This window comes from Leptonychotes weddellii, chromosome 8 (assembly GCF_054177405.1).
Source record: "Leptonychotes weddellii isolate Sample4059 chromosome 8, ASM5417740v2, whole genome shotgun sequence".
Taxonomy (NCBI): domain Eukaryota; kingdom Metazoa; phylum Chordata; class Mammalia; order Carnivora; family Phocidae; genus Leptonychotes; species Leptonychotes weddellii.
In genome coordinates, this window is record NC_138376.1 from 1,909,143 (window position 1) to 1,980,589 (window position 71,447).

At 46.6% G+C, this 71,447-nt stretch overlaps 2 protein-coding genes across 2 annotated transcripts in view; both read right to left on the bottom strand.

The window, feature by feature from the left end:
• Window positions 1-1,623: 1,623 nt before the first annotated feature.
• SCGN (secretagogin, EF-hand calcium binding protein) lies at window positions 1,624-39,469 on the bottom strand. Its single transcript, XM_081827466.1, has 11 exons — window positions 39,299-39,469; window positions 38,382-38,452; window positions 33,879-33,971; window positions 30,641-30,730; window positions 26,436-26,492; window positions 25,947-26,024; window positions 16,597-16,652; window positions 11,274-11,319; window positions 10,950-11,009; window positions 9,382-9,450; window positions 1,624-3,474 (listed from the first exon to the last, which is right to left on the bottom strand). The coding sequence occupies exons 1-11, from the start codon at window positions 39,378-39,380 to the stop codon at window positions 3,346-3,348; spliced, it is 831 nt and encodes a 276-aa protein (XP_081683592.1). The 5' UTR covers window positions 39,381-39,469; the 3' UTR covers window positions 1,624-3,345.
• A 14,409-nt stretch (window positions 39,470-53,878) lies between these two features.
• CARMIL1 (capping protein regulator and myosin 1 linker 1) overlaps window positions 53,879-71,447 on the bottom strand; it is a 293,460-nt gene continuing 275,891 nt past the window's right edge. The window contains exons 33-36 of the mRNA XM_081827521.1: window positions 68,778-68,859; window positions 67,467-67,679; window positions 64,217-64,357; window positions 53,879-54,930 (exon numbers count right to left, since the gene is read on the bottom strand). Coding sequence (XP_081683647.1) covers window positions 54,794-54,930; window positions 64,217-64,357; window positions 67,467-67,679; window positions 68,778-68,859 — 573 coding nt within the window. The 3' untranslated portion in view covers window positions 53,879-54,793. The remainder of the gene's footprint in view (window positions 54,931-64,216; window positions 64,358-67,466; window positions 67,680-68,777; window positions 68,860-71,447) is intronic.

Below are 71,447 nucleotides of genomic sequence, written 5' to 3' on the forward strand. Positions count from 1 at the left end.
TTTGGGAAAAGATAAACATAGGGTGGAGCCCTCATGAATGGGATTAGTGCCCTATGAAAGAGACCCCAGAGAACTTCTTCACCCTTTCCAGCATGTGAGGACACAGTGAAAAACAGCCATCTATGGACCAGGAAGTGGACCAGACACCAAATCTGGAGACTGCTTCTCCCTCTGCCTGCCATTCTCCCTGCTTGTCCTCTCTCTCTCTCTCTCTGACAAATAAATAAATAAAATCTTAAAAAAAAAAAAAAGGGAGAGAATCTCAAGCAGACTCCTGGCTGAGTACAGAGCCGGATGTGGGGCTCAATCTCATGACTCATGAGATCATGGTCTGAGCCGAACAAAGAATCAGATACTTAACTGAGTGAGCCACCCGGGTGCCCCAGCCTGGGAGATTCTGATAGAGTCTTAGCTATATCTTATAACTAAAAGCTTCCTGGTGTTCAGGGCAAGTAGCTGCCCTCAGTGGATCTGAAAACATTACTCTTAAAAGAATAAAACTTCTCTTCCCTACCCATCGCCACCTCAGTCATCTTCAGATAGACACCGAGGAGGATAAGGACCCTTGGCTAAGAATTTATATGGCTCTTGCTAGAGCAGCAAGCTCAAACTTTCTCTTCATGTAGCTAAAAGAGGATTCATGAATTAAGTGGATATAGGACAAGTTTGGATCTAGTTTCTACTTTGGTCAATTCTAGAAAGGGCTCTATTTAGAAGCAGAAGATTAAAATTGGAACCCTTATGTATGGCTGGTGGGAATGTAAAATGGCGCCGTCACGTGGAGGCTGGTTTGGCAGTTCCTCAAACAGATAAACATAGACTTACCATGAGACCCAGCAGTTCCAACCCTGGGTATAGACACAAAAGAATTGAAAACAGGGACTGAGATACTTGCGTGGCAGTGTTTACTGCACTATTATTCACAGTAAGCAAAAGGTGGAAACAAAGCAAGTATCCATCAACAGATGAGTGGATAAACTACATGTGGAATATCCATATGGAGGAATATTATTCATCCATAAGGAGAGAACAAGTCCTAATACCTGCTACGACACAGATGAATCTTGAAAACATGCTGGGTGAAATAAACCAGACACAGAGGGACAAACATTTTATGATTCAAGTTTTGTGAAATATCTAGAAGATGCAAATTCATAGAGACAAAAAGTAGACGAAAGGTTACCAGAGGCTAGGGATAGAGGGGATGGAGAGTTATGTTCTTAATGGGTTCAGAGGTTTTGTTTGCAGCAATGAGTAGGTTTTGTACATAGATAGTGTTGATAGTTGCATAAGATTGTGGATGTAATTAATACCATGGAATGACACACCTAAAATGGTTAAAATGGCAAATTTTATCTCATATATATATATAACCAAAATTTATATGTATATTTTATATCTACACATAACCAAAAAATATATATGTAAAATTTTTTTAAAGAGCTTTAAAAAAAATGGTAGCAGAAGAGAATGCATTTTTGACCCTAAAAGCTGGATGTCTCAAACCAAACAGAAGCTGCATTGCAATAAGTAAATGTAAAGTAGGTCCAACTGCATTAAAATAAAAGACTTCTGCTATGGTTTAAATTTAAAAACTCAGGGGATTCAGAGGAGGAGCCGAGATTCTGCAGAATAATGTGAAATTCTGGAGATACATATTCTTCCACCCTTCCTGTCGGTTTGGGCTGTCTCAACTCTGAAAACCAAAGTTTGTTCTTTGAAGGGTGCACGTGTATGTGGCGCCCTCAACATCTGCATGGTGAGAAGGGGTTCGCATGCTTGTCTGGCCCCATGCTGCCCCCTGGGCTCTCTTTGGGCTCCCATCAAGTGTTGCCCCAGACTGAGTGACCCAGACTTGGAGAAATGTCCTGCTGGGGACGGCGGTGGATCCCACAGTGAGACCCAACCTGTGGGAGGGGCCACGTTTTCCTGAAAGGTGCATGAAATGGGCCATAATGAAGTCCACGACTCCCCACTTCTGAGATGTCCAAGCCCATACAGCTTACCATCTGCCTCCGTGTCTTCATCTCTAAGATTGGTCATGAGAGTACCTACCACATGGGGTTTCAGTGAGGATTACATGGTTTGAAGTGTGGGAAGCACCTAGAAGTACCTAGCACATAGAAAGCACTTGATGGTAGTTATTGATATTAATTATTTGTATATTTGATGTAAGGGACACCTGAGGGGATAGGAACCCGGTTAGGGCCAGGGTCTGCCATTGAGGGGAACCCTGTGAATGATGGAATTTCTTGGGTTATGAATGGCTCTGAATATACCATTCTATACTACAATTTTTCTGAATTACCTAAAGCATCATATCAAACCTGAAATTCCTGCATTGTTGGGTATAAGGTAGGGATGTTTTAAGAAACAAAGTGTCAGGATGGTAAGAGAGAGTGAGGCTTGCCCCAGGAGAAACAGCACCCCCCCCCCCGACGTGGGGACTGTGTCAGAGCCCAGGAGTGAAGGAAGCAGGGGTCTGAGGGGGAGCCTGCAACCTGCAGAGGGGCCCAGACACTCGGGGGCATCCAGTGAGACTTGGATGTCAAAGATTCGCTAGAGGACACTGGTGGACAGGGAAGGAACAGAGTGGGGAACAGACACATGGATAACCTGGGAAGCATTTTCTCCGAATTTTCTCCTGTATTCCTACCTTCCTGACCATGTGAGATTACAGAGCACTTAAGAGCAAAACCCAGCCCACGTCGAGTGTTCTGGTCTCCGTGCAATGAATACAAAGGGATTATTGGCAAAGTCACCGACCAGGGCTTCTGCGAACTATGGAAGGAAGCAGCAGGTGTGAAATCCATTCGGATCTTGCCCGTCTCCGTCCTCCTCATCACACCCACCCCAAGTCAGAGAACCACCCTGCAGAACATTGCAAAGATCACAACACAAAAACAAGGACCAGCGTGTCTTTGTTTCCAGCTACAGGTTTATTTCCATGACAAAATCGATTTGTAGAGGTCACAGGACGCCAGACTCGCCCACAAGGGAGCACAGACAGATGGACTCCGCTCCCTGCCTCCCTGGTGACTGCGGGAGGGCAAGCAGAGCAGATCCAGCGGGCTCGCTGGTTCTGTGGGGGGGGATGGGAAAGCCCAGGGTGGGGGGAGGATGGATAACACAGGTACTGCATGGGGGGGGGGATGCTTTCAGCGAGGCGGGAGAACACCATGCCCTTAGCAAGAAAGCCCTCGCCCCCCACCCCCGCCCCCAGCCCAAGGATACCGCCCGGGTGGTTAAGAAGTCTGCCCATGTGTCCCAACAGCAAAGCACAGGGAGCTTAAGCAGCCGGAGCACAGAAACATCCAAAGAGCAAAAGGCAAAGTGTTCTGGGGATTAGGGATTGATTTTCAGCCCAAGACACAAAGCCAGCTCGGACTTCTGAATTTTTCCATCCTTGTTCACATCACAGTGGCGCAAAAGAATCTCCCGGAACTTATCAAGGTCCACTCCGCTGATGTTGGGCTGAGGACAGTGAAGATCGCATGTCAGTGGGCCAGCCAGTGGCAGCCCCAGCCTTTCATGCCAGCCCCGCCCCACCCCACGCTCACTACCTGCAGGGACCCCCTGCCTGCTGAGCGGGGCTCTGTGGGGACAGGCCGTGCCCCGTGATTCCAGCTCCTCGTCGTGATAAAGATATTTGCCTCAGAGCAGGGGATTGTTGCTGCAGATCCTGCCTTGCCACACAGACCCACAGAGAACACCCATTTTACTCTCTCCTGGTGGGAGGTTTTTGTGCCTCTAATTTTATTTTATTTTATTTTATTATTTTAATATTTTATTAATTTATTTGAGAGAGAGGATGAGCAGAGGGAGAGGGAGAAGCAGACTCCCCACCAAGCAGGGAGCCCGATGCGGGGCTCGATTCCGGGACCCTGGGATCATGACCTGAGCCAAAGGTAGACGCTTAACCTGAGCCACCCAGGCGCCCCATGTGCCTCTAATTTTAAAAAGGGTTATAATGAATGAAAATCAAACTAGAACAGTATGTCCCTGAGCTGCAGATGTTGGATTTATTCCAAGGGATATTTTAGGGGCTAAGAAGTAACTGTGATACGCACCAGTTGGGAAAAGAACATCAAACTCAAAAGGCCTGCAAAAGCGAGCAATTGCGTGAACTGAGTGATTCTCCACAGGCTATTTAATGCTCATGATAACCTTGGGTAACCCAGGCTCACAGATTAGGACACGGACGCTCAGAGCTGAACCATCCTATAGGGAATTGCAACAGCATTTCTGATCCTGAGTCTTCTGCCTCCAATGAAGTAAGTGCTCTCATCCCCTCAATTCACACCACTGTGCTGGAGAGGCGGCGGTCTGACCGGCCGTGTGAAGGCTCGGGGTCTAGATGAAAAAGTCCAGGTCCACAGAGAAAGGAAACCCAGCTCATCAGATTCCAAACCCCTTGATTACTGAGCTAGTCTCACCCGCAAGCAGAGGAGGAGGCCATGTGCAGTGTTTGCTTTAGGAGCCGGGGAAGCTCTCCCCGTCGCCCAGCCCAAGCCGGGGCTACCTTGCTGCCGAAGAAATCTCCAAAACCCTTGAGTAGGAAACAAAGCCTTTCATTCTTCAACTAGACAGCTGAATTAAGACGAGCTAACCTGCACTGTCCCACAGGATAGATGAGTGACACCAAGTCTATCCCTTATCCCAGGTTTTCACGGAGGGAAGGATGGAGGGCAGAGAGCAACAGGACCTGGGAGCTAGATAGCACAGCAACAGTAACCTCCAACGTGGGGCAAGACTGCAGGGGACATCAGGACATGAATCTGCGGCCAACGGCACTCTCTGATGGAGGGTCCGTCAGTGATTAGACTAAGAGGACACACTGTCAGTATGTCCTCCTTGTCGGGGCTTACCCAGGATACTTCCTTGGGTGTCAGACAGGCAGGTATAGGTGTGGTCCAGGAAATGGCTTAGAAGTCCTGAGAACAGCAAGCTACACTCCATGGCTCCATATCGGGAGTCCATTTCTTGTACAGTTGCAAAGTGGGGACCTTTGGTTACCAGCATCCTCAACACTCCTGCCGCATCCTTTGTCCAGTTAGCAGCATTCTGCCCCAGGATGTTCTTAGCAAATTCCCATGCTTAGAAAAGACTCAGGTGGTAATCATTTACACATTAGCATGAATTAATTTGCCAGTGAATTTACCTCATTTAAGCTATTCTAAGCTTTTTTTTTTTTTTGAATTTGTTTCCTGCAAAAGGAATTATTTCCTTATTTTGTGAGTGTGTGAGTGTGTATTGGGAGGAGGGTATGAATGTGAGTGTATGTAAGGGAAGTTTCTTTGGACTTTCAGAGTTATGCTTTTAATGTTTGACAACTCACTGGGAGTCAGGAGACCTAAATGCCACTGTTCAATGATGTTCGGATCATGGAAGACAAATCACCTGAGATCACTGGGGGCCTCAGTTTTAATAACAAGTCACCATTATAAGTGCACACAGGTCCCAGATCTAAGGGTTCTACACAACTTAATTCTAATCTTCAGAACAACCTGATGAGGTTGTATCTACTATCAACTTTTAATTGACAGATGAGAAAACTAAAGCACAGAGAGGTTAATTAACCTTACCACTGTTCTAACCTTACCATGTACCACAGCTGGTACATGTCAGAACCAGATACAAACTTGGGCAGGCAGGCCCCAAAGCACATCTCTTTAACAGTACACTGTATCATAGCCGTCCATGCAAAAATGCATTTTGTATTTCTTATCCATCTCATAGGAAAGTGTGAGAGTGGATCTGGGGTAGCTGGCTGAAAATGGTTATCAGCCCCCACTTGAATCCTGGAACTAGGGGAACATTTGGGGCTGGATATATCTCCTTGTGCTTGCCCATGCTAAGTGCTCAATTACATCCATGGAATTAGTGAATGTCTCCAAATGCAGTGTTCATGTTTTCGTCATGTGCCCTCCCTTTTCTGTACGTTCCATCTCTCCTAAAACAGAGAAAGCGAATATCCAAAGCTTCTCCCCAGATAAGTCATTACCAGCATTCCCCAGATCTCCATGCTAGAGTCAGCAACAAGACCCCAAGGCCCTGCCTTTACTTGGAGTCACAAAACTAGCAAAAGAGGAGCCCCACGTTGGGTGTAGAGATTACTTAAAAAATAAATAAATAAAATCTTTAAAAAAAAATAAATTACTAGTAAAAGAGGAATGCGTAGGTAAGGGATATCTAACCACAGGTAAAATCTTATACAGACACTAACACAATGACCGGGACTGGGAAATGCTTATCAGTGGAGGTCACCGATGCAGAATCTACCCAGAAACAAAGTTTGCTAATAGAAGGTCTACTCGAGGTTAGAGATGACTCTTCTGTCTTTTCTTTCCTTTACTCTCAAATTTCTCTCTGATGTATGTATCATTTTTATGATTTAAAAAATGAAAAGAAACAGTAACATGCATGCTAAGGGCTAGCAGCTCCTTGGAGGATCACATATTAGATTCGATCCTTTAGGTTAAGTATTGTCCCTTCTTGCTAATCATCTCCTTGTCAACAACAGAGAAAAGCAGAAGCGGTGTCTAGCAGGAAAAAGAATGAATTCTGGGGAGACTGGGAGCAGGAACTCTCTTCGCTTCCAGGCAGACATCCTGGGCATCTCTGGTATCCCATCTGTTTGGCTTCCCACATTACCATCCACAATCCACAGTTCTACTCCTTGGTGTGGGGTGCTGGGCATCTTAAATGTTTTGCCTTACTACTTTCTACTTTAAGCTGTGGATTCTCGTGTTGATTTTCATGCTGTGCCAAGGGGCCTACAGACTCTTTATAAAAATTGTGCAGAAATTATTTTGTCTGATCTGAACATACTGACAGAGGACAGCCTTGGGCGCCATTTTCCAGAGATCAGGGAAAGGGATGTTCTGGTAACCAAATAATCTGTTAATACAGATTCAATATATGTATCATCCATAAAAGGCTATAAAGTAAGTTTATTTCAGGGTCATTATTGCAAACGTCAGGAATCCTGACCAGGACTCTCCACTGAGAAACTGAGCCAGCTCCCAGCTGACCTCATGACATGCTCTGATAATTGCTTTTAAAATAAATTCCAGGGGCGCCTGGGTGGCTCAGTCGGTTAAGGATCTGCCTTTGCCTTGGGTCATGATCTCAGGGTCCTGGGACCAAGCCCCGCATCGGGCTCCCTGCTCAGCAGGGAGTCTGCTTCTCCCTCTGCCTGCCACTCCCTCTGCTTGTGCTTTCTCCCTCTCTCTCAAGTAAGTAAATAAAATCTTTAAAAAAAAATCCAGATATTGGTTTGTTGACTTGTCCCATCGTCCTTTCTAATAAAATGAAAATTTAAAAATCGCAAGAGAGGACCGTAGTTTATGAACCTGAGAATTATCAGAATTTACTCAAAGATTTTCCCTTGACAACATCCTTCAAACTGTATGGTGAATAGTTTTTTTAAGCAACCCCGAAGACTGGGAAAGATCCAATACAGGCTTGCACCTCAATGATCTGGCTTCAGAGGAGAACATTAATAATTAACTACTTTTTAAATACTTTTTAGCTCAATAAACCAGCCCTGGTCAACTGCTTTTCTACTACTGAGCCCGGCCTCACTCAGTCCTTGGAAACCGGCTCTCTTCACTTGGCTCGTACTTATATTGAGAGGTACCTTTTTGTTGAGCCAGAAGCCCCACTGAAATAGATGGGCAAGGACAAGAGTGATGGGGGGTCCTCCGATTTCCCATGGAGGTGATACAAATCTATCAAAGAGTGAGGCAAACGCATGTTTTTGGATGGCCTAGAATCTCCCCCCTTCTCTTTAATTTCCTCTGGGAAAATGTTTTCTCTACTCTGTGGCTGGTTTAGGTTTTCCTTCCCTATCTCCCAGTAACTTGTGGAAGCCGTTGCCAAGCTCAATGACACCTGAAAGGGTCTGGAGGTATGTGCAGCACCCTGGGCCGTGGACTTGGGCAGTCGGCAGCCCGAGCTCCGTGGCTCAGAGGAGGCCGCACACTGCTCTGAGAAGCAGCGCCCCCCATCCCATGCTTTCTATCAAAGGCAAATTAAAACTGCGGTTTGGCCAAGCCTACCAACATGTCCTCTAGATAACTGCTCAGTTTCTATTACGGAAATCATTCTGGCATGAAATAGTAAATACAGTGGGACTTTCCTTTAGCAATCAATGCGGAAGGCACCACCACACCTGGACCCATCCGCTGCACAGATGCTGGTGGAGACTCCAACAGGGGCACCCGTGAAGGAACCAAAGAAGAGGCAGGGGACCAGCTGGGATGGGAACAACACAAGTGAGGAGGCAAAGAACACACCAAAGTCATCCTGACCAGCGTCCATGCCCGCTCAGTCACAGAATGTGAACTTCCTGGAGATTTGTGCAAAAGTTGGTAAATTGGGGGAAGTTTTCTGCTGCAAAACTCCATAGTTTTGTTGTTGTTGTTGTTGTTAGAGAAAGAGAGAGAGAGCGCTCGAGCAGGGACGGGGAGAAGGGGCAGAGGCAGAGGGAGAGAGAGAATCACAAGCAGGCTCCATGCTCAGTGCAGAGCCCAACACGGGGCTCGCTCTCACGACCCCAAGATCATGACCTGAGTTGAAATCAGGAGTTGACGCTTAACCCCCCGTGTGCCCCCCAAACTCCATAGTTTTAATCAGGTTTTCAAGCAGGTCTGGGATTCTAAAACCAGTTAACAATTGCTACTCTAATTTGTTGCCATTTGGGCCTATCAGGACAGATTCATCATGTCCTGTATAAACCTCAAAAAATCTCTAAGGATATGAATGTGCTAAATTCAGCGGCTAGACAGTCCCAGAGAAAAGGAAGAGTTGCCAAGCGTCTGCTTAACCAGATCAGGCAGCCAGTTACTACAGTGCACCAGGATCTCAAAGGAGATCGCTTGTGATGTAGATTATAATTGAAATCCTATCACTTCGAATCGCAGCAATGTCTTGATAGATAAGTAACCAGGATTTTAGGTCAGGTGTTAAAGCAGCCCCTCAAGGGGGGAAAAAAAATCTCAAATATGGGATTTATTTCATGAAATTAAATTAAAAGTTTTAGGTATTCTAATAACCAAGTCCAGGTGTAGAAAGGCCTTTCTGTAACCAAAAAATAAGCAGAACTGTGCTCTTCTGGTAAAAGAGAGGGTTTTATAGGATGGAAACAAGAAGCTGCTATGGGGTCACTTAATTAAAGCTCCAAATGATCTTAAGAGAGAAAGGGAGACATGTCAGTTCTCACAGAGGCTCAGTAGTTGTTAAATCGACTGTGTCCCTAGATTTAGTCTCTGGCATTAATCGTCAGCCCCACGGATTCTCAGAAGTAAACAGTGGAATCAGTCACAATGGCATCCCGGACCCACGAGGAGCGAAATCTCTACGGCCCCGTGAAATCACCTGGACAAGCTCCATCATGTCCTTGACAAACCCGTCCACTTCCGGGCCTTCCAGAGCTCCTGTTCTACTCTGAAATAGACAAGAGCCTGTCAGTCAAACATCATTTTCTTAAGTCAGAAAGCTAAAGAATAAATTAGGTGAATTGTGCAAATCAGTATTCTTCTGTGGTTGCAAAGATGTTAGGAAATGGCACGTTGCGGTGAGGTCCTCTGTGCAGAAAGTGAATGTTCCACAGACATGACAATAATTAATTGTACGTAACGACCCCCACGTAAACAAATGGGAGTCCCTTGGCTCTTGCAAATCTCATTAACATGATATATACCGACCTCATTTGCTTCCCAAATACCTGGCTTCTGTTCAGATAAGTGTTATTTGCACATCATATTGGTCCTTGGAAGAATATAGGCTGACATTGTTTTTTATTGTGCTTTATGATTTAGCGAGGACTTGATGATTATTAAAGTTTTAAATCAGGAGTGACTAAATTGAGTGAGTATATTAGAATTATTATTTGGTCTGCACACAAACCCTTATTTTTTCCCTACTCATTCTATAAGAATGTCTATAAAATGCGATACATATTAAAATATTTCAGTTTCTTCTCTAAAGTCCCAGTCATGACAACTCATCCATCCATCTTTTCAAGTTTTCTTCACCCTGAAGCTTTAACGTATCATTTTAAAAAAATCTATTTTTTTAAAAAAATTAGTGTATTTACTGAACACTACCTGCCAGGCACCCTTCTAAGAGCTTTACACACATGAAATCACTGAATTCTCACACCAATTCCATGGGGTAGTTATTATTATTATTATCCTCGTCACCCTAACTTTACAGGTAAGGGAAACGAGGCACAGGGAGGTTAAGGAAACTGCCCAAGGTCACGTGGCTAACGAAGCATGATTCAAACACAGGCGATGGGTCACACAGCAACACTTTGCTGAGCTGCCTCTCCCAGGTGATGCTCCTTTCTGCTCAGAATGTGACACACTCAGATGTCCAGTCTGGTGAGTTTCAGGACGGCATCTCTTTTGACTTTTCCTAACTTTCTCATTTTTCTTCCTTCTTGCATTACCTTACCTTGTCTTCAAGAAATGCAATCTCCTTGCCATACTTTGTGCTTTAGAATTATTATTTTCTCCTCTCTGAAGCAGGACCACATAATCAATCAATCCTACAAGAAAAGTAGTTTTTATGTTGACCAGGGCTCGTTTTGCCTCTATTTCTTTGGGTTGGATGTGGTTTTTAACTTGATTGTTTGCTTTTGTTTTCAAGCATACTTTTCTAGACGGAGATCAAGAAGGAGAAACTTTCTCCCAGTTTAGAGCCAGAGGGAAAAGAAACATGATTTTATTCTCTTCTCAACCATAAATTCTCCTTTGTCCATTTTAACGTAGTTTTCAGAAGTTCACATGGAGAAGCTGAGGGTATGACATACCAGCATACATGTGGGACTGCTATTCATCATTATCAGTTTAGGGTCTGTGGGTAGGATGACCCCACATAGGGGCTAAACAAGCTTGCTCCCTAAAAGTAGCCAGCACAATCCAAAGAGACACACTTACAACATCATAGTGGGCAAAGATTTTCTCAAAGTCCCTCTTTCTTTCTTCAGTGGAACAAGCCTGTGTGTGGAGAAAACAGTGTGTCAGTCCAGCATTGGGACGCTTCTGATGTACAATTCTTCCAGGGTTATAGACAACTTTTATAAACTTTTATGATTTTTTTTTAAGTCAATGACCCTAATCCCTTGATTCCAACAGTGAGCCTTGCTGGTCTCTAGATAAATTACAGTGAGACAAACAGATGCCTTCCTTTCTTCCCTCCCTCTCGAATTTATGGAGAGACATGAATGACACAAGCCCACCTAGAGAAATGTCACTACTTACATCCATTTTAAATTGGAGAAGGAAGTTTTCCTGAAGAGCCAAAATCCTAAATGGAAAAGAAGAAAAGAAAGTAATTTACGTGATGATCTGTCAGCTCTCAAAGGCAAGCAGATCCATAACTCTGGCATGAGGAAAGGGCAGGCAATTTCCAGATCATTTTGCAGAAGAGGGTGAGTGCTTGAAAAATGGGAATTTCTATATTGTAAGAACAAATTAAAAAATTAATTGGGAGAGACTTTCATAGGGATTAGTAGTCACCATAGAGAGACTTTTAAAAAGTCGTCTTGGTGGAAAATGGCAGAAGGGCTTATGAAAACTCTCTCCTCCATAACAGCAATGAGAAAACTGGCGCAAAAAAAAAAAAAAATCAAAATAACTTTTTCAGAATTCCAGAAATTCAAGTCTTACAGAAATCTGGGGAGTGTTTATCTTGGAAAAATGACTAAATCTGGGTAAGAACAGTGGATTTTGTGGCTTTTTAACTTGCTTCATCCCTCCAACCCCCTCAACTCCATGGTATCTTCGAAAATGAAGAGCCCATAGTCCCAGGAAAATGAACATTCTAGCAGCTGTAGTGAGCAGAACAGAGTTGGAGCCCTTTCAAGATCTAATTCCCAGAGAACTGCCATTATTTGACTTCTTTGATGTTCTCTGAACGACCCCACTTGCAAGGTGCACTTATTCGACCTGATTTTGAACTCACCTAGTGGAAAGGCCTTTTACCTGGGAGCATTTGTCAAAAACAATGAAAAGCAATTATTTAAGATGACAGCCGACCACGGTGGCGGGTAAGAGTTTGGTTAAACAGGGCGCCTGGGTGGCTCCGTCAGTTAAGTGTCTGACCTTGGCTCAGGTCATGATCTCAGGGTCCTGGGATCGAGTCCTGCATGGAGCCAGGCTTCGTGCCCAGCAGGGAGTCTGCAGGGAATCTGCTTCTCCCTCTCCCTCCCCCTCTGCCCCTCACCCCTGCTCATGTTCTCTCTGTCTCTCTCTCTCATAAATAAATAAAATCTTTAAAGAAAAGAGTTTGGGTAAACAACAGGCTAACTAAAAAAGCTTAAAAGGAAATTTTGGGAGAATGAGATGTCCACTGGGCTTAAGTTCTAACATATTTCTGGGAATCTAGAAAGCTATAGACATGCATTCGACTACATCCATGCCCAGGACTGTGTGCATGCCCTGAAAAGACCTCAGGAGGCCCAAAGGTCTCACCAGTGGCTTATCCTCAGGCTCTGTACAAGCAGAAAGTTAAGCCTAAGCAGAATTGTAAACTTCCTGGTTGCATGTAGAAGATGTGCCCTAACCCATACACAGGGCCCCTCAACAAACATTGGGAGACATACAAGGAATCTCTGCCCAATCTTTAACTAACCATTCAGCAACCAAGCAGAGACTTCAGTGTCCACATATGACAAAGAAAAAGATTTTACAGGATTAGTTAGAAAAAATCATTAAGCAAAAAGACAACAATTATCAACAATAATAAATGTGACCCATAAGAAATACTAAAGGGATTCTTCGAGCTGAAATGAAAAGAACACGAGACAATTGTTTCAGTCCACATGAAGAAATAAAGAACCTCAGCCAGACATGAAAGGCCACGTATTGTATGACTCCATTTATACGAAATACCCAGAATAAGCAGATCCATAGAAACAGAAAGTAGATTAGTGGTTATCAGGGGTTGGTAGGTGAGGGAAGGAGAGAGTGATTCCTGATGGGTATGGGGCATTTTTCTGGCACAATAGAAATGTTCTAGAATTGGGCAGTGGTGATGGTTGAACAGCCTTATGAATAGACTAAAGTATACCAAATTGTACACTTTATAAAAGTAAATGTTATAATACATAAATGATAAGCAATAAAAAAAATACAGGTTTTTTTTCTTTTGGAAAACAAATGTATTTCCGTACTTCCTGCTTAATTACAATTGTAGTTAATAGAATACAGTCTGTTTCAAAAGACTAAAGCATTGGATTTATGTTGCACTCATAATCATGCATTCACAATGTAGAGAAAGGCAGAAAAAGTATCACACAACAATTTGGAAAATTTTGCTCTTCCGGATGCCCAGGGTAAAGAATTAATCTGAGCCAAGTAAAGGGTAGAATATCCTGGAACTCTACGAGGAATCCTGTCCTTATCTCTTGGTTGGCACCAAGCAGCCTAAATCATAGTACCAGCAAGAGGACATGTACTTGAGAGGCGCTTGTATGTGGAGCAAGACGGCTGCCTTCTAGAGCTGGGAATAGAGAGAGGCGTCCCGTGCATAAATGTTTTAAGACCTTTAAGTCATTCGGTTATTTCCCTATTGCTGCTGTGACAAATGAGCTCAGATGTGGTGGCTTCACCAGCACAAATTAGTATCTTACAACACTGGAAATCAGGGTCTGAAGCAGATTTCACCAGGCTAAAGCCAAGGTGTCCATGGGGCTGCTTCTTTCTGGAGGCTCCAGAGGAGAATCAGTTTCCTTGCCTTTTCCAGCTTCTAGAAGCTGCCTGCATCCTTTGGCTCATGGCCCCTTTCTCCACCTCAAAGCCTTCAAAACCCGACCCTCTGCTTCCTTCTTCCACGTTTAAAGGACCCTTGTTATTACTCTTGAGCCGACCTGGATAATCCAGACTAATCTCTGTGAGGTCTGTCAATGAGCAACTTACAATGAATGCTCTCTGCAGCCTTCATGCATCTTGCCACGTAACATAAAATGTTCAGTGGTTCTAGGAATTCAGACATGGACATCTTTAATCTGCCTACCCTCGTTGTCACTGTCAAATTCCGTATCAAATTGGTTTTGAAAGAAGGTAATAACTGTTTTGTCGCTTTGCATCTCTGTTCAGTACGAAGTCAATTCTTCCTTCAGTCCACAACTACTCATTGAATCCTCCTCTATACATAACACTCCACTAGGAGAGAAGCTATTTAAGAGATTAAGGCATACTTCCTACCTTCTGGGTAGGCCCCCAGTGGGGGATGTTTGGCTAGCTGCAGGGAGGCCTTTTGGTAATCACAGTGACAGAGGGCACATGACTGACAGAAGGGACATGACCTCCATAGATGGGGGCTGGGGATGCTAGATGTCCTGCATTGCATGGAAATTTCCACAGAATGGGGAATCATCCTGTGGAATGTCCAGGGGAGCACTCATGTGTGCACAAATCCTGCTTATAATTATATTTGAACCGAGAACTGAATTCCTATTTACATAAAAATCCAGGGTATTTTTCTCAAGGTATACATAATTTGCTAATTGTGTCAATTATCCATATAGTATAGTGAGTCGTGTAAATTGAGGGATGACTGCACTTTGTTTCATTTGGAATGCTATCAAGACTTATTTGTGGGCACCTGGGTGGCTCAGTCGTTAAGCGTCTGCCTTCGGCTCAGGTCACGATCCCAGGGTCCTGGGATCGAGCCCCGAATCCGGCTCCATGCTTGGCAGGAAGCCTGCTTCTCCCTCTCCTCCTCCCCCTGCTTGTGTTCCCTCTCTCGCTGTGTCTCTCTCTGTCAAATAAATAAATAAAATCTTTAAAAAAAAAAAAAAGACTTGTTATTTATAAAATTGTATCAACAGCAACTGAGCTCCTGACACATGAGTTGCCAAAAGGTCACATTTGTATCAGTCAACATCTGAACTGACATATTCACAGTAATTCTACACCACGATGTAAGCAAGAACCCCTCCCTTATGTCTTCCTGTGGTTCTATCTATCCACCTAAGCACTGAAATACACCTTATTCTATTATTAACTGTTTTCCTTTATTTCCCCTTTATGTGTTATAGTTTGTGCATTATACTAACTGTTTTAGCATTATGCAGACAGGTAGATTATATTATCTGTGGATTTTATTTGAGGAGTAAAAGTATCGTTGACGATAGGGTAGAGAGCAGTTTACAGCAGTGGCACACTCTAGCCTCCAGAGGGCGCTCGAGGCTCCTGGACTCACTACCTCTGAGAAGTGCCTTGAGTCAGGGGGGGGTGGGTGTTTTTGGTGAGGGGAGCAACGAAATTAAATGCTCTTGTTTTCATCCAGATGCCATGTTTTGAGTGAATCTTTTAGGTATTTGGGTAATCCCGTTAGGACTGGCTCTCACACAACTCTCAGAGTAGCTAGACTGACCTCTACTTGAGAGGAAACCTTGCCTCAGTTGGCCAAAAGAACTGTGAGAAGTGAGTGGGACCCAGGGGACAGATCTACGAGGCCACAGGGTGGAGATCCCTCAGTCCTCAACCTTTGGGAGAAACACTCTTGTCCTCCTCTGGTCTGGCTGGTCTCTCCGTGCCTCTTCCCCAGCAAAGTGGCCAAATTTGGGACGAAGTTCCTGGGGAAAGTAACCAAGGAGGATGAGGCTCAAAATAGAAGACCCTATAGAGTGTTGGGGTCAATGTCCTGGTAATCACTAAGGAGAGGTTCCTCCTGGTGTGTCCCCATTCGCAGATGCTGCCAAGAGAGGAGGTAGCTCGTACAGGGCTTTGTGATTCTGAACTCAAGTTAGTATCTGCTTATGACATTGCCAAGTTAACTCTCCGTCACTGAAAATCACCCTCAGTCCGTGGACTCCCTGTCTTCCAGCCACACCTGCTTGTGCCCTGCAGCCTGTAACTGCCACCCCCGTCACTGTCCACGCTACGGCTCCATCCACCCCATCCGCAGGCCCCTGGGATCGTAACTGCTCCCCCTTCTGGGTTATACCCATGTATTCTGGATCCACTGATTTTTTTTTCCTCTCTGTGACAATCACAGGTCATCTTGGGGTCAGCCAGCCTTGAGATGATGTGCTGACATGACCATCATGTCACAACACCAGCCTTGCAGACGCACTTTCCCAGGTACTAGGCCACTTCTGCTGTCACCCCTCCCCTCCCCTACTCTGGCCTTCGGGTGCTGGGTGCCCATGGAGGCTACTTCAACACCGAAAAACCAGACAGCCCGGCTGGAGCCTGGTTCAGTCGTCCCCTGTCCTGAACTAACTGCTCAGCTTTCCCAGAGCCAGTGAATGAGATTCCAGACATATTTTCATGGGGTCCTTATGTGAGACCAGGAACATCTGGCCTTTGAAGGCAGGGCTGGCCCACGACCCACCTATAAAATTTTATGAAAACTTTGTGTATTGCACATTTGGGGGGTGTAGTTTTTATTATCTTTACAAAGGGATCTGTCACCCCCAGAAGATTCTAAACAACTGCTGTTTATTTGGCCAGATGAGCCTGTTCTTCAGGGTTCCAGGCAAGACTTGACCTCTGCCTTTCAAAGGGAAGTGTGTGCATCGTGGAACCCCCACGATGGTATGTCTGAGTCTGACACCATTCTCAGGCTACTCACCTTGCCAAGTCATTAAGATCCAAACGGCCATCCTTATTTTTGTCAAAGATCTTCATCTGGAATGCAGAAGGGGACACAACTGTAAGAAGTACTTGTAATGGGAATTCACTTTGAAAGTTACCAAAGCACTTTGTCCTTTTGCCATTCCGATCCCAAAGTTGTCTAAACCGCCTGAGGCTGTCATGTCACAGGGCACTCCCTACTGAGCACAGAAGAAATACCACTTTTCCACTGAAGGCCGAAGGCGTTGAGGAGGACAGGATAGAGGGGAAAGTCCACCTCTCTAGGCTTCAAGGATTGTAGGAAGGAAGAGCGGGACAGGCAGAGATGGGGGCATACAGTGGACAGGTGTGTGACCTAACTCTGCTGGAAAGGGGTTCCGGAGGGAGGAGGGCACTAATGAGGAGGGAGTTGCTGTGGTTCAGCCTCCCCAATTTGGACACTGGGTTGAGAGCCAGTGGACTTGCCATGGGGCTGGCTGTGACGGGATGAGGTGACGCTGGAACCAAGGGCGGGAGTGGACCCCAGAGCCTCAGGCTGGAAAGAGGATGTGTCATAGGGAGACACTTAGCATGTCTGACTCCATGTTGCCTCTGTTTCCCTTGCTGCTTCGACGTATGGCTGACAGACCTCCATGGACCCCTGCACATAGGCATGCTACAGCTGAGACGTGCAAAATCCACTCTTTCCCCTAAACCCACTTCACCCGAGGAGAGAAGGAAGTACATATAGAAATAACAATGCTGAGATTTACAGAGACACCATGACCAGATTCCTGTACGCAAAGATCAAGTAACCAAGGACAGAAAGGTTTCATAACCTTCCTTGGACCCCTGTGGGCTCCTGAACATCTACAGATATCAGTCACCTCTTGACTCCAACCTCCTCCTAAAATAAAAGAAGCTCACATTTCATGCTAAGGAAAGATGTTCTTGGGGACCACAATCTGCCACCTCCTTGGTTTGCTGGCTTTCTGAATAAAGTTGCTTTCCTTCCCCCAGCATCTTGCCTCTTGATTTACTAGTCTGCCGTGTGGCAAGAACATGTGGACTCTGCTACAGATGTGGCAGAGAATTCGTGGTCTGCATCCAGCAAGAGGTAAAGGATGGCTGGTGGATTGGCCTATAGGTCCCAATGGGCTAGCCAGAGCTAGGAGCATGGGTTATGAGCTCATCACAGACTTCAGCTGTGAATACCAGCAAGGCAGCAACTGAGTGACCAAGAAGCATCGTCCTGGAGACCAGAGGAGTCAGAGCTTTGTGCCCAGGGACATCGGCTCCCCACCTCCACCATTAGGGCCCAAAGCCACTTTTCTCTCCTTGATGCCATTTTTTTTTTTAAGATTTTATTTATTTATTTGAGAAAGAGAGAGCACATGAGGGGTGGGAGGAGCAGTGGAGAGGCAGAGGGAGAGGAAGAAGCAGACTCCACACTGAGCAGGGAGCCCTACTCGGGGCTCGATCCCAGGACCCGGAGATCATGACCTGAGCTGAAGGCAGACACTTAACCAACTGAGCCACCCAGGCGCCCCTCCTTGATGCCATTTTTGCAGAAGACTCTGGGTTGGACGAAGATGACTGAGAAATCGAAGAGGCCAAGCTCCTCCTTTTGTGGAAAGACTTAGCATTATATCCAAAGAGACTATTTAAATTATTAGATCAGAGGAGGCTTTATACAAGATAGGATTCAAAGTTAAAATCAGGAAGACCAGATTAGGCAAGATGGAGGAGAGACATTTCATGGCACATTTGAGTCATAGTTAGTGAGTGACTTTGTGACTTCACAACATTTTAGTGCAGCAGAATATCTCTAAACATATTTGTAGGAAGAGGCTGTACAGGGGAAAAGAGGGAATGAGAAAATCTGAGAGTATGTCTAACAGATTTTTGCATTAAAAAACATATCCATCCTTCCTCACTCCCTAAATCCAGTTTCTTTTTAATATTTGAAATGAATTTGAAAGTCCATTTCCCTAAAACTTTAGCATCAAAAATGTATATTACAGAATCTATTAAAAAACAGGTTATATATTTATACACTCGGATATATAACACATCCAATCACGCCCCTTAAACATAAATTTTATATCCAGTAAAAATCCAAGAGCAGCACATTTTGCTGGAGACTGAGCCATGAGTTATTTCCCATGGCACCATCATTATAAAAGGTTCTATTTTAATAGAGAGCTAGACGATCTTGAGCTTTAAGCAAGTAGTAACTCATCTCGAAAGATGTGGACCCATCTCCACTGTTGTGCAAATTATTCAAAGGGGAAAATGCCCTTTGCTCAAAATTGGCTTGAGGAAGAACTGAACACCAATGTGGTAAATCACATTTCTATCCATCAGAAAATGGGCTACCTGGTTCACTTAAGAAGTTCAGCGAAGTGGTCTGAGTCAGAGTTGTGAACTGAGGGTCATCACCATTAGCTGGTATTTCAAGTCATGAGGCTGGTTGAGGTCACCAGCACAGGAGGGAAGAGCTCTTGAGATGGAGCCCAAGCATGTTTCCCATCAGCCCGGATCAGAGAGTTGAATGTCTCCATCTATGGAAGGAAGCAGCTCGGAAGCCAGCGACTTCCATCCAGGCCCAAAGGACAAGGGCTGGGACCAGGGTAGAGGATGGGACAAGCTTAACCTCACATGTCTCTCTGTCTGCCATGGTCTCAGATTTTAATTTGCACATTTACAAGAGTTCAAGTTCCACACTCTAATTAGGTACGTGAACTTAACATCTCCCACATGCATTAGCTTACGTTTTTAAAAGTTCAACATTACCTGATAATATGCTATTCGGACAGCTAATCTTTCCCCCTGCCAGGTACTGGCAGCCCCTCTCAATTAGATGTCCTACTTGGATTTTGTTAATAGGCTGTTTCCTTCCTTGTCCAGAACATTAATTAGGAGTTAGAAGAAGGTTAGGTCTGCAGACCTTGACTTTTCGCTTATGACTCAGTGCTCTGCTATGACTCACTCATTGTTCAGGCTGTGGACAGCTTTCAAAAGTGCCAATCCTTATTTGAGTCTATTTGAATTCATTTAGCAGGTTACATTTCCTAAGTAAAGCATTTGATGCGAAACCCGGGAACCAGATCTGTAAGGCAGAGCTACTCCCACTGTACCCATTGCTCAGAGAAAGCCATTAAAGCAGCCATGAGGTGGCTTCACACTTGGTGTATCACTTAGTTAGACGAAGGTTCACACTTGGTGTATCACTTAGACTAAGGTTCACACTTGGTGTATCACTTAGTTAGACGAAGGTTCATACTTGGTGTATCGCTTAGTTAGACGAAGGTTCTAAAATCTCTTTGGAGATTATTGAGTTTCTGAAAGTTCATTCACCCACAGGTCACTAGGGAAATGTAAAAAGTCTTTAAAAAAAAACAAAAAACTATCATCCAGGTCCCAAATATGTTCATTGGAAAAGTATATATAAGCCACCTCTGAATTTAAGGAAGGCCACTGAAATAGATTGGCCATAATCTCATTAAAGTCATCCAGTCTTCTGGTTAGACTAGGTCTCAGGGTGGAAACTCTTTTACCGGATTCCTCAACACTTGCCTATCACCTCAAGGCATAAAGAACCTGTGAGGGGCCACTTGGATTTGATTGATCATGAGCCTCTCCCCACAGGACAGTTTGGAACAAAATGAGTGCTTCTGGGCAGCACACAGAAGCAGAGGAACCACAGGCTTGGACAACGAAACAGACACTGAATAACAGGATGGTCTTCGTCCATGGACGGTTCTCACCCCAGATACTCAGAAGTTGGGTGAGACCACTCGGATCCCCCTCAGCTAATTCACGGGATTCTCGGCTTCCGGATGCGAGCCGAGAGGCATCAAAAATTGCACATTGCCGGATCTTCTTCAGCCCCGGGCATCCCAAGGGAGGAGTGGCCCCCCTGAGGTTAAAGATTGAAACCTAAAGGCAGTGCAGAGAAGCGCTCTGGGCGACCAGGGTTGCCGGGCTGATGCGTGATGTTCAGAATCTTTCCAGTCAAGTGTTGGCTTGGCAAGCAGCCCATGAGTCTCCCTCATGGCCCTTCTGTCCCTTATGATGGGTCTGTTTGAATGAGATGACCCCTGGGGACTCTCTGAAGGCACAGTTATCTCTTCTTCCCCGCCCCCCTGCACCAGCTTATCAGCGCTTACTCTTCCCCAGAGCGATTTTGTAGAACCTTTTCTCCTTCCCCATTGTCTTCCATTCGTTTCCTATTTTATGTTGAATAAGATGTCAGTTCTTGGGATGATTCGCAAGGCGAAAAATCCATCTTCCTAGGCAATAAATTCTGGTGTGGCTTGAGAGCTTGAGCTCCTGTATTATCTCATCTTTAAAAACATTAAGAGAATTCTAATACCTCGGGGGTGCCTGCGTGGCTCAGTTGGTTAAGCGACTGCCTTCGGCTCAGGTCATGATCCTGGAGTCCCGGGATCGAGTCCCGCATCGAGTCCCGCATCGAGTCCCGCATCGAGTCCCGCATCGGGCTCCCTGCTCGGCAGGGAGTCTGCTTCTCCCTCTGACCTTCCTCCCTCTCATGCTCTCTGTCTCTCATTCTCTCTCTCTCAAATAAATAAATAAAAATCTTAAAAAAAAAAAAAAGAGAATTCTAATACCTCAACAGGGCTTTGTCCTCACCTTGCTCTTCACTTTCTTCAGAGGAATTGTTATCTCTTCTTGATCTCTCAACAAAGCTTTACTTTTCCTCTTTTGAAAGTTTTCTTTTTAATGACTTAGCATTTAAACTTTCAGACATGGGTATTGTGGTGGAAAATGCAGGCTTTGGAGATAGATTTGGGTATGCAGTTCCACTCCATCCTTCCTGTATTTGACCTGTTAAAGTCTGTAATTCTCAGTTTTTTAAATTTATAAAACGAGGGCTAAGAAATAACTTATTTTTATGAGGTTGTTGAGAGAATCAAATGCAATGTTTGAAAAATGCTTTGCACAATTATTACGAGTCAAGTACTCAGGAATGGAATAAAGTCTGGTTATGTTGCAGTGAAAACATCACATGTCCTCAGGGGAGAAGACATCTTAAAACAACTCAATGTGAACTCTGTCCATCTACCTACCTTCTCTTGTCCTGCCTTTGAGGAAGCTCTAGAATTGTGGCTTCCTTATGATCTGCCTGATTTTTGAAAAGTCAGGAAAACGGGATCTCAAGATAAGATCGCTGTATTTAGGGACCAAAGGCAAAATTGAACTCAACTTGTCGGTGGAAGGTCTATGACAATGACCAGCACAGTGGGGATGAACAGGAGCGATGAGAGTGAATTTTTGCTCTTTCCCTCCTTTACCAAATTTTCCCTAATAGGAAGATCCCATATGATCAGGGACCATATCTGCCTTGGTAAGTTCTCCCTAAATATTTATTGAATGAATGAACTCACATCTTTGAGTGACCTAGTTTACTAGATGGTATTCTGACCTGGAAGAAAAAAGCATGAAAGGAGTGAGGGTTTTGGTGAGGGAAGATATGCTGGTCTCTTTGAGAATCTACTCCTCAGCCCAGAAAAACATGTGTGTCTCAACTTAAGGAACCTGGTGATGTGGATTCTGAATCCACAGGGACGTGTCGCAGGCCTGTCCTGCTGGGATTGTCTGTTCAGATTTGCTCTGCTCTGCTTCCTGCACATCCTCCAGCTCTAGCCCCCACTCCTGGTGCCTGGTTTCCTGCCCTTTGTCTCTGGTCCTCAGCATGGGGGCAGGACCCCAGTGAGAGCCATAAAGGATCAAGCTCAGCACTTCCAAGCTCTCCTGGCTTGACCCCGGAGGGTTTGGTTTAAAAAGAGGGGGAAAAGGGAGAATCTCAGAACATGAAGCACAGCTTGAGGAAGGTTGGACCTGTGCAATCTATGATCTATGAGGCACCTGCCCAAGGGGGATCAAGAGCCATCATGGGGGTGGAGGGGCTCAAGGAACACCAGCCAGGGAGGCAGGACGGTCCCAAGGGCAAACTTTGTTTTTGTCCTCACGGTTTCTTATTTTAGCTGGCTATTAGGTAGGCTGGAATTCAATTCTGACAATTTGCATTAAGTAGCCTACTGTGTGCCCGGCCCCGCGGGAGGGCAGGGAACGCAGAGATACGCCGCCGCCCTTGCGGTGGAAGAGTCACTGGCTGGGAAGGAACTAGATCCATAAACAAGTGGAGTCAGCATTGTTCTTGACTGCAGCTGACTCGTCAGGAATCCTGCTAAATCCTAAGAAGCCCTGCATGGTCCGGCCTCTGGTGAGTGGCGCCTTCGCTTACCCCGCCCTGGCCCCAGGGCTGTCTTCCTGTCCTTGAAGATGCCGGGCACACCGCTGCCCCAGGGGCTCCGTGCCTGCTGCTGGTCCTTCCCCGAGCACCCACCCCCCGCCTCCCCAGGCCCTCACCCTCGCCACCTCGCAGGCGTGGCCAGCCTTCGTCCTACTCTACCTTTTCATTACCCTCTGTCATGCAATCTAATTTATTATTTATTATGTTTCTGGTTATTGTCAGTCTCCCCTTTGTCTGTTGCGCTCACTGCTGGGTACCCGGCGACCAGAGGGGTGCCCGGGGCAGAGCAGAGAGTGGGTAGCTGTGGGATGGGTCAAACCGATGACCGTGATGGGCATGTCAGCGATATGCACAAGGTAGTCTGGGCGCACAGAGGAGAGGCACCTGCATCCGCTACAGAAAAAAGTTTCTGGACGGTTTTCTAGGGCAAGATGACGTCTAACCGAATCTTGAAGGACAAGCAGGAACCAGGAGAAGAAAAGGAGGGAAAAGAGAGTTGAGCCATGTTAAGAAGTGAGGAAGACGGGCGCCTGGGTGGCTCAGTCGGTGAAGCATCTGCCCTGGGCTCAGGTCGTGATCCCAGGGTCCCAGGATCACCCTCATCAGGCTCCTTGCTCAGTGGGGATCCTGCTTCTCCCTCTGCCTCTGCCCCCCTCCCTCTGCTTGTGCTCTCTCTCTGTGTCCAATAAATAAATAAATAAATCTTTAAACAAACAAACAGAAAAAGAAGTGAGAAAGAGGTGGTTTAGCATTATAGTTAGAGCCCGAAGGAAACCCCTCAGAATCAAAGGTAACCAAAGAAATACTAGAACCATGCTGGTGGGGCACCTGGGTGGTTCAGTCGTTAAACATCTGCCTTCGGCTCAGGTCATGATCCCAGGGTCCTGGGATCGAGCCCCACATCGGGCTCCCTGCTCGGCGGGAAGCCTGCTTCTCCCTCTCCCACTCGCCCTGCTTGTGTTCCCTCTCTCGCTGTGTCTCTCTCTGTCAAATAAATAAAATAAAATCTTAAAAAAAAAAAAAAAAGAAGCATGCTGGAGATTCAAAGTGAGAGTATTTCATTGTGTAGTGCATGTTTTTTAAGTGAATAAAATCGAGGTAACAGCAGTGCTGACACGGTGTGAACTCCAGGTTGGAAAAGTGCTCAGCTGGAAACATGATCTGCTTGTCTTTCTCTGTCCCAGGCAGTTACAGTGACATTGCCCCTTTCATAGTCTTTATTCGGCTGGCGGGTTTCACTGGAAATCCGGTGGGAAAAACCCAGAGATCTCCCCGTACTGGGGAACTGCTTCCTGCTTCGGGGGCCTCCCACTTCACCCTTCAGAGCCGAGTACGTGTTTACTCAGGATCTCAAACACCACAGAGCAAGAAGCCGAATTATTTCCTTCATTGAGATCCTGGCCTGGGGTTTGATTCTGTCCTTGGCATGGGCTTCGCTTGTCTGGGCCATTTACAAGTCCTCATGGTCAAGAACACCTTCCTCCTTCCCAGGGCAGGCGCTGGTGACTGGGGGCAGCATTTGGGTAGTCAGAGTGCAGAGTGAGCGGTGGGAGGGGCCAGGGCTGAAAACCAAGAGGGCTCAGCTTCCAGTTTAACTGGGGCCTTTGGCCTGGTAACTTAACTTCTCCCAGTTACCCAATCTTTGCAGTGCATTTAAGAATTCAACTTGGCGGGGCGCCTGGGTGGCTCAGTCGGTTAAGCGTCAACCTTCAGCTCAGGTCATGATCCCAGGGTCCTGGGATTGAGCCGCGCATCGGGCTCCCTGCTCAGTGGGGAGCCTGCTTCTCCCTCTCCCTCTGCCCCTACCCCTGCTCGGGCTCTCTCTCTCAAATAAATAAATTAAAATCTTAAAAAAAAAAAAAGAATTCAACTTTTGACTCTGTCACTTACCCTTTCTAGGCCTCCACCATCAGATATATAGCATGAAACAGCATGAACAATGCCAACCCTGCCGAGAAGTCATCAGAAATAACACCATATTTGGAAACATCATGTAAAGGCCTCATAGATCAACCTAGTGGCACACATTTTATGGGAATTCACCACCTCTTCCCAGTGGTAATTGCTTCTGACTGTGCACCAGGAAGTTGAGCAACGTCAGTCTGGTCAAGAGCGCCTCATATAATAGATGTAACAATCCTACAAGTAATTAAGGCTTCCCCAGCCATTTCCTTGCTTATGAACTGAGAAACCACTTACAGAGTTGGATTGGAATGGAGCGCACGTCTGGGGACGGGGAGGGGCTTGTAGGAGATGAAAGGCAGGGCACCCGGGCTGTTGATGGGAACCGGGAGAGATGTTCCATGTTCCTAGCTGAAACTGAAGGTGAGGACGCGGTCGCCAGAGGCAGCTTCTCCCACACCACCATTTTTCAGGGAACTTTGACACTGAAATAATCTCAGGGTCATTCAGCACGTGGATGCCACCAGGGGCAAGCAAAATAATGACAACAAGGACCATAGCAAGCACCACAATAAGACCTAACATGTCTCATGTCCCAGACACTTGCCCAGTGCTTCCTCTGCATCAACTCCCTTTGCCCTTTCTGTAACAGGGTCCTATTAACCCCCCATTTTATGGATGAAATAAGTAAAATTGAAAGGCTTGACAATCTCCCAAGGTCATAGCTAAGACGTGGCAGTGGGGGGACACACATCTCCCGTCTATCTGACTCTCCACCACTCTAAATCAACACACTAAATGAATAGAATTGTCCACGGTGCCAAGAAGTGGCTCCCATGTGTTTGGTCCTGGTTGTCTAGGTTTCTGATTGTCCATATTTACCCGTTTCTATGTGACTTCCAGTAGGATTGAGCTCATTGGCCTGGTACCTAGTAACCTGATGTTGACTGGACTTCTGGTCTCCCTAAGGATGGGTGAACCACTTCCCGTCTCCAATACATGCAGCCTCAGCCTTAGAGAGGGGCTAAAGTGGCTCAGTTGTAGCCAATGATTTGAGAGTTGAGGTTTCTCTTGCATTCACTTGGTCTGCAGAAGTTCACTGGGGCGCTTACTCTGCGCCTCTGTTTCTGGGCCCCGGGGGGGAGGGGGAAGCTGCCCTGTGGAGATGCCATCGCTCAGTTACTTACCATGGTGCCAGTATATTCTTCCAGCTTAGCCTCAGAAATGGCCTTTTCGTGGTGGAGGAAGAGGTCTCGGAGGAAGTTCTGTGACATCAAGAGAAGAGCCACATCTTATATGGGAAGATCTCGGGGGGCCTTACTTCAAAGATTGTGGTTCATTTTTTTTTTTTTTTACAGAGAAAATAAAATGCTTTTAGCAAGCAATAAATCCAAGAATGGGGAGGGCTGTCCCTGCTTAAAGGGAGCTCATAGAACCCAGAGAATAGCTCCAGGCACGGAAAAAGTGTCAAAAATCCTCAATTATGTGTCTTTCCTAGAGAGAGCAATAACACCTGTACTTTCTAAACCTCTTAAACACAAATACTTTTTTTTTTTTAAGTAACACATTCAAACCCATGTTTCTTGGGCCCACAGAAATGAAATTCACGATCCATGTACATCAAAGCCCCTCCCCCCAGCCCCTCCCCCCCAGCGAGAGCCCTCAGCGACACGTACCCGCAGCTCAGCAGCTGATACAAAGCCACTGCTGTCTGCATCGTATTTGCGCCAAATCTGAAACACACGAAAGCCAGGCATCCATTTATAAATCCATCAGCCGTGCAAACAAGCACACACCCAGGGAGGTCACGCAGGACCGACACCGGACTCTGTCCCGGGTCCGTGCGCTGACGCTGAGAATGTAGCCTGCAGCTTCATCAGGAAATTGCACACAAGGTGGACAGGAGGCAAATCCTGGGGCCCAGGCAAAGGTGGAAGCTGTCAACTTGAGGCACCTGCCTAAAACTAAAACCCTTAGTGAAAGGGTGAACCCCTCCAAAATAAACTGTGCTTCCGGAAGGCCCTAAGGAATCTTCCCTGCGTGGCCTTGGTTCTGGGTAAAGGGAATAAAGCATCCTGGGTAATTCCCAGAGACAAGACGAGCCTTTCGTTGGTTTTAGGGTTTAAGGGCAGCATTCATCCAGCTAAGATACGATTACCAAACTGGAAGACAGAACAACTGAACACTTTTACAGAGACACTGAACTGCTTTCTCTAATAAGTGGTGTGATTTGGACCACCTCGGATTATTCCATGTGTAAGCCTCACGGGTTGGCGAGTTCTCGAACTCCGGTACAGAATCAAAAAGTAGGGCGCCTGGGTGGCTCAGTTGGTTAAGCGACTGCCTTCGGCTCAGGTCATGATCCTGGAGTCCCGGGATCGAGTCCCGCATCGGGCTCCCTGCTCGGCGGGGAGTCTGCTTCTCCTTCTGACCCTCCCCCCTCTCATGTGCTCTCTCTCTCTCATTCTCTCTCTCAAATAAATAAATAAAATCTTTAAAGAAAAAAAAGTAGGGGTGCCTGGGTGGCTCATTCAGTTAAACATCCGACTCTCTGTCTCAGCTCAAGTCTTGATCTCGGGGTTGTGAGTTCAAGCCCTGCTTGAGCCCTGCTCAGGGTAGGGCCTACCATAGAAAAATTTTAAAAAGAAAAAGTAGCACTAAGGTTGTTTGTTTGTTTTTTAATTAATTAATTAATTTGACAGAGAGAGAGAGAGCACAAGCAGGGCAAGCGGCAGCCAGAGGAAGAGGGAGAATCAGGCTCAACGCTGAGCAGGGAGCCGGATGCGGGGCTCCATCCCAGGATCCTGAGATCATGACCTGAGCTGAAGGCAGACGCTTAACCGACTGAGCCACCCAGGCGCCCCTAAGTTGTTTTTTTTTAACTGACAGATTTTCTGTAAATGTAGAATGGGTTAGCTGAGTCGCCCACTGCAGGGACCTTAATTCTTGACCCCGGTCAGCCAGCCCTGCCTGAGCACCCTGCAGGGATAGTGGGGATATTGATGGGCAGTGAGAAGACTGAGAAACCTCACGCCTTGTAGTCCCTGAACTCAGCCAGACTTACAAAATCAACTATTTAAATATAAATTATAATCAAACTTTTACTGGGTGACTATACCAAAACTAAGAATAAGAATTTCAAATAATAAATAAAACCATTTCCATGCTTTTTTAAAATGTTATTCTCCAAACATTTTCCATCTACCTTATCTTATAATTTTACTACAACTGAGCCAGCCATTGGAGGCCCAAAGGTTTTTATGCAAATAATGTGCACACCTATCTTTAAAGAATGAAAGCAAAATAAGGAGATTTCCAGGCAAAGAAAGTTTTTACCAACAGAATTTAGTACAGGATATACTCTAGGAAGGAGGAACACAAAGAAGGAGACTCTAAGTCACAAAAAGCAATGGTGCATAAAGCAAATCTTGACCGCATAAAATTTGTGGGGTTAAAGAAAACAAGACAGAACTCATATCCTGGACAACCACAACAGGTGAGCTGGGTACCATATGTCAGGATTAAAGGGTTTTAAGGTCCTATGGCTCAGGGGGAACGTAAAGGCATTAACTTAGAATTTTTAAAAATATATAGAGGATAGTAATAGGTTATAACAAATTTAACTTAAAAAAAAATCAAAAGTCTGGGGCGCCTGGGTGGCTCAGTTGGTTAAGCGACTGCCTTCGGCTCAGGTCATGATCCTAGAGTCCCGGAATCGAGTCCTGCATCGGGCTCCCTGCTCAGCAAGGATCTTGCTTCTCCCTCTGACCCTCCCCCCTCTCATGTGCTCTCTCTCTCTCTCATTCTCTCTGTCTCAAATAAATAAATAAAATCTTTAAAAAAAAAAAATCAAAAGTCTGAAGTGATATGTATATATATTTTTTAACTGGGTAGAGAAAGGGAAAGCTCTTTGTTACAGAAACAACTGACCAACTAGAAGGGACGGGGTAAATGGAATAAGTTAAAAGAAAAACAAAAAGATAGGAAAGCTCCATAGTGCTCTTTCCTTTTTCCCATTCCTCAAGATTATTCTATACTAGGCAAGGCCTAACATTTTAATACTGTTTTTCTGATTATAAGAGTAAATCATATTCACTGTACAAAATTAACGAACTACAAAAAGGAGAAAACTACACTCTGTGGATATACACCCAGCCCAGGTGTATCTGTGTGTTTCCTTTCCATTATATTTCTATTACACAGATGACAAGACTAACTTGGAGGTCATATTGTCTATACACTTGGGCAATCTGTTTATTATTTTCATTTAAAATTTTCTGAGAGTATTTTTAAGCACCACTAAAATTATTTTGAAAATGTCACTTAAAATAATTTGTAAATAATTTTGATTCTGTGCACAATTGGAAAATATAAAAGTACAAAGAATATGAAAATCATCTGAAATCTTACCACTTAAAAGCAATCAGTGTTTATCTTACGTGTATTTACCTATGGTCTAATTTATGTAGGTGTTAGGGTGAACCATTTTTTATTTTTTATTCTTTTTTTTTTTAATATTTTATTTATTTATCTGAGAGAGAGAATGGGAGACAGAGAGCATGAGAGGGGGAGGATCAGAGGGAGAAGCAGACTCCCCGCTGAGCAGGCAGCCCGATGTGGGACTCGATCCCGGGACTCCAGGATCATGACCTGAGCTGAAGGCAGTTGCTTAACCAACTGAGCCACCCAGGCGCCCCAGGGTGAACCATTTTTTAAATAATATTAAGATCATAATGCACGCACAATTTTGCTTCTTAGCATATTAACGCATTTCCTCCAAATACAAACATTTCTGATTATACCCTTAAGATAGATGCCTAAAGCAGTAGACTTATTAAGTCAGAAGGTAAAGATATTTTTAACTTTGGATAACGACATTTTAAAGGATCCTGATTATATTTTTGCAAAATTGCTGTTCATGAAATTGTTACAGTGTGCATGCCTACCAACAGATCATGAGCGTCAATCTCAGTGCTTCCTTGCTGGCACCACGTATTTTGTTGATCCTCTTAAAATCCTTACCACTTCGATTAGCAAAAATTAGTTCTTTTAAATTTGCATTTCTTGGCGACCAGCATACATTTATTGTCCATTCAGATCTCTCCTGTGAATAGTCTATGCACGTGCTTGCTCCATTTTATGACTTTCACTTGGTCCGAAGTAAATGCAGTCGTGCAAAAGGGTACTAAGCTATTATCTCCTAAATGGGGACTTGGTAACTGTTTCAGGAATGGGCCCCCGGCTGCAGTAGCTGCCTTGAGTCTGCTCTGACTTTCCTGGTCTTCTTTCTCCAACAGATAGTAACACCTAGAGGCTGAAAGAGGAGTTAAGAGGAACCACTGACTGCCTTTAGCTTCTCTCGAGCACAGCGATTGCAAACAGAAGGCCTGCCGGCTGGATGGGCTCACTAGTGAGTTACGTTTTCATGGTATTATACCTTCAAAACTAGAATGAGTGGCTAATATATAAAAACCAGTAGTTTCACGTAGAGTCTAGATGTCCAGACAGCATGCTGAGAAGACAGCAATTCGCTGGAGCTCCCCCAGGTTCTCTGCTTTGGATGGGGCACCTGCTCTCTGGCCTCCAGAGTTCCCAGCCGACCCCCGTCATAGTCCTCTATGTCGGCCTGCCGGCCTGTTGTCTGGGCCTCCTCTAGCCCAGGCTGAAGGACTCTGTCATCTCGGGAGCAGTCTAGGGCAGGGCACAGAACACACTGGGGCTTGGGGCCTGAGTTCTGGCTCATCACCAAGGGCTTCTTTGCTTGGTCTTATCCTCTGTGGGCTTGGGGACTGGGCAGGAGTGGGGGCCACCACGGTCGGTGGCTGGGATCCTGGCCTCTTCTCAGTCCTCATGCTCTGTAGAGACACAACCCAACACTTACCTGCATAAACTCCACACTGCTGTCCAAGGGGGTTTCCTGACGGAAGAACAGAAGGAAGTTTTCATCCTCAGACAAGAACATGTTGGCAAGCTAAAGAAACAGAGAGAAATAGCCGTCAGCCACACTGGCCAGTGCACCCTGGGTAAAAGCCGCGGTGGGACATACTATAGGACAGGAGGGCTTGGATTCCTCAGGACTGAGAGCTCAGATGGCAGTTCTGGGCCCTCGACTGCCATTTTTGACTCACTGATGCTTTCAAACAGCGTTGTACTGCTACTAGGTAAGGAACACGGTGGGTATCTCTGCCTCCCACGAGTTTACGACCCAAAATCATAATCCTAATTTTAATAATAAATTTGTCAGTGCTTAATATGTTCCAGGCACTGTTTTAAGACTCTCCCGTATTAAAATAATTTAACTCTATCATATAATAGAAAATTAAAATAGTGAGTAATTCTTATATGTGCCACGAACTGTTCTAAATTCTTACAGATGCTTACTCGCTTCATCCTAACCACAACCTAGAGAGTACACAGCACACTACCATTATTACTTATTCCTTAAGGAAACTGGAGCTTGCCTCAGTTGCATGGCTAGTGAGTGGTGGCACCCGGACTAGGGCCCTACTTTCCAGCTTCCCGCCGTGCTGGGGAGATGCTGTGCACACGGTCTCTTCACGCCATGGGCACAGACAGGAGCGACTGCCGTTGGTGTCCCGAGTGTCCGCTGTTTTTCTTCTTCTGCATATCAGTGTCTCTGTGGTGCTCCCATCATTGGTCCCGGTATGATCCATTTCTCCCTCTTATCTGAGCACCACTTCTACTGATTGATGTCACTTCTCCCATGAGTAACGGTGACATTTTCTTCCCCTGCACGACTGTAACTCCCGCGTCAGCACGAGGGTGTGTTTGGCTGGGCTCATCCCATCCTACCATACTGTGGTATGGCTGGCTTGCGTTGTCCCCTGTAAAGAATGGCCATTCCTTCTGTCTCCGCGGTGAGTGCCCCGCCACAGTGAGTCCAGACAGAGGCTGTTGGTGGCTGGTTGGCATCGCGAGCCCACACGCTTACTCACTTCTCTACTTGGATGTGGGTCTGCTCGAGGACCTACCGTGTGAACGAGAGCATTCGTATTTTGAATATCATATATCGAGTAGCTACAACGTGGCAGGCACTGGCGACGTGCTTTTCATTTATGATCTCATTAAATTCTCATACCAGTCCTACTGGTAAGTATAAATACCCCCTTTTATTCATGGGAGCAGGACAGTGCAGTGTCCGTGACAGGCTTCAGGGTGGATCCAAATTCCTTCTCCATTGCTCGCCTGTTGTTTGATCTGGCACAATTTAATCGATCTCTCTGTGCCTCAGTTTCCTCACTTGTAAAACGGGCATGGTAATATTTATATCCTGGTGCTAATGTGAAGGTCAAAAGTAAAATGAGGCACTACTTACAAGCAAAATGGAGCAAAATTCCTGGTACAAATTAAACCCTCAATAAATGCTAATACCATGTTGATGAAGACCATGAACCAGAGGCTCGGGAGAAGTGACTTGGCCAAGGTCTCACGTTCACTGCGTGGACTTGGCGCTGCCCCACCTCCCCCCTTTCCCGCCTCACCCCTGCCGCAGGGGTCTGGGCCGAAGTCAGCTAGAATCGGCATCTGCTCTTCAGAACGACATGCTTTTTCACATGCGGTGGCACAAGCCAAGAAACCAAATTAAAATGTGATTCAGCGGTCCTCAGCCTTTAGAACCCAGTCTGTCTTCAGCTTTGATTGGAGCGGCACAGAGGGGCCCACACAAATCAGATGCACAGATAACCCTCCAGCTTGGCTTAGGCTCTCAGTTGGGACCTCTGCCTCATCTCAGTTGTGCTAGAATATCTAAAATGTGTCCAGGTGGGCTGATTTTTATGTCTCAACAACCTGTGATTGGAGTGAGACAGAGACAGCAGGAGGATGTGGGGGGGGCCCAGCTACTCCTTAAGCTCACAGACTCCAGAGGCTTTAAGGGGCCTGGGACTGATGTAACCCGATCCCATCAGCTTGTCTACAAACAACACCTCCGTTATGTGCGTTTGTGGGACTCCATGACCGATGGTTGGCATGGTGTCAAAGTTGTTGCCGGGTTTCCAAGTGCTTCAAGAAGCTCTGCCTGTTGTTAGTAAGATAACACCATCGTTTCCAGGCACTTCCCATGCTTAATTTATTCTTTCTTAAGCCCACACATATTTACTGGGCATCGCTAAATGTTCCGCTTTGCTCTGTGGGCTGGAGAACGCAGCAGTGAACATGAGGTCATGGGTCCTTCGGTATTTCTAGCTTGAGGCTTCCACTTACTTTTCCTTGAATGGGTACACGGATTGCTTTACATCAATTATACTATAGTTGTTAGTGACATATATAATTTTTGCCTTGGAGTGAAAATTTTGGAAACGCTCATACATCTAGTGTTCTGAGAAGGCTGCTTCCTTCCTGGCAAACATGTCTACTTTTTATAAGGAGACATTATCTTGCCATATTATCATAACTTTCTGAAGAGAAAGGTACTGTGTGGGCTGAACTGAAGTGAGATAGCTGTTGTCCATTTTGTCCCAAATGATCTCCTGGGCTAGAGCTCCCCAACCTTCACTGGGACCTGATGCGGGAGTTTCAACTCATTTCTTGTTAGTCAGTTTTTCCTTATATCCAGGTTGGATTTGAACAGCACACAGCAAAGAGACACATTGGATTGAGTAACTGCAAGGCCTCCAGCATATCAATGCCCCAGTTCTAAAATAACTATAAATGTTGCTTGACTTAGGGGCGCCTGGGTGGCTCAGTCGGTTAAGCGACTGCCTTTGGCTCAGGTCATGATCCTGGAGTCCCGGGGTCGAGTCCCGCATCGGGCTCCCTGCTCGGCAGGGAGTCTGCTTCTCCCTCTGACCTTCCTCCCTCTCACGCTCTCTGTCTCTCATTCTCTCTCTCTCAAATAAATAAATAAAAATCTTTAAAAAAAAAAAAAAGAAAAATTAAAAAAAAAATGTTGCTTGACTTAAAGAAACTGATATGGGTTGTTCAGCAGATGGAAAAGGAGAGGTGATTACTTCAAAATGCTGGGTAGGTCAGCGGCCTGGCAGAGAGTTCTAGCTTCCCAATCAGATGTAAGATTTGCATTATCTTTCAGGGGAAATGACAGCCCAAAAAGGCTCGGTTGAGAAAGGGACAGTCGGGAAAGGGACAGTCGGGAAAGGTACCTCTTTCATCTGCACGCGGCCATCTCTAGAGACATCCTGGGGAGCCATAAATTGCTGTTTCATTCTCTGCACATTTTCTTCCATGCCTGCCTCCTACAATAGTCCAGACAGAACCACATTAAAGCCACCGGGATTCCAAAAATGTAGTCAGGATATCAAATATTCAGAGCATAGAGCCTAATCATTACATTAGTCTACCCGGAAAGCAGGTTACTTAGCCATTTAAAGCGAGCCTCCCATGTTGAACAAGGGAGAACAGTGGTGGAGATTTCTTGAGCAAAGCACCACTGATCAGAATCCTGAGCAGGTGAGACCTACTGGCTAGTGAACTCCTAAAACATGAATGAAGGAAGAGAAGCTGAGAGACTAGGTTTTAAGGGGCCTCGGACTGATGTAACCCGATCCCGTCAGCTTGTCTAAGGACAACACCTCCATTAAGCTCATTTGCAGGACTCCCAAGTTCTCTTCCCAAGAACTCAGATATTTTGTTCTAAGTGAAACGCCCAACTCTTTTAGACTGCCAGTTTGCCATCACTCATCCCTTAATCTTCTCCTAGGGTCCACTGAGGAAAAAATAATTAGAAGGGGAAAAAAGTAACAAAGTAGTTGTTGAATTACCAAAGATGCCGCATCTCGCTTCCACCTACCTTTTCTACATACTAACTTGTTCTTCGTCAGTGACTGCAGGGTTCGTACAAAGAAATATGACGTATATAATCAACAGTGGAGAAGGAATTCTAATGGAAGAGCTGAGAGGCAGAAACACTCCGCAGCAGTGCCAGATCCCAAGACTCCAGACCCCAGCAGCCATGCTAAATTCAGTCTCCCTAATACTTTCCCTAATCCGATCCTGCACTATCCCTGCCAACCAGGCTTCCTCCTGAGACGCCCCACTACACGGAGAGAGATCAGCATCTCTGGTCTTGGCACCTCGGATTGTGTGTGTTTGGGTTTGGGTTTATGGGTTGCCTACTTGCACCATATAGAAAAAAATGTGATGGAGATCACTCCACAAGGTGGGTCTTCACTTTGCATTTCAGGTTGGCTTTCTAGATTCGGAGATCTGCAGGACAGCCGTCATTCCTGTATCTCTGAAATAGAGTATCTGTGGAATGAATACATGGTTCTTTATGGTGGGCTGGGCCTTCCCAAAGGACATTAGTGGACATAGGCCACATGGGTGGAAAATTAAGTTTCAAGATAAATAAACATAAAGCCAAAGAAGCTGTGGCCAGAGTCTATGTGCTGCCTTTAGTTTGAAGCCACAGAACCTTGACTTTTGTCCTCTAACTCCAAAGCCCATGACTATCCCTTGGACTTAAAGCAACAGAGCCTAGGGGCTGCCTCTGTTGTATTTCCCAGCCGCACCCCCCTGCCCCCCTTCTGTGAGACTCTAGGCCCCATCGTCTCTGACGCATGGAAGGAGGCCCAGGATGCGCTAGAATTTGACAGGAAGGACATGGACACAGCCCCAGAAAGTGATGCTCTGCTCTGCACTCGCTCTCTCCAGCCCTAGTTCAGAGGCCAGTTCTGAGCATTTGAAAGGAAAGGGGGGAGGGTGCTGAGGGAAGGGGTGAGTAACAGGAACAGCAGCAAAAACAGCCGATGGTTCCATTAAGTCTGTCCCTGCAGAGGCCCTGAGAAGCAGGGGATCACACAGGTTCCTCTCCGAGCCTGAGCAGCAGGCCCCTCGCTGTTGGCAGCCCTAAAATTCCTTCCTCTGAGGCCTCTGTGACCTGCTAATCAGGGAGGAACGTAGAGCTATTCAGGCCTCTGAAGAACGGCTTGCCACTCCTGGAGGCCTCCCTGCGGCTGCTTCTCTACCTGCTGGGGCATCCCTGATTAGAGGCAGGGGTCACAAATGGGGATTGTCACTCAGCTTGATGCATGTCCACCTGGGAAGTCCCCCCCTCTGATTAAGGACATGCTTAGGGCCTACTCCTTTCTCGGTGGGGAAAAAACCCAGAATCAGGAATCAGGACTAGTTTCCTTAATCGTGGTTGTCCAGGGAGCATGGAGGGCCCAGCAAAAGCTCCCATAACCGCACCCCCCAGGGTAAGGTCTCAGCATTTTGAAACAGAATAATGGCAGACGATGACATTTTTGGACAATGGCTTATACAACTGATCTGGCTTCAAAAGTTCTCTCGCAGCCACGCGCTGAGAAGAGGAAGGTGGAGTTGCTGCCCGAGCCCCGCGAGACCGGCCTATTAGAACCCTGCCCTTCCCCCGCCCCCCCTGGGACGGGCAGTCACTCTTCCTGGAGGGACAGAGGGTGAGAGAGATACCCACTGACTTAGGGTGATTTAAAAATGCAAGATCTTAGGCAAACCCCAAATGTACTGAAATTCCTCAGGGACGGGACACACAGGGACACAAGATACTGGTGAGTCCCTTGTGTCTTCTCCTGCAAGGACCATGTCTGCCCCTGCGTGAGAGGGCAAGTCCCCAGACTGGCTCTGAGGGACGTAAGAGATGGAGTGCCCAGCAGGAAGAGAGGTACCCCTCTACTCCATCACCAATGGCAACAATGTCTCCAATGTTAGCCAAAGCCCCAGAGGAAGTTGGCTCCTGGTGTCCTTGGCTCAGAGCAGACTCTTGCATTTTAGCAGCCCCAACCCCACCTCATGACAGAGAATAAGACACTCCTTCAACATGGACAGCAACTTTTCTCCTTCTTTCCTATAAATCACGAAGGCAAGGAGCTTCTGGAAACGTGTGAAGTTCTAAGTCTCTGGGAGGTTAGGTTGGGTTCCTGGACCATCCAGTTTATTCCAAGACTTTGAGTGGTTCTGACTTCATCTATTTGTTTTCCTCAAATACTCCTGTCCTGCATGACAAAACGGCATCTGACTCATGGGTTCTGGAACGCCCTGAGCCCTAGTATTTATGGCAGTTAGTAGGAGCAAGGCAGAGACAGAGAGAGACTGGGAGACAAAGAGAGTGTTAAGGGAAAGAAGGAGAAGAAGAGAAACTGATAAAAGACAAGAAATGAGGGGCAAAAAAAAAAGATGAGACAGGTAAGAAATAGAAAGGAAAAGAAAAGACAGGGAGAGGAGGGACAAGAGAGCTTTGAGAGATGGACTGCAGATAGAAAGAGAAACAAGGAAACAGGAGAGACAGTGAGACATGGGGAGACCTATAAGACAGAGAGATGAGAGGGCGCCTGGGTGGCTCAGTTGGTTAAGTGACTGCCTTCGGCTCAGGTCATGATCCTGGAATCCCGGGATCAAGTCCCACATCGGGCTCCCTGCTCGGCAGGGAGTCTGCTTCTTCCTCTGACCCTCCTCCCTCTCATGCTCTCTGTCTCTCATTCTCTCTCTCTCAAATAAATAAATAAAATCTTTTAATAAAAAAAAAGACAGAGAGATGAGAGACAGAGAGGTCAGAGACAAAGTCAAGAGATGATGGAAGATAGGGGCCAGGAATCAGAATGAGAAACAGAAATAGGCAGAAAAATGAGACAGACAGACATCAAAAGAATAGGAGAGGCGGAGAGAAAGAGATCCATATACATAGAGACAGAGACAGAGAGACGAGGTCTGCGTGGCTGTTGGAGGCAGAAGGCTCCTCTTCTGTTCTCAACTGGGGCCCGGCCCTCCCCCCCACCCCGCCTGGAAACACCCTCACTAAGCGCTCCTTGGTGGCACAGAGAGCCTCGTTTCCTTCATTGGGCTCCTACAGGAAAAGTGCAAGGCACTTTATTCTTCTGTGTAAACAGTTCTCTACCTGAGGATAAGTGATCTCCACAATTCACTGCAAATGCTACCGTCTCCAGAGCTACTCCTCTTACCATGCATCCCCTGATGGAGTCTTGACTAGGCTCTCCCATCCCTAGTCTGGGGTGTCTTTGTATGAGCTTTTCCTCTGCTTTGGTACAGGGATCTTCAAAAGTTAATCTCCATCTCTCAAGGCCAGATTTACCATCAGGGAGGGACACGGACATGATAGATGGGTTTACGTTTATTATACCTGGGCTCTGGGTGTATTGATTATTTTCTGGTTTGTCATTCCCTAAGAAATCTATAACCTCTTCTAATAAAATGAATAATGGAAAAATGATTTTAAAAGATCTATTTGCTTGTGGTCTGCTATCAGAGGAGTATCAAATGCACTAACCACTCAGAACCTCAGAGCTCTTAACATCTCTTCCACCTTTTTGAACAAAGTGAGCTGCCTTATCTCCATGTTTACATCCATTAGCAGAAACATAACTAAGGAGACGTGCAAAGCAGAGTTGTTTGGATCTATAGTTAGGGTCTCTCCAGGGGATGACAGATGTTACACTGAAAGTCAGTGGCCAGCACGTCTAATGCTACAGTTGTACCTTTTATAAAACCTGCTTCAATTCCTCCATGTTGCTAGGAGATGGAGAAAAATTACATGCAGGCAAGGAAGAAAAGAGGTCAGATGAGATTAATAGGTGCAAATCAACATGAGACTTGGATGCTGCTTGTATTTTGCTAAAGGCACATAAATTAATGCTTCGTGCACAAGTACTTACCTCAGTACCCAGTGTCGTCAACACGTGATGAAAGAAAGCATCGAGCTCCTTCTCTTCTATGTAACCTTTTTCTAAATGCAACAAGAGATGCATAAGTGATAGTCACTTACATAGAATGACATGTAACATTTACTATTTATCTAAATTGTTTTGAATCTCACAGTCTGTATAATCCCCATGGATACTGTTCTCCGCTATTTCAGTAACTATGTGCCGGTGTCTAACCTCTCGGAGACATGGATTTGAATAGTAGACACACATTCAATAGTAAATGCTCTGTGCTGGGTTGATATGAATATTTGGAAAAGGAAAGCGATTAAATACATATATTTTAATCCACAGACAAACATGAATTTTAGAAGAAATCCAACCCAAGGGCTTGGAAGCTTGGGAAAATTTAACAGGTGTAATTCTTGAATCTTACTTTGCAGAGTCAAAGCACAGTTTAGCTATTTTCTTTATGGTTGCTGAAATATTACTAAAGATAAAGCACATGTTAAGTGGTTCCATTTTCTTTTCAAGTAGACTTTTTTTTGGAGGGGGAAGTAGCGTCTTTTTGAAAATTGGTAAAATTCGTCCTCCCTTTGAAGAGCACCTTTAGGGAGGGCTGACTTCAGACAGATGCCTGCCAGCCACAAGCCTAAATATATGATCTGTGTCATATACGGCATATCATCTTAGACAGACACATACACACACGCACGGATTGGGAGGGGGACCAAGTCCCTCCCCTGACCCTGAACTTACACAGACGTCTAGATGTATAGCTCCAGTGTACCTAACGTGTTTGGTTTGGTGTACCCCATTAACAACACTGGAAGACAACTTTCCCTGCGAGGAAAGACGAGGAAAGACGGAAAGGGGCTGGGCTGGAGCCACGTCTACACCTGAATGTGCCAGTGGCGTGTTCCACTTACCATCCGCGTCAAAGCGCTGCCAGACCTGCCAGAAGCCCGCGGCGTCCAAGCGGCCCTGAGTCACTTCGCGGGCGCTGTCCATGGTGCTGATCACGAAGCTTGGGCACCTGCCGGCAAGGAACACCTGGGAACTTTGACAGCGGCTCCTTCCTGGCTCCCTCGCCTGCTTCTTTGCTCTCTGGTTTGCTTTGAGCACCTGTCTGCGGGGGCGGGGGCGGAGGCGGGGGCGAGGGTGACTGGCGAGGCGGCGGGTGGCAGCGCCTTGGCGTCGCTACAATCCCTAAGCCCCGACCGCGGAGCCCGCCCCCCTGCAGGCGCGCGGGTCCCCGCCCCGCTCCGCCCCCGCGCACCCCACGGGGGGGCTGTCGTCTGCCTGGGCGCTGTGGGGGACTGGGGACAAAGGCGCTGTCCTGGGCCCTCCATGGCTAACTGCCTTTGCCCTTTAAATTGTTTGCCAAACTCAGAGAAAATATTCCCCCTTACCTTTGACTGAACACCCAAACCTGTGCCCCTCTAGAGAAAGCTCCTGCAATTAAGGTGTTGGACGAGGTGTCTGTGTTAAGGCCCTTTGGACCTGATGACTTAGAAATAGTGTGTGGGGAAGGTGGGGGTGAGGTGGAGAGGGGTAGTAGCGGTAGTGGTAGGAGATTACCAGTAAGCAAGGAGACCCTCAACAGCAATTATTGGCCCCTGAGTATTTAGAGCATGCTTATTGTTATGCTATAAAGCACCACAAGGACTTGCAACTAAATAGGGATTCTGCAAGGAACTATGGTTTAACGCAGGGTACCAGCATGTTGAGGGAAATCTAAACCATGCCATGTTCTACCAGGAGAAGAGAGTGGGCGGGGAAACATGGTGGCCAACTGCAGAGCTCTTAGGTAGAAGACGTAGATGATTGTGTTTGGCTCATAAAAGCCTCACCAAGATCAAAGGACAAAAATCATTCGGAGGAACAAAGAACTCTAATGATCAGAACTGTTCAAAACTTGACTGGTTACTTTGTGAAATAGGGAACCGATGAGTACTGATGGCTTCTGACCATGGGCTTCGAACTTTTGGTCGAGGAATCTATAGAAGGAGCTTGGGTATTAAGAGAGTTGGACAAGATATAGATTTTTCTTTATGACACTGACTCTCACATTAGCATTCAAATTTATTTTTTAAAAGCCCATATAGGGGCGCCTGGGTGGTTCAGTCGGTGAAGGGTCTGACTTCTGATTTTGGCTTAGGTCATGATCTCTGGGTCGTGAGATCGAGCCCCGTCTCTGGCACCATGCTGGGTGGAGCCTTCTTGGGATTCCCGCCACCTACCCCCCACATACACTCTCAATCTTAAAAAAAAAAAAAAAATGCTAAACTGCAGTAGTAAAAAGAACATGACACCCCTGGTCAGACAGTCCTAAGTTGGGTTTCCCAGCTCCATCACTTGCTAGCTTTGTGACCTGGGCCATTAGTTTTCATCTGTCTGAGACTCTGTTTTCTCATCTATAAAATGGGGATTATAATATCTGCTTTGGAGGGTGGCTGTGAGGATCAGAGTCCCTCATAGGAGTGCACAAAATATTATAACTGTTGTGGTCTTATAGAGGATAAGAGGGGACTGTATGGTTTTTTTTAAATGATGTGGAGAAAAGAAAACTTAAAACAAAAATAAATAAATAAATAAATAAATAAGTGGAGAAAAAAGGAAAGTGAGAAACTGTCATAGCCAAGAGGAGTCTAAGAAGACATCATAATTAACTGCAATATTGTACCTTGGTTAGGATCCTGGAACAGAAAAAGGACATTAGGCAAAAAGTAAGAAAATTTGAACAAATACGGACTTTGGTTAATAATAATGAAAAAAATGGTTTAGAAGCAAATAGCTCTGTGTTTAGGGTCCAGCTTTGCCTCTTACTAGCTGTGATATTAGGCAAATTACTCAGAGGAAACCTCATTTTCTTCACCTGTAAAAATGGGGATAGTTGTAAGCATTCGCTCCTACATTGTTGTCATAAAGGTAAAATGAAAAAATACATAGAAACTTCTTAGCACAGTAAACACTCAATGTAGGTTAGCTACTGAAACGATAAATCTCCATATATAGACATTTAGACAATGGTGAAATAAGCCTCAGGATTTTTGAGTAATCCTCACTTCTGGGGAAGGTGTTAGGTACAAATATTGGAGAACATAGCAGGACGAGAGGGTGAGTGGCTCGGTGTCCATAGTTATGTGTGGCCCTGGATAATTATGGATACAGTGTCAAACATCAGTCAGGAAGAGTAATCTGCATGAACTCACCAAGGTAGTGACTGATCTTATTTTCTGATAAATAATGGACAAAGGAAAAATAAGGCAAATGTCAGAAGTAATAATCAAGGTCTAATGTGCTTAAATAATTGATGGCTATGATGGGCTTTGCTGCATACACAGAAATCTTGATTTTGAAGCCTAATCTCACATGAATGTGCACACACACGCACACACACGCACACACTGCTTAGAATATAAGAGCAAGCTATAAAAAAAGCACGTTACAAAAGTGTGCATATAGTATGACCCAATTCTGTAAAATAAAACACGTTTCTATACGTAGAAAAAAATGGAAGGATATACAATAATGATATAAATGATGTTTATCTCTGGAATGGGGAAGAGGGAGACTCATGGGTGGTTTTAATTCTGCTGTTTGTAGTTTTGCTTTAGAACTTTCTACAGTAAGCATATAATGCAAACGATTATAACTTTTAAAAAATTGTTTTAAATCTTTAAAGACTTTTTTATAAATCTAAGGGAAGGAGGAAAGAAGCACAGCTACAAAGACTGCTGTTCTTCTTGGAGCTGGGGAACACATGGAATTCACTGGAAACACTTTCCAGGAGCCTGGCACGTGGAGCTCAGTGGGGAATTGTAATTTTCAGGTGATAATTTTTCATTTTCTTCTATCGTGACACGAGGTAGATAATGTTCAGGTACCTTGCATTCTCTCAAGTAGAGATTTCCTTGGGGGAAAACCGCCCCAACTCTTGACAAAGAAGAGAGCCATTGAGAAAGTATTTTAAAATACTGAATCGGGGTGCCTGGGTGGCTCAGTTGTTAAGCATCTGCCTTCGGCTCAGGTCATGAGCCCAGGATCCTGGGATCGAGCCCCGCATCAGGGTTCCTGCTCAGCCAGGAGCCTGCTTCTCCCTCTCCCGCTGCTTGTGCTCCCTCTCTAGCTGTCTCTCTCTTGGTGTCAAATAAATAACTAAAATCTTAAAAAAAAAGAAAAACCCTTAAAAAATAAAATAAAATAAAATACTGAATTAGCAGGAATCACCTAGAAGACTGTCTCACCGCCGAGGTTCTCCTACCTGGAAGTGGAGTGAGGGGAGTGGGAGTAGAAGAACCAGAGGTGATTACCTGAGACCCTCACTGTCCAACCAGAAAACTCAGAGGAAAGCAAATACAAAGTAGATAGAATCAACCTGAAACAAATTATGCAATTAATGGATTAATGTAGCCCCTTCCACAGAGATTTTAATTTAAATTGTCTGGAATGAGGACTCTGCACTGATATTTTTTTTTAAATATTTTATTTATTTATTTGTCAGAGAGAGAGAGCACACAAGCAAGGGGAGGGGCAGGGGCAGAGGGAGAAGTAGGCTCCCTGATGCGGGGCTCGATCCCAGGACCCTGAGATCATGACCTGAGCCAAAGGCAGACGCTCAACCTACTGAGCCTCCTAGGCACCCCGCACTGATTTTTTTTTAAAGCTCCCCTAGGAATTATATTCGAACCACTGACTAGCCCTTTGGCTATTGTATATTTTGGTCATTTTGTTATTTGGACATAGCTTCTCTAAAGGACAATATAGAAAAGGAAAAAACTTCTTAGAATTTGTACTTCTAAGTCTCTCTGGTAAGTTTTGACTGGTGGCTGAGACTGGGTCTGCAATGCGTTGTTTTTCTTTTTCATCCGTGCTGATTTCATTTTTTCCTGCAGTCATTTCCTGCTTTTCTCATTAGCATAGTTAATTGATGGTTGGTTGTACAAGAAACATCAGTGGTCTATAATTTGAAGCATTGCTAATTAACCCTGATGCACACATTCAACTCTTGAGTTAGAATATCTGTATCTTTTTACAAACTCAGAATGAAATTTCTAGCTAGAAATATAAACAATGCTGTCTTTGGCATTATCTTCCCATATTTATTGAACATTTGAACATGGTGGATACCTCATAGACTCTATAGTAAACCTGAGAATTTAAAGAGATTGTTTTGGTTTAATGGGGCACCAGGTCCAAAGGGCAAAGAAAATAAAGTCATGAGGACCATTTTGTAGGATACAAGTGTTAAAAAACTGGCATTGCTTTACATCTACAGAAGTTTAATAAATGTCATCAAACTATACACTCGAGGAAGGCGATTATTATGTTATATGGATGATATGTCAGTACAGATGTTTAAAAATTGACAATATTAATTCTATACCTCATCGTTAGTCCTGACTGTTTCTATATTCCCTGAGGACACAAATTGGCACATCAGGGTGTGGTGTTAATCTTTTCTTACAAGTGGTCTAGGTTTATAGAGCTCTCAAACATGACTGAGTGACTCCTAGCTTGTCCACAAGGAAAATACTGTCTGTTGAAAACCTGTAGAACTGACTTGCATTCAGGAAGTCAATTTGGCTCAATTCTCTAAATATTTGTTGAGTGCCCACTAAATGCCAGGCACCGGGCAGGACTTGGAAGGGCAGGGTGGGATTGTGGTTGACAGCGGAACCGGAACAGATGAAGTTTGGGGCCCAGGAACTAGGGTCTCAAGGAGGAGTACTCCAGAAAAGTACCATGGAGTACGTGCATTACTCATTGATGAATTTTCTGCCAAAACATGAATTCATTTCATTTAATAGCATATAGTCAATGACTTTTTTTTTTTTTGCCTATACACGGCATTAATACAAGTGGACTTTCAAATGATAAAGCCTAAGATCCAAGTGAATTATTTAAAATGATGCACCTTTCTGCTATGAAATAGAGATTATTGAAACTTTCTTTGTCCTCCCGGGATCACTTCGAACTCATTTTTAGCCTCTGGCTGCTCGTTCACAGCTATTTCTGTTCTCAGCATTGCATACATCATGCTCGCTATTCTATCTACGGCGCCCTTCAAGGGTGACACCGTTTTCACCGCCTTTCAGCAAAGGTCTGCCTGGTATCTGCCTCGGAGCTCACCCAAATGATACTTGGCCATGGAGGTATATCCCGTCTTTTCATCTGAACTGTGGCTTCTCCATGATGGTTTATTGCTAGGTAACCAACCACTCCCCAAAGTAGAGAAGAGCAGGCATTTCCTTGCTTTACAATTCTGCAAGTTGGCCTTGGGGCTTGGCGAAGGAGGCTGATACAGTTGGCCAGGAGGTCCGCTGGGGATGTGTGCAGGGATGTCTCAAGCTCCCCTCCACATGGCTCCCTTGGGCTTCTCACGGAAGCTGGGTGCCAAGAGGGAGCGTCCTAAGAGCCCAATAGGCAGCTGCAGATCTCTCAAGGCCCAGACTCGGAAGTTACGCTGCGTCACTATGGTACATTCTGTGTCAGAACAGGGTGCAAGGCTAGCCCAGCCCCGCCGTCGAAGAGAAGCATTGTAAAACATTAGAAGCCACCGAATCCTGTACAATGATTTTCTAACTCTCAAAACAATGCCTGTTCTTTTAAAAATAAATTCCTGTTTCTGTCTCGTGGATTCTCTTTCTTTTTAAATATTCACCTATTTTTGACTTCCTTAAGTCCCCTTAGGATTGCTTCACTCTCACTGGTGGTGAGCTTCCTTGTTGCTTTGTAATTTGGGCCTGTGAGCTCATCTTCATGGGGGTCCTGTGCAAACCGCCCCCCGCCCCTGCACCGAGCTGGTGGAGGCTGTCCCAGAGGATTTGCCACAGTTCCCAGCTTCTTTTCAGACTTAGAATGACAGCTGAGCACTGTAGTGAGTAATTTGAAAAGCCAACAGTGGTGTCTTCTTGCGTTGGAAGAAAATCACTCCACTGGGATGAGGAAACCAGTGACACGAACGATTCTGTTAAATAACGTTGCGCAACTTTAATAAAATATCTCTGCGCAGCTCCAGCCTATGTCATCCTTAAGCCAGGGTTGGGATGCAACGAGCTGGGGCTCGGGCGTGGACCATGGGCATCTGGTATGCTCCTTTGCTGGTGATAAAAAGCAACACTTTTCTGCGCTGACACATCCAAACGTCCTTTTTGTACCTTGCTGCACTTTGAGAAAGACACACCAGAACCCAGGTAGAGTCAGAGAACAAAAAACAAGTGTGGTCTGGAAAAGTGCGGTCTCCACCCCTGAATAGGGAGCAAACCCATATTTTGGGTAATTGCCATTACCTGGTGGCCAAACCTGGTGTGTATGACACAAGGAGGGACGTGGGAGCACGATGTAGTCACCAAATCCAGATATCTGAAGAGGATCCCTGGAAGAGATCTTTGGGAGCTAAAAGAACTTGGAGGAATTTTAGGGAAGAGTAGAAGTTCTCTACACAATGGGAGGAATTAGCGGAAGACTTTACTCAGAGGAGCTCACTGGTTAAAAGCTTGCGTGATTATGCTCTCTTCCCAATTCTAACTGAATTGCTATTTATTGCGCATTAGCTCTGTCAGCTCTCTGTGAGGTCTGAGGAGATGCAAAGTCAAAGGGTAGAACAAAGGAACCGCATTTGCTGGACCTACCGGGTGCTGGATGTTTCCCCACATTATGTCGGGGTCGCCTGCAACTGTCCTGAGAAGTAGACATTGGGATTCTTACTTCTCGAGACGAGCCTTTGAGTAACTTCCCCAGAATTACTGTCAGCGTCGCAGAGCCCAAGCCCCGAGCTAGGTTGTTCTAAAGCCACAACTTACTGCCTTTCCACTAAGGTAGAGGTTCTCCATCCCATCAGACTCAAGGCTCCTTTTTATAACAAGTATTTTATAAGGCCCCTTTTACTCTCCTGAAATAGAATATCCGTTGGAAATTAGCCTTCCTACATACCGTGGCACTTACCTTTTTAAAAAGCAATGGTATTTGCACAAAAACTTGTACACAAATGTTCATGTAGCGTTATTCACAAGAGCTAAAAAGTGGAAAAAATCCAAGTGTCCGCCGACGGATGAATGGATAAATGGAACGTAGCATGCTCACACAGCGGGATATCAGCACTAGAAAGGAACGGAGTACCCACACGTGCCACCACATGGATGAACTTCGAGGACAGTGGGTTGAAATGAAAGAAGCCAGTCACAAACTCACACGGTATGTTGTGTGATTCCATGTATATGAAATATCCAGAACAGGTAAATCCATAGAGACAGAAAGGAGGTTAGTAGCTGCTTAGGGCTGGGGGGCTGGGGGACTGGGCATTTAAAGCAGGATTTTTGGGGGGGGGGATGAAAATAAAATTCATTATGGTGATGGGTGCACAGCTCTGTAAATGGACTAAAAACTACGCAATTGTACATGTTCCATGAGTTTGCCTGAGGCGACTGTGGCGTGGGTCTGACTTCGTCTGGCTTGAGGCCCCCTGGGGTCACCCCCTCAGAGACTGTGCCGCTCCTCCTGGGAGTGGAGTCATCCTCATCGAAGTGGTACTTAACCCTAGTGAGCATTTCCCATGAGCCCGTCACTGTGCTCACTTCTTTTTATAGATTCTTACTGAATTCTCACAATAACATTAAGAGGTAGAGAAGGAATCATTACCCCCAATTTCCGGGTGAGGAAACACATCTGTGGGTTTCAGTAAGTTGGGAGAGGTCGGACAGCGTCAGGGGGACGGCTGGGGGCACGCCGATGTCAGCTTCCTACTCATCCCTTTTTCCCACTTGTAGGATGGGAGCAGTGGACAGGCCCACAGCCCTCCGCGGGGCCCTGGTCCATGCCGTGCCCCTGCCCCGACATGCTGGTGTCCAGGGCCGTACCCCCCCCAATCCCATCACAGCCACCTGGGCAGCAGGAAGAGCCAGCGCGGCGGCCCCCGCACCCCCCACCGCAAGCCCCCCAGGCCCCCCCGACCCTTACCCCCACAGGACGCACCACGGAGAGCGTGCGGGAGCGGGCGGAGCAGTCATGCTGCCCGGCTCGGCTCTCGTGGACGAAAAGCCAAGCCTCTTCCCCTGACCCCACAAGGCAGCCAGCAGCAGTCCCTGTGCCAGCAAAGGGCCGGAGCCCCGTGCCCACGGCGCTCCACGGCCGTGGTCCTGTCCTTCCCACCTGCCCTCCTGCTCATCACTGCCGAGCCTGGGGCCGAAAAGTCAACAGCAGGAGAAACTACCTACTCTGTGCTTTATTTTGTAAAGAGACAGTATACACTTGCCCCTCTCTCCGGTCTCCATAAAAAGCGCTTTATTAAACAATCTAGGCTTAACGGGCTTCCCCCCCACACACACACATCTCTGGACTTGATCACAAAGGAGGACGTTGAGGCTGAGTCGCGGGCATGGGGGTGGGGAAGCGTGCTGGCTCCCCTGATTGCCGCCTGCATGCAGTTAATGGACAAGCACGTCCCGGACTTGTCCTTGGGAGGGACTTGTTAGCTAATCAGTGTCCCTTCTCTGCATGGGATTGAGATGAAAGCTACAAGCGGGGCTGTGGCCAGTTAGGCGGCCCTGAGCCCCTGGGGATCCTGATTGAAGGAACTGGGCCAGCTTCTGCAGTGGGGCCCTCCTCCCTCCACCTCTCCCAGTATGATCTCCTTGCAGAGGGAGAGCTGGAGGAGCCTGGCTTCTGCTTGCTTAGAAGTGCAGTTAATGCCAAGCAAGACAGGGTCTTTCTTTTCCCCCGGCAGGTGACAGGTGCCCTTTTCCTATCAGTGGAGTGGGGCAGGCTTTGGGACTGACATACGTACGCACTTTCCCGTCACTCCTAATGCTTCCTTCCCTGCTTCCCAGGGCTCTGGACTAGGAATCAGGAGACGGGCTCTTCCCCTTGTGTTTGTGGCGATGGACTGCCTGGGTCACAAACTGCGATCTTGAGTAAGTTACTCAACTTCTCTGAGCTTTAAATTCCTTTTTTTTTTTTTTTAAGATTTTATTTATGGGGCGCCTGGGTGGATCAGTTGGTTAAGTGTCTGCCTTCAGCTCAGGTCTTGATCTCAGGGTCCAGGGATGGAGCCCCACATCAGGCTCCCTGCTCTCCCTCTGTGCTCCCTCAGCGAGTCTGCTTCTCCCTCTCACTCTCCCTCCCTCTCTATTTATTTGAGAGAGAGAGTGGAAGGGGTAGTAGAGGGAGAGGGACAAGCAGACTCCACATTGAACTTGGAGCCCAACACGGGGCTCAATCTCAGGACCCTGCGATCACGACCTGAGCCGAAAACAAGAGTCGGATGCTCAACGGCCTGAGCCACCCAGTGCCCCAAATTCCTTATTTTCAAATGAGGGTGATAATGCTACCTTCTTCCCCGGGATGCTCTGGGCATGGTGTATGGGGTAAAGCATGCGGAGTGCCTGACACGTACCCAAAGCCCAAATCATGTTCAGTATTCTTACTGTCACCTCCCTCTTACTTATCAGAAGGCCCCTAACTATTACTCTCTTCCTCCATTTCTCCACCTGCACATCGTGAACAATAGTGCATTTGGAAGCATTTCACAAATGCCAGAAACTTCTGAGTACTAAGCCCATGGTGTTGGCACATGCCTTTGAGGGGAACAAGCAAAGTGAGGGGCAGGGAAGCCAGGGGAGCGCTCAGCGGGCAGCAGCTGTGGGAGAGAGGGGAGCACGCCACGGGACGGGAAGAAAGAAAACAGGCAAACCCAAGCTAAAGCGGTTAAGGCCCCTCAAACCAATACCAGCGGCTCTGAAAGGTTCCCGGGAGACCTCAGCTCTCCGGGGCGGCTCCCAGGTGGGCCGGCTCTGGGTAATGCCGGGCCCGGTGCGGTTTCCAAGGAGACGGGACGTTCACAGCCTGGCGCTGGGCAGATGGCAGATGTGTAAATATTTGTTGATGAAGAGATCACAGCCAGTTTCTTCTGGAGTGGTAAGGAGAGGGGGCAGCGGCCCTGGGGAGAACTGGAGGAGGAGCTCCTGGATGTTTCCAGAACCCAATTTATGCAGCTTCTGCTAATGGAAAACTAGTTTGCTCTCCTAAACAGGCTGCAAGGGCCGACCTTCTGCCCAGAAGGCATCCTTCCTCAGGCCAGGAAATGCCAAGAGGCCGATGGGAGAAGAGCGAGCTCTTCTGCTCTCCCACACCCTCCTGCGGAAAAGAGCGGGATGCTGTGTTTGCAGGGAAGGGGACCTGGGTGTGCAGTCCCAGGGGGTCTTAGAGTGGCCACCACGCCTATTGATATGAACTATACGTAGGGTCCGTTAAATAAGCTCAACATCACTACTTTGAATTGAAATATTTTGAATTCATTTTGTTCAAAGTTGATGCAGACTTGCTCACCAGAAAGCCATCTCTGAGTTAGACATCGTTGTGTAAGAGGGTTATTGGGACGAGCTCTTGGATCAACACCGACAGGAAAGAAGGAAGGAATCGAGATTGGGCAGAGGGCAAAGTTGATCTACGATGCTCCGGAGAGTTCTGGACATGGGGTGACTTTCCACAGCTGTCCTGGTTTGGGGTCAAGGACTGGGACCTTGACACTCTTGCACTGACCAGCCCCCGGGGGCAGGGGTCTGACCTGGAGCAAAGTGATCCGTGGCAGCCAAAGTAGTAAATCTGTTATTCCTAAACCGAGATCGGGTGGTGCCTCCCAGCACCCACCACAGTGGGGGAGCATAAATTAATAGGAAACAATATTATCGGGGGAAAAGCACCCTCTCGTATCCAAATAGCCGCCCCGCCCCCCATCATTACTGCCTGTTCCCTTGACACGCAGAGAGCTCTCATTATGTGAAAGGACGTCATCTGTTTACTAGTTTATTTCCTGTCTCTTTTTTTAGACTGGTGGTTCCCTGAGTTCAAAGCTTCATGAGTCAGAGGATAGAAACTTTGTCTTAGCAGACAGACCAGCACGCAGACCATTTCCTGACACATAACAGTCGCTCAACAACACAGACCCCGTTAACGGAACGAGACACCATAGCGGGTGGCGAGAAGCCGGGCTGGTGTTGCAGATTCCGGGGCTGACGACTGGGACCCAGCGACGCAGCTGCACTTGGACTTGCTCTGCGTGATGCTGTCTCTGGGAGCCCCGCAGGATTCTTCCTCCAGGCAGGGGCCCCGCTGGGGAAGAGAAGGAGGCAAGACGCACATCGATCCTTCCTCCTCCTTCTGCAAGGCACCTCGCTGTGGCAGCGCTGGCCCAGCCTTGCCGGCCACCAAGGGGCCACCTGCGCGGCCCTCCTTCCCGCGGAACACTGGGAATTTCAGGAGCCGCGTGCTGGCGGGAGATTGGCAAGAAACCCACGTGGCGCTCGGGGTTCTTGCTGCTCGTCATCGTGGCTGTCACTGCGGGTCCTTCACCACAGTGCCGACAAGAGGGAGGCTGCCAGCCATCAGAGCTGTCCGCACATCCCTTCCTCCGCCCCGGGGTCTCGCTGTGTCCGTCTCCCACCGGCGGCTGGCGAGCTAACTTCTGGCCAAGGGTTCAATGAAATAAACTCGGGTTTAGTGAGGTGGAAGGTTCTTCCGCTTGCCCTTTCCAGGGAGAATCAGTCTAATTCGCAGGTTCGTGCTCCCGGGACTTGGGTCAGCTCTTCCTCCCTCTTTCAGCTGAACTCATTAGTGACACAGACTTTTTTATTCTTAAAGCTATTCAGTGGTCAGAGGGTCTTACGGAGCCTCTTTGGGACCCGCCGTTAGCACAATTGTCCTCCCGGAACGGGCACTCCTATAGCGACAAGGCTGAAGCGGTCGCTTTTCCTGCTCGGACAGGCTCAGGCCAGCCAAGCCCAAAGTCGCCTTGGGGCCAGCCCCTTCTGGACCAGGACACTGCCCTCAGACCCGAGGGCACTCGGGGTGCCGGTTTCCACCCCTCTGCTCCTCTCCTCAGCCTCAGAGCCCACGGGACCCACAAATCCAGGCAAGCTGAGCCCCTTTCTCACTAGCCCCGCAGGAGGATGAGGGGTGTGGGGAGGGTGGGAAAAGGCCAGGGTGCTCGGAAGATGCCCAAAGGCGTATTTCCATGAGAACATTCGGCTGTGTAGGAGAACCCAGGTGTTCTCCTCAGAGGCTGCAGGCAGACCTTCTCCCCAGAGTGTACCACGCCTCCAGCCAGGAATCCTCTGGGGCCTTTACTTTCTGTAATTCCCAGGCTTTGACATCCGGATCCTTGCTGAGACTGGAGACACCAGCCCTCCCGGGGCTAGCCGGTTCCCGGAGACTGTACGCATAATTCACCTGGGAGTGTGCTCGTCATGTGCAAACGAGCCCCTCCGGCGCCCACTCACCTGCCACGTCCTCTGCGGGCGCCCACACCCTGGGCCCCTCCGCCCCGGCTCTCACTACTCCTGGGCCAGCTACCAGCCAACTCAGGACAGCCACTGTACCCCAGAACCCGTGGACATGATTCAAGCCAGCCAATGCTAAGCCTCCTCACCATGCCTAGTCTCTTCCTTCTCGCAGAAATCCCAGCACAGGCTCTTGGCCACGTTCTCCCCTTGTTTCTTCTGCCTCCGACCGAGCCCGGTGCTTCCCGTGGGGCCTTGTGTGACGTGGTGTCTCCCCCCGTGGGTAACCAACTACCTTGGCGATGGCGGGTGTCTCCAGATCTGTAGACCTCATCGTGCCTGAGTCATCGTCAAACCTACTATTAAGCCTTAAAAAAGAGTAAAATGTTGCCATTTGCCACGACACAAGTGGACTTTGATGGCGTTATGCTGAGTGACATGTCAGCTGAAGACAAGTACCGTGTGATCTCACCTACGTGTGGAATCAAAGAAACAAAAACCAACCAACCAAGCTGAAAACCCAGGCTCTTAGACACAGGGGGTGGAGGGTGAGCAAAATGGGTGACTCGGGTCAAAAGGCACAAACTTCCAGTTATAAAATAAATGAGTCCCGGGGGCGCCATGTACAGCATGGTGACTGTAGTTAATGATACTGTATTGCAAATTTACAGTTTTTAAGAGAGTAAATCTTGAAAGTCCTCATCACACACAAAAAAATCTTTTGTGACTATAGGGACAGATGTGAACTAGACTTACTGTGTGTGTATCATTTTGCGATATATGCCAATATAAATCATGTTGTACACCTGAAGCTAATCTTCTAGGTCAATTCTGCCTCCACTGAGAAAACCCCACATCCTACATCGGTCCCCTAGGCTCTCTCTTGGAAGACCAAGCCCTCCTGTTCACCTTGATGGGGGAAAACCATCCGTCTTCTCGCTTCTGACCAGAGCTGCGCCCATCCACCCTGTGTCCACGTCGGCCTCAAAGATGATGCTTTACACTGAAGTTTGAGCTCCTGTTCCAACTCTTGGAACTACTTGTGCATCACAAATAAATTTGATTTTTAAATGTTAGGCACTTCCTGGACCCAATGAGAAAGATTTTTCAGGGGCGCCCATGGTTTAGGAAGACAGAAAACAGCTTCGAAGACAACAGGAGGGAATCTGTGCCCAGGAGAAGAGCCACTCCCTCTTCATTTCCAGAAGTGTCTGCCCTGCCCTGTGGGGCCTGGGGCAGCTCACAGAGCCAGTCTCTCACCTTGCTTGAACCTTCATTCTTCTCTGGAAGTCTTCTGAGGTCTAGTGACCCCTTCTCAGAATACAGATTTTATATAAACACAATTTTAGATAAATATAATTTTATATAAATAAAATAGGATATGGAGTATTACAAGGGAAAGTAACTACACTGGAATTCAAGTAGTAAAAATATAAAAAATTTCTGATTTAGAAGTGGTAGGCACTGCGGCCCCCTTCAAGACACTCCAGGTGGGGTACACCGCTTTGCTCCTGCAGGTGTCCCCTGTCCTCATAAACCAGGGGTCAATGATTCTCCTCCTGAATTTTCAGTGGCCAGTTTTTAGTTGCACTTTGACTCCTCTCCAACCCCTGACCCACACTTGACAATTGCTGGCCGATGCCATGTGCAAAGTAGACCCCAAGTGACCGATGTGAAACTTAGGAACAGTAACATTGGAAGGTCAGCCTCCATGATGTAGCCACCTGCGCCCCAAACAAAGCAGAAGTGACTCCTGGATTATTCGGCCCCCGGCCTGGCATCCCTGGGATGGGCTGTGAATTATCCTCCTCCTCCGTTCCAGGCTTGTGCATGGCACAAGCAAGAAAATCATCACTGTAATTTAGCTTAATGGGAGGACTCCCAGACCCCTCCCAGCAGCCGTTCTGCTTGTGTCTTGGAATTTTCTGGGAGGCTCGCATCCCCGCGCTCCTCCCCCCCATGCTCAGGCCTCCTGCCATCTGGCCAGGCCAGATTACCACAAGCCAATCCTAATTTTAAAATGTAACCAGAGGGGGTGCCTGGACGGCGCAGTCAGTTAAGTGTCCAACTCTTGGTTTCAGCTCAGGTCATGATCTCAGGGTCGTGAGATCGAGCCCCACATCAGGCTCCACACTCAGCAGGGAGTCTGCTTGAGATTCTCCCTTCCACTTCCTCTGCCCCTCCTGTTGTCTCTCTAAATCTTTAAAAAAAGGTAACCAGAGAAGGTCAAAATTCCACTTGTAAAATCATTTTATTGGTATAAATATACATATGAATAAAATACCTCAGCCTGTAATGTAAGTGAATATTCGTGAAATGTCTTAAAAAGAGTAGTGTTTTGATTTTTTTACAGGTGTCAAAGTATTCTTTCTTCAAATCATACATTAAAAGCTAATATGCAGACAGAAATTAAAGGCCTTTGAAAATCACGAACACTCATAAAACTTCATTCCAATCAACTATGTACATTGACCCCGGCACATGATAGCATCAGCCGCAGGCCTCTCTCACTCTGTTCTTCACTGTGCTTACTGATGGTCCTACAAAGGTCACCGACCAAATTTAAATGTACAATTCCACATCAGGAAGGAAGAAGTTCCCCATGGGAGAATGTAAAAACCATAGCCGAGATCTAATATATATAATTTGTACAAATTATTTATTAGTGTGCTCTGTTAATATACTTACAATGTGCAATTGCATACATCAAGAACAAATCGCTCTATCAAGTGCAGATGTGACGGGCACCCACAGCGGAGCCCCACGGTCAGCCGATGGTATTACTTGTGTGAGTTATGTGTCTGGTTGCTTTGTTCACCTCCCAAAACTCAAATTGCAGGGCAAACTGTAGCTGCCTCAGAGAAAATTCAAGTAGGACGCATGGAGAGTCGCTGGCATTCACTGAAGGCATAGAAGGAATGCTTCAAACTCAAACGCCCAGGGTGGGGAGAAGACCAAACAAGTGTGTTTGGATTCCCCCCTACGGCAAAAACTGGGTCTGTTTGTTTTCAAAAAGTAAGTAAAGAAAGAAGGAGAAAGAAAAGAAAAAAGCACCAAGAGAAGAGCGTCGGAAGTAGGAAGAGGTGTTGCCCTTTGTTCCTCTCTAATGGCTAACAGAGCACCCTGTGCAGTCTGCATGGGGGACCTTTACACAAAAATAAACTCTTTTTCTGCTTCTTCCCCAGAGTCGCTGGACTTGCTGCCTTGGTGGCCATCTTTACTGGAGGACCATTGCTTCTGTTCTTGATACTCCTGGGCCTGCTGGCCCCAGCTCTTCCTTGAAACTGAAATAGAAAGGGAAGGATGTCATTATAGTCGATGAACAAGGGACAGTCAATGGCCTGACCATTAACGGGGTGAGATGCAGGGGCCCCGAGAGGCGGGAGGGCTCGGGAGGACCTTACGCAGAAACAACTCACCAACTACGTGGAGAGACTCGAGACGAAAATTAAGAACAAACCAACAAAACCAGAAACAAATTAAAACAAGAAAACATACAAACCCCAGTCTAGCAATGATGGTGGAGTAATTGCCCGAACTGAGCCTTTGGCACGTGTCCTGTCGGGCACACTCCGCTCTCTAATCGCTATTCCTCACAGCTACCCAGGAAGGCAGGTTTTGTAAACTTGGAATCCAGATTTAAACTGGATCCCTCTCTTGGGGAGCCTGGAGGGCTCAGTCAGTTGAGCATCTGACTCTTGGTTTTGGCTCAGGTCATCATCTCAGGGTCCTGAGATCGAGCCCCGAGTCAGGCTCTGTGCTCAGCGCGGTGTCTGCTGGAGATTCTCTCTCTGCCCCTGCGCACATGCACTCTCTGAAATAAATCCATAAAATCTTAAAAAAAAAAAATAAAAGGAATCTCTCTCTTCAAAAAGACCCTGTTCTTTACAACTAGAGCAGAGCTTCACTGGTACCATATGCCTCAAGGCTTTTTTTTTTTTTTTTTAAAGATTTTATTTATGTATTTGAGAGAGAGAGAATGAGAGACAGAGAGCATGAGAGGGAGGAGGGTCAGAGGGAGAAGCAGACTCCCTGCCGAGCAGGGAGCCCGATGCGGGACTCGATCCCGGGACTCCAGGATCATGACCCGAGCCGAAGGCAGTCGCTTAACCAACTGAGCCACCCAGGCGCCCCGCCTCAAGGCTCTTAAGGGTTATTACATATTCCACACCAAGCCTGTTGTATAGATACCACTTAAGCTAAAAATACCAAACCCCACACTTTGTATGGCTTGAAAGAAGAGAAAAGCTACCTCATCGCTCAAAAGGTCAAACGATCCAACCAGAACACAGGCCTGGAAAGAGACAGGATTCATCTGACGCTTCTCATCAGCCTGATGTTAGCATTATGCTAAAAACTCATCTTGCCAGGAACTAGCTATTTAAATGCTTAACCCACTAAAGAGTGTTTTTCAGGAAGTAAAATCTCCTGAAACCTAACAGTCAAAACACAACATGATAAAGTACTTCCCTTGCCAATCTGGTTGTCAGAGCCAGATTCTGATCTCTAGACAATAAAAATTTGAATTTCATTAATTACATTAAAATGAAATTAGTGTTCTGAAAAGGATAAGCATTTCAAATTTCATCATAAAAATCAGTAATTTTTTTTAAAGATTTTATTTGTCAGAGAGAGAGCAAGAAGGAGCACAAGTAGGGGGAGCGGCAGGCAGAGGGAGAAGCAGGCTTCTCGCTGAGCAGGGAACGCATGGGGCTCACTCCCAGGACCCTGGGATCATGACCTGAGCCGAAGGCAGATGCTTAACTGACTGAGCCACCCAGGCGTCCCCCAAATAAGTAATTTTTTAAAAATTTGACCTCTTTTTACCCAACACCTTTGAGCAAATTCTCAGATGGAAAAGTGATGAATAAATATCACAACTGATTTTATTTTTTAGCTTGAACCATGTAAAAAAAAATAAATGTCCTTTGAAAGTTGTCAACAAATCAGGTTTGGGGGAAAAAGGTAAAATAGGTTTCTATATATAGCTTGTCCTTTATCACAAAATCAATTTGATAGTAACACACGAAGGGTCCTGTATATTCTCAACCTCTGCGTGTGCTATGAACAGGAGGGAGTAGAGCAGATTTGTAGTATCTTCATCTCGAAGACACTGCAATAATCTGACCTCAAAATAGAGCATTACTAGGGAAATCTTGCTAGAAAATTCTACTCATTCCCTCTTAAAACCAAAATGAATTGTTCCTGTGTATCAAGTGACTCAGAAACAAATTTCCAACACTCTAGGTTCAAAAAAAGAAATACACATGGTGATACATTGCTTATTTGTCTTCAGAGCAAACTATTTGCTCTAAGTCTTAGATTCAAAAGCTATTCATCCCTCCCAGCATTTTAGCTTCCTCAAAATCCCAGGCCTAATTCATGTTCTGTGACACCAGAGTACTCTAAAAATGGAGAAATTCATGCCATCAACAATGTTTATGTCACAGGCAAAAACAGAGAGCACCATGGACCAAGGTTGCTGGGGCGCAGCTAACTGAAACTCAGGGAGATCCCACAAAGGAATCTTCCTGCAGAAAGCAGTGTCCTTCAGTGTCCTTCAATCCACATCCCAGTGACCTGATTCGGAGTCCTCCAGGGCTGGGGGGCGGGGAGGGCTGGGGAGGGAGGTACAGAAGGATACAGCAAACATTAATAAGTGAACAGGCTGGGTTTTATTTAGGTTGGTGACATAGACCCAGCACCAGTCATGAAGGCACAAATTTTAATTTGTCCAACAAAATCCCTGAGAGGAATAACATGGTCTTTCTAGAGGCCCAACAAAACAGTTCACTAAGGCAGTGACACTATTTAAAATCATTCTAGGGGCGCCTGGGGGGCTCCGTCGGTTAAGCGTCTGCCTTCGGCTCAGGTCGTGATCCCAGGGTCCTGGGATTGAGCCCCGTGTGGGGCACCCTGCTCAGCGGGGAGTCTGCTTCTCCCTCTGCCCCTCCCCCCGCCCCCGCTCATGCTCTCTCTCAACTAAAAAAATCATTGATTAAACTCTACCACTTGTGAATGTGATCATGGTGTTGCAGGGAGCCCGGAGAATGGACAGGAGACCGAAGCAGGTGAGATCAAGGAACTGAAATCAGATGAGTAGCCAAAGCGCTCGCTCTCCCAGCCTCCCAACTTCTTCTCATTAGCCCAGAACACTGGTGCAAACAACTTTGTAGGGGAATGTTCTTTGTCAAGTTTGTTTTCCAGCCCTTAGGCACCACTTATTTGATTACATATAATTAGGATGCTAATTACAATTATATTGAAGTAGGTTTGGTCAAGCTCCCGCTAATGAACAGTCCAAATAAGATTATGTCTGCTTGATGGGCACCTGGGTGGCTCAGTCGGTTAAGCGACTGCCTTCGGCTCAGGTCATGATCCTGGAGTCCCTGGATGGAGTCCCGCATCGGGCTCCCTGCTCGGCAGGGAGTCTGCTTCTCCCTCTGACCCTCCCCCCTCTCATGTGCTCTCTCTCTCAGTCTCTCTCTCTCAAATAAATAAATAAAATCTTTAAAAAAAAAAAAAAGATTATGTCTGCTTGAAACTTAAAAGTATTTTAAAATATTTATAAAATCCTGGCTTTTTTTTTTTTTTTTTTTTTTTACTAATTCAGATGGACCTTCTCCTAGGCAGTCTGATGTAATGCTTGACTTTAATGCAGGATAAAAAAGAAAAATCAGATCGTTTTACTCCACTTCTTCAGTGCAAGTATCCTTACAGTTAACGCACTGGGGCATCTCTATACGTGGGTCTATACACGTGTTTACTGCCATTCCACGTACCATTAAAATTATAAAAAAATACCTGCCTGAGTGAACATTTAATTTATTCAACACAAACACTCCGTGTACACTCACCTCCCATCTACAGTGCCAACAACTGGTGCAGAGAGGCTCAGACATGAAACCTGTCATTCTTGAAGATGATTTGACTTTGCATACATATATATATATATATATATATATACACACACACACACACATATATATATCACACACACATGCAAATATATATACACATACACACGTGCTAATTTTAAAGCTTCCAAAATGTGCATATAAATTCAGAATTAGAGATGCATTTGAAAATTGGAGCTTTTCTCCATTTTAAGCTCCACGGACATTCATATTTCCCAGGAGGAAAACATGATGACCTTAAAAATAATATTCCGTAGCCGGCCCCGATTTTTTTTTTTTTAATATTTTCTGTTAAGAGCCCAAACTGCCGACCATAGCCAGGTATTGGCTGGCTTTAGGTTGGATTATGGAAGCAGCAGGTGACATATAAAGGCAATCTCAGAATAAAATGGCCTGCGCCAACAGGATACACCATGATACATACAAAGCCAAAACCAACCATTTTCTTCAAGAAAATAGGACACACTCTAATGAAAACATCACAGCTTATCATTAAACGCAAGACAGGAAAGGATGTGAGATTCAAAAGTGACAGAGACTTCCAGTAAAAGAACACATTTTACCTGTCTAGTCAATACTAAAATAGCCACGTAATTAAAACAGTAATCATGGTAAAACTATGCGGCATGCTTTGAGAACGACAGCCTCTGTCTGTTACATGGTTACTTGATTGAGGAAAGTAAGAAAGCTGTTTTAGCATAAACGAAGCTACTCATAAAAGATTTAAAGGGAGGCACACAGCATGGTCTAACACCATTGCTCTGCCAAATGCCATTTGTTAACCAGGAACTAACTATTCAGAAAGCAGACTGCTTTGCGGTTCTCAAGGTTGAAGACAGGCAAGGGCAGGAGTCGGCACTAACAAAACAAAATTCAAATCTTTGACATAAAATGACCTTAATCGAAGCTTCCGTAAAAATTACTTTTTTGGGGGTTCCTGTCCGCATTTCAAGAAATCGAGGCAGAAAAGCAAATACAAGATGGTCCTGTTGAATTCCATCAAACTTGGACGCAGCCCATCACGGTGAGGACTGTACGCCAACGAGGTCATGGAAAAATCTGCGAGAGGCACGGAATTCCTTGCCTTCCAGCAGCCTCGTTTTACTCTAGCTCAAAGCCTTCCTGCGGGGTCAGTGTGGTCCTGGGGGCGTCTCTGTGTGTGTTGTGTGGAGTGTTGTGGCCTCTCAGAAGCGGGGACACCGCATCGCATCAATGTGCTTTCTTAATAATCAAGTGAGAGAAGTCAACCGATACAACAGTTCAAATGCAAATTTCCAAACTCTAGAAACATCTAGGCAACCTTATCAAAAGAGGCAAAACAGAGACAGAGCTTCTGATTCAACACTCTAAAAAGAACTCTGTCTCTCTTCAGAAAACAAATGTGTTCATTTACGTAATTTTTCTATCGCTTGAAGATAACAGATTTTCTTGAAAATATCAGAGAAAAATCTCTTACAGAGAGAAAAGTGACTGTTAAGCACGTGTCTATAGGAAGTCCATGTGTGCGCGTGCGTGCGTGTTCCAATAAAACTTTATGTACAAAAACAATGGGTCATAGTGTGTGGCTTTTTTATTATAGGGTCAGCCACAGGATTCCACAGTGCTGTCCGTGGCATCACTGGTATTTACTTATTTTACAAATTTTTAATTGAAGTAGAGTTGACATACTACTTTCAGGAAATCCTTTAAAAGTTTCTCTAGGTGGGGCAGGTGCCACTTGCTGGCCCAGACAGAATGTTCGCATGTGACCTATGCTGTGGGTCTTAACTCCCTCCGGTCCACGCCATCATCTAGCCAGCAGGTGCCAGCTAGATGATGGCAGGTCACAGCGCATGGCTCATCCAATGGCCAAGAAAGCTGGCTCCAAAGGTTATTGCTTGTGGGGGACCAGGAGATGACTCTGTGCTGTTGTTTCGGTTTTTAAGCCTCTGTCAAGGGAAGTCCTCAAAGACGACCGTCCCCACTTGAGGCGTCGTACGTAACTCAGTGGGTCGTTAAGCTGTAAGGCGGGTCACGAGAGGCATACTGTCCGTAACGAAGTGCTACAGTTTGAGAATGGTTTATCCTTTTGCCATAAAGAAGAGCTATCCCTATAGTAAGATCACTCCCATTGACTTGCCATCCGGGTGCTTTCTCAGAAGGCCGTGAAGGCCTGGGGTTAGAGCCAGAATGCCGGGCCACGCGCTTCGTCAGTGGGAGTCCAAAAACACTCACGTGTGAACCCCCGATAGAGTTTTACAGGAAGCAAAGTGCCCTGTTTCATGGGAAAAAGTACTTCCAAGGAATCTCACCTATCAGGATATTTTATATTTTTTTCCTTTATGATACAAAGACTGCCTTTCAAAGATTTTTCAAGGCAAATTTATAAAAAGTGATCAGCCAGCAAGATCATCAGTACTGAGTCACAGAAAAGACATTTCCTCTCTGAATCAGTTATGCTTCCTCTAACATTTCCCACCGGAGATTGAAGCCGATTTGAAATCTGTCTCCTTTTCGTCTCCTGGGACCATCTTCAGCTGAGCAGAACACTGCCGGGTTTACTACAGTGTCAGATGGAAGTCAGGCGCCAATGAGCAACTGCTGTAAAGCTGAATAAACTGTTCTCAGAGGTTGAAAAGTTAATTGGTACTTTTTCTGTCTCACTAAAGGGTCATCAAATGTCCAATGAAAGCTCGTGGGCATGGTGTGAGGTCTGCATTTAGTGCTGGCTTTTTATGGATACTTTCCCGAAAGAGTGTAAGGGAAGGTGTGAGGCCAATACTCTCGAAAGGTAGAAACTGTGTTACTCTCAGAATCTCTGATCCAATCCCAATTAAAATCTAACAGAAGAGTAGAGAGATCAAGAGAACAGGAAGTATGACCCCAAATAAAAAAAATAAACCTACATGATCGCATAAATTTGAAAGGACAAGTCACCCTACTCCAAAGTAACTTGATCCTCCTCCTAAGAGTTTCTAATTTTAGATTTTTAAGTCCATACTTTTAGCCTCAAAGGGAAGGACCATCCTGTTGCCATTTAGAGGGGGAAAAAAAGGCAGTTGTATGAATAATCCCTGAGCTGGTCCTGGGATAGAAGTTACTCAATTAAAGTTTGTTTTTGTTAGTGCCAGTCCGTAAGCTTTGGGTCAGTGAGGGATGATAACCGAAGGCTCTAACCATTTGTTGGCTGTGACTTCCTGTGCCCAATTGCATTCACTTCCTCTTCTGCAATGATGAAGTACAGTTTTGAAGATCTTTTCCCTCCACTGGAAGGCTTGTCACTGTCATGATCTGAATGTCTTTTGTAATAATCTCCTCTTTGCACTACTGAGGAAAAGGGATTCATTTTACCCTTTATATTAGCAAATACATCCCTGTGTTGACATTAATATTGAAGAATGTTAACATGAGAAATTAAGTATCAGAGAACCCACCCCACTTAGGATTTAAGGAACCTACAGCGTTGGGTCTGCGCACATACACCACCACCTACAGAATTCAACAGCCAACATTATGGAAATGTGGTGCAAAATGAGGTGAGCTCCGAGTCTGCCCCCAAGGGGTGCTAACAAAAGGCCCCTGTGTTACCACTTTGATTCCAGGATGGATTAAATGAAAATCACATTCACTATGGAATAATCCAGAAGAATCATAGCAATTTACCTGTTTCAGAAATTAGTTGGGCACGCTAGTCCAAAGGGAGGCACAGAACAAGGAAATGAAGTAACCAGCATGAATAATGCACAAGAAAATAGGAATGAGCACATCAGGAACATGTTCTAAAGAAAAAGTCAGGGCTCACGAGTGGCTATCATTCCTGGACCAGCAGAGCCGGTGAGCTGATAAAATAAACTGAAGTCGGACTCCTATCACCTTGGGCGGTTTACACACTCTTCTCAGGTCGCATGTATATTTTCAGTCCAATTTCAGTACCAAGTGACACCACCAGAATGATCTCTGTGGTTAATTTATTGTGGATTCCAGGGGAAAACTCTCCAGTCCCAAACTAGAAAGATGGGGGCATGCATCATCATCAGTGTTTGCTCTCAAGGGGGAGTGAGCAAAGGCATCAAACATCTACCCCAGAGCTCTGACATGTCTGAGGAGCAAATAGGTTCCTCAGGAAAGAACACGGGACTTTTCCAAAGCAGCTAAGGGCATGCTAGCATTCACCCACTTTAACTAGAGAGGCTCCATGGTACCCATTCTTAGCTCAGGAGGCTGGTGGGTTACTCGAGGCCCTGTTTTAATCGTACGGGCATCGAGAACACATCGCTTTTCCTAAACGTGGAGCAATTTTCAAAACTTCCTTACAAGTAAGGATGTAAAGTCGGCAGTTGTAGAAAGAAGGGAAAACGAGGGTAGGAGGGGGGCGGGGCTGGTAGGGATGCTCGCTGGCCCGTTGGCCTGACTGGGCACCGCCAAAGGTTCTGCCCTCTACACGAAGCCTTCCAAGGGCTGTGGTTGTAACACCAAACCCTGTGTTTCTTCACTCCGTGTAAACTGACTACAGGCACCAGCTACCTTTTACGGCTTTAGCTGCTCTGTTTGACATGAGTGTTTTATCAGCTTCGGTCAAAACCCTACCTTCTTTTATTTATAGCCAATAGGTGAGTGAAGCTTGTACCCACCAAATGAATCTGCAGAATGGAGAGGAGAAAGCAGGCAGTGTTATTTTTATTTTTAAAAAAATTATTATTTTTCTCCCAAGTCATAAAGATAGTACTCAGAAATACTTTCTGTGAACTTCGACAGGAGACTACCATTAATAAAAGAAAACAGGCCAGTGGAGGAAGCTGTCAGAGCCTGAAAGGTCAAGGAATTATCTAAAGCATCAGACACCTAAAATAAAACAAAGCAGCCCCAAACCATAATGAGAGCCATCTGGTCATGGGTAATGACTCGTGTGGCTCTGGAATTTCTTTATAGGTGGGGGTTTAGAGATGGCAATTATATTACTCTTTATGAAGGATAGGACCCAAAAGTCAACAGTGTATTTAATAGAGTGAGGGAAGTGTGCGGGGAGAGGAACAGTGGGTTGCTGAAGCCAACCCAAACATGCCTCACCTCCCTGGAACACTCTTGATCTGATTCTGGGAGATGGCACCCAAGTCCCAGGATTACCTTGCTCTGCTCCTACCCCAGCAAATCAGAAGCAGCCAACTGGCTACAAGGATTCCCTGAAAGCATCCTTGCAGGTACCACACTTGTGAGAACAAGGAATGCTTGGCTTCATGATCGAGCAAGCAGAAGGAGCACCAGGTCTCTCAGGCCTGCGGGGGCTGCTTGTGATCATTTACAGCAAGGGGAAGCTTTTCTGGGAAATAATGGGACCTAGAGGCCTATAAGGAGCCCCAGACGAGGCACAAAGTATTTAAGGCACTCCTTACCTGCTGGGATCCAGTGCAGGAGCACCTAGTGATTACAAACAGGTTAAACCTTGGGTTGGGGTGTCCGGTACGTTTTCACTCTTTGTGTATGCTCCTTCATTAAGATCCAATGTCATCAATAACGTTGAATCAAGTTTCTGAATGAGGAAACTGCTCTGGTTCCAAAAGTTTAGTCCAAGGGATGCTGACTTAAATGCTAAGATATTAGTTGAGTCCAAGCTTAATTCCTTTCTCTTGAAACGGCTCTCCTTGGAGAAAGCAAACGTAGAGGAAACATTGCTTACCTTCCTGGGAAAATGTCCTGGGACTGGGCTGGGGGCTACTCTGGCCGTCTCTCTCCTTGTCCGATGGAACCTTCTTCAGGACAGGCGGAAGAAGAGCCACTTTAGAGGAGCCAGGGCTGGATGGAGAGTCTGGGATATCCTCTAGGGAGACACAAACGCGTGAATCCAACACTCCCACAAACTGGATTCCGAAAACATAAGCCAGGCTAATCTTAAAATATGAACGGCTGATAATTTTTTAAAAGCGTCACAGAATTTCTCTGGCCAAAACATAGGTTTCATGTTCCTGCAGGTAACATCTACGAACAGTAGGGGGGAAATAATTAAAATTTATGAAAGGTTAAAAATCTCTAAAAATCACAGATGTGAATTTATCTTGCAGACACAGAACTTCAATGAGCTGATATTTGAAAATTACACTCTAAGTGAACTCAATGTTCCTTCTGCCTCAAACACAGAGGCTGTTGGATATTTCTCAAATATGTGATATTTATAACCTCCTGCCTCTACCTGCTGCCAAATCCAGTGAAGTGGTCACGAAATACATACAAACATATACATGTAGGAACGTGGGTGCGCATACCTATATACAGACTGAGACCACTAAGAATAACTTGGAATCATGGACTTTAAGAACTAGGAGTTTGGTGATTACTGCACAAATGAAGAGATTAATAGATGACCTGCTGAAGAAAAATGATGACAAAACCGCTAGGATTAGAACTCTAGTCTCGGGGCGCCTGGGTGGCTCAGTTGGTTAAGCAACTGCCTTCGGCTCAGGTCATGATCCTGGAGTCCCGGGATCGAGTCCCGCATCGGGCTCCCTGCTCGGCGGGGAGTCTGCTTCTCCCTCTGACCTTCCTCCCTCTCATGCTCTCTGTCTCTCATTCTCTCTCAAATAAATAAATAAATAAATAAATAAATAAATAAATAAATAAATAGAACTCTAGTCTCTTAATCCTAAAGGCTGTGCTGTTTCATTCGAACTGAAAGGATTTCCTGAATTGTGCTCCTTCCTCTGCTCTGTGGCCGGCAAGGTTATTTGAACTTGGCACATGTGCGTGTGTGTGTGTGTGTACAGAGGTGACAATTTTCGGTCAGGTTCTCCTCAGCCTTCTCCTTCCAATTCAACTCTCCTACGTGCTTCACTGTATGAACAGGGTATGAAAGAGCTCTCCCTGCCCCAACAATCTCTCAGAGCTGCGGAGAGGAAACAAAGAATGGATTTGAAAGTGCCTGCGGAATTCGCAAGCGCTATAAAAACAAACATAAGTCTTGATACACTAAGTGCTAAGAAACAAATGAACACATTTAACAAATAAATTGAAAATAGAAGCTCCTTGCGACAGAATATTGGAAATCCAGCTAATTTGACATTCAGACTTCCCAAATGAGGAGCCAAAATACTCTACAAACTAGGTCCATTTTGTAAGAGCCGTTCCCTTCCTGCAGACTAGAGCTACACCTTGCTGACGAAAATACCAGCCTGCTTTTGAGTAGTCATTTAAAACAATTCTTTTAATTACTACTATTTTTTTTTGCCTTCACTCTCTGCACTCTTTCTATTATGAAGATATTCTGTGTGCACCAAGAAATATTCTGTGTTTCCCATCATAACAAACTTCGATCTGTAAAAAGGTTTGAGCAGAATTAGGAAGTTCTAAGTGATCTGCTTTAAGGGTCAGCTGCCTGAGGTGACCCCAGGGTCCCCCTGTGGCTGTGCTTTGAAGACTGGGCATTGGGTTTCTTGAGGGACGAATGGGCTGTGGAGACCAGCGAACATTAACCAGCTGGTCGCTTGGTGAACAAAAGACACATTTGAGGGAAAATGGGGAAGACCCACAGTGAAATGAGTTTGGGCGTGTGTGACGCCGCCTTTTTTTCTCATTCCACCCAATCCTCTGCGTGTGGATGAATGACTATGATGAGCTGCGTGTCTTACTTTCTAGTACGCATGCCCACAGGGAGGAGGCCGGTGGGAGCGGTCACCCTGCAGCTGGGGGTGTCCTAGAGTCTGGCTTCTGCTCACCAGCTGTGGGACTTGTCAAACTGAGTGTCTCTGGGCCTCACATTCTGCATCTGTGGTGGGGACATTCGGAGTTTATCCACGCAAAGCACTTAGGACAGTGCCTGGCACAGAGTGAAGTGTTAAGATTAGCAGTGATGATGGTGATGAGCATAATCCGACTATATATCTCTACCCTTACTTGCCTAATTATTATGGGGGAATAAAGTGAAGAGGTGATATGGGGTTCATTACGATATCCACTCTGCTTTTGTATATGTTTAAAAATTCTTATAATAGACCATTGGGGAAAAAAAGAAAAAAAAAAGGCCTGAGAGGGAAGGGCAGTTGCAGGAGAGAAAAAGGCAGAGTCTAATCCATTCCTAATATTTTTAAGTTTCTTCTCTCAGTAGATTTTCTATACAAATGTCTTCTGGAAAGGGCCAAACCGTAAATATCTCAGGTTTTGCAGGCCAAACGGCCTCTGTCATGACTCAGCTCTGTTAGCGCAAAAACAACTGGAGACAATATGGATACGGATGGCCTGGCCACGTGCCGCCAACATTTCATTTACAGAAACAGGCCCATAGTTGGCCAAGCCCTGTTCTAAACCCTAAATATTTCACAGACTATGGGGCAAAAAAAGAAGAACTTATGCTCTCCCTATTTGTGGCCCCCCGTCCTTAACACGCGGCCTTCTGAAGGGTCTGTAGCCCGGAGACAGTTCTCAGAAGGCTCAGTGAAGCCCTGCAAATGGGCCAACACAACACAAGGCTTGGCCCTCTAACCTGTGGCCTGAATGCAGGGACAGTCTCTGAGTCCCTGGGCCGCGGTGTTGAATAAAGAAACTCCTCAGGGGCGCCTGGGTGGCTCAATCAGTTAAGCGTCTGCCTTTGGCTCAGGTCATGATCCCAGGGTCCTGGGATCGAGCCCTGCATCGGGCTCCCTGCTCAGTGGGGAGCCTGCTTCTCCCTCTGCCTGCGCTCCCCCTGCTTTTGCTCTCTCTCTGTCAAATAAATAAAATCTTAAAAAAAAAAAAAAAAGAAAAGAAAGAAACTCCTCAGTCTTTGTCCCTGTTGAAACTGTTGGCAGGTTTCTCTGAGCCCTCCTGCAGACCCCCTGTGCCCATGTTCACCAGCAGCTCCCGGAACCATGGATGGAGTCGCGATCCAGCTAGCCCTAGATGCCGCCTGACGGGGGGTGAGGTGGGGTGAAGGGTCACCTCCTGCCCAGCAGAACCCTTACCGGGCCGTGAGGAGGTTCTCGGTTTCTGCGGGACGGTGGGCCGCGCTGCCAGGCTGGGTTTGGGGGACTGCAGGAGGGGCTTCGGGCTGGTCGGTGTGCTGGAAGAGCCCCGCGACCTGGAGCCCGCATCCACTTTGGGCTCCGCTTTGGCATTCTTTTCGGGTGTTCCCAAACCGAAGCGGCTCTCCGCAACACCTGGGTGCAGTTTAGGCACTGCAATGAAAATGGGGACAAAGAGCACACTTTACTTTAAAACTCAAAGGTTAAAGAAACGAACCATTCGAAGCTGGGAGAGATCTGGTACAAGCCGCCATAACCATTTCTTGTCCTTTCTCATCAGAGGTGTTTCAGAACTGAAGCACGTCGTTGCTCTAGCATGCCTGTAGGATCAAAACACGCTGGTGGAAGACTACACTTCTTTGTGGGAAAGCAGTGAACTCGGTGGTGCGCTTCTGATCACTCCTGACTACTCCACAGAGTTCAAGCGTGTCCGTGTCCGTGTCCATGCTAGCGGACGGAGAGCACGCAGGGCCGAATGCACTAGAAGCACTCAGATCTTTCTCAGACGTGGCACGAGGTGCAGGCACAGGTAAAACCAGCTGTAGGCGCCTCGTTTCTGGATAATCAGCAGCAGGTAGGGGTCTGGCTGCGGGTCCCCAGCGAGGAGAGCTACGCTGACGTCCATAACCTCCCACGTAGCGAGAACCGTGAGAATGGCTTCAGGTTCAATGTCCCACCCCTGCTGGTTAAACATGAGCCACGTTCCATCCCTTACTGCATGAAGATACTCAAGCTCAACACGGGACTTTCAAAGAGCAAAGCGAGGTTTCTGACACGCAATTTGTAAGTTACTCTTCGGTTCCCATCAAACATATCTTATTCTTTTACTACACCTGAAAAGTCAGAGGGACGAAGGATAGTGGATATTCATGCTGAAAGGAAAGAACATTCCTTCATCTCAAACAAACGGGTCACCTTCCACCTACCGTGTGCGGCTGATTTTGAACATTGGCCATGACCCCACCTCCCCCCAGTCCTCAGATGCCCACAGTTTGGGAGTTCTTCTCAAAGACATTTCTTCCCTTCGGGGAATTGGCAAAGGTGCCCTGTCCAGGTACACGGCTACTGGGGTGGGAGACACGGCCCAGGTGGAGCTGCAGCAGGTGGAGGGGCGTGGCCATCCAGGTGAAAGCTGACAACACGTGACACAGAGGCCCACCTCCCTTCCCATCCTAATTTTTCTTCTGTCAATCATGTGTGACTCCTGGAACCAGACGAGAAGTGCTTCTCCTTAGGGGGTGATGGTCTTACCTGCCCCACATCCGTCCAGCCGTTCTGTGCCGCCCAAGGCCAGGCTGGAGGAATCCTGAGAGATGGCCTCATTCCCGAGCTTCTGAAAAATTCAAGCACACAGCCCCGGGAAAGTGCATATTTATTTAAAATGTAAGAAAAAGAACAGAGCAGAACATAAATGACAACAAATAATGGCCTCTTTACTGCTCTCACACTGACTGTGTCCCACCTCTCTGTCTCCCTGAGCCTCCTCCTGGAACAAAGCTCCAGTGAGCAGGTTCTGTTCTGCCTTCACAGTCAGGGCTGAGGTCCAGAGCGTGGCCAGTGCCTCAGAATGCTTCCCCCAGGTGACAGGTGGTGGGCTCAGGGGAAGCCAGGGGGCTCAGGGACAGTTCCTGCTTCCTGTGGGGTTTTTCTGTGGAATACCTATACAGCTCGGCAGCCCCTGATGCTCCACGCAGCAGGGACACGGACACTCTGTGAGTTGCTGGGACCCTCCCTCCAAGTTGAGCTCCCCAAATCAAATTTTAAAAGCAGTGGAAACCTTTTCAACTTCAATGTACAAGAAAGGTAAAAAGGGGCCTATAACGGACAGGGCCTTCCCTGTCACTGAGGCAGAACCACAGGACAAAGAGTCTTGTTTAGGAGGTCATGGATGAACACGCCAGAATTAATTTAAAAAACCCAAAAGTGGGCACCTGGGTGGTTCACTCGGTTAAGCATCTGCCTTCGGCTCAGGTCATGATCCCAGAGTCCTGGGATCGAGCCCCGCATCGGGCTCCCTGCTCAGCGGGAAGCCTGCTTCTCCCTCTCCGTCTGCCCCGCCCCCCCCTCGTACTTTCACGCAAAAATAAAAAATCAAAAAGAAAAGGAAAAAGAAAAGATGCCAAAGCTTCAAGCGAAGGGGTTTGTAACAGCAGAGGGGGGCGAGGTTAGACGTGGTTGTCTTGGGGAAGGAGTGGTAACCCGTGAAGCCAGGACTCGGGCTCTTCCTTGAGGTGCAGAAAGCCTACCTAAGAGCGAGGCATTTAGATACAAAAAGGTGCCTGAAACAAAACACCTAGGGTTTGCTTAATATGCCCTAAGCATCCTGTTGACAAAGACGATCCGCATCTACCTCCCGTCCAAACCACAAAGCAGCTGGGCAGGGAGACAGGGGCCTGACCTTCAGCCTGTCGCAGCCCACGCTCTGGCAAACCTGAAAAGCACACAGCTGCTGCCACTTCCCAGCTCCCCGCTATTCGTGACACTATAGGAGGGGTCACCTGAAACTCGGGTAGGATCTGACTCATCTACGGCATTTACCAGCCGGCCGCGGCCAGACGCTGGCCTGCAGCGCCGGCTCCCCCGCACGGCACCGGGCACGGTAGCAGGTGCCCCGGCCTCTCAGCACGACCAGGGAAGCTCCACTGGGGGAGGCTGCCGTGCAGGTGTCTGAGAAGGAATGTGCACGCAGGTTCCGCGGCCAGAATGCGCACACTGTTTGGTGTCCCTAAGGAAGAGGGATCCCAAGGAAAGGGCGCCCCGCGCCAGGGCCGCAGGTGAGCTCGAGGGAGCCCACTGGGAGGACGGGCGCGAAGTCCCCGCCTGGACCCGCAGGGGGCGCCCGAGCCCTGGACCGGAGCCGTCAGAGGCGGGGCCTAGCCGGCGCCCCGCCCAGCACCTCCTGGCCTCCAGAAGGCGGGGCCGGGTGTCCCTGCGCTCAGACACAGGTAAGGAGGTGGCCCACTTGCACGTGGCCGGGACGAGGCTGCGGCGAGCAAGTGGAAGGGGACCCCGGCTTTCGGGCGTGAGCGCCGGGCTGGCCCCCAGAGCCAAGGCCGGCTCACGCTTCGCACCCCCGGCGCCTCGCTTGCCTGCGCTTCAAGTACAATCGGAGGAGGTGTGTTTTCCCCTTTCTTCCTGGCTTTCTCAGGTAGGCAACGGGGATCAGACACGCCCGGGCGGAATACGGATAAAACACTGTAACGTCTTTGAGAGCAGGCAGCTGACGAGGTGGCCCCCCAAGAAAAGATGGGGCTCTACGTATTCAGCACTTGTTACTCGCCTTTGTTAATAAACGAGAAGCACCACGTCTTCACTTTCACGGTCCTTTTCCTTTAAATACATGTATTAAATGTGAATAGTGTAAAGAAAATTATTCAAGAGTGAAGACACCATAGATTTTACCAATAGTATACCGACCAGTGCGGCTTATGCTGCTAACTTTTGTAAAGAATATAGTCATTTGGGGCGCCTGGGTGGCTCAGTTGGTTAAGCCACTGCCTTCGGCTCAGGTCATGATCCTGGAGTCCCGGGATCGAGTCCCGCATCGGGCTCCCTGCTCAGCGGGGAGTCTGCTTCTCCCTCTGACCCTCCCCCCTCTCATGCTCTCTCTATCTCATTCTGTCTCTCAAAATAAATAAATAAAATCTTAAAAAAAAAAAAGAATATAGTCATTTTAGGGGAAAATACTCTTACACTAATTTTGTGGGGGGTTTTTTGTTGTTTTTTCTTAAGAGAGAGAGCTCATGAGGGAGGGGAGGGGCCGTAGGGGCAGAGAGAGAATCTCAAGCAGGCTCCCCAAGGGCAGCACAGAGCCCGACAGGGGGCTCGATCCCACAGCCCTGAGATCAGGACCTGAGCCAAAATCAAGTCAGACGTTTAACCGACTGAGCCACCCAGATGTCCCTTCTTATACATACTAAG

Coding starts and splice junctions, on each gene's coding strand:
- SCGN (XM_081827466.1), bottom strand. CDS start 39,380: ATGGACAGCGCCCGCGAAGTGACTCAGGGCCGCTTGGACGCCGCGGGC. Junction 11,010..11,273: donor TTCTCCAATTTAAAATGGAT/GTAAGTAGTGAC, acceptor CTCCACACACAG/GCTTGTTCCACTGAAGAAAG. Junction 3,475..9,381: donor ACATGATGGAGCTTGTCCAG/GTGATTTCACGG, acceptor CACTGTCCTCAG/CCCAACATCAGCGGAGTGGA.